This window comes from Martes martes (genome assembly GCF_963455335.1).
Source record: "Martes martes genome assembly, chromosome: X".
In the NCBI taxonomy this organism is placed as follows: domain Eukaryota; kingdom Metazoa; phylum Chordata; class Mammalia; order Carnivora; family Mustelidae; genus Martes; species Martes martes.
Genome location: NC_137897.1, coordinates 63,446,137 through 63,518,225, shown reverse-complemented (window position 1 = coordinate 63,518,225; position 72,089 = coordinate 63,446,137).

Here is a 72,089-nt window from a genome sequence, read left to right as displayed (position 1 = left end):
AGGGAACCCTGATAGCAGAGAAAGGTGAGAAAGTAAGGAGTACACAGAGGAATGCACAAGGAGAACACTTCCCTCAAAGCCTTTGGCTGGGAAAACAAGAGGCTGGTTTTTGTGAGGTTTTGCAACCACAAGGACTCAAAGACTGGAGTTTTAAAGGTTGGCAGGCATTGCTGGGATAGAACCTTAAGGGTGTTGCCATACTGCTAAAAAGAAAGAAGGCAAGCAACATGGGGGCAAATGGAACAATCAGAAGGGGGCTCAAAGGGGAGACATTGTTTGCTCTTCTTAGAGCACAACTGAGAGAGACGGCATTCACAGAGACTCCTCTATAAGGACCAAAGAAATGGCAGCAACCATTTCCCTCCTCTGTCCCTTGGCATAGATGCAGAAACACATGCTGATGGCAGCTCACCCCAAACCTGACTGTCTAGCCTGATTGCTCCAAGTCCCATGCCCTTGCACTTTGGCACAACTTCCCTTATCAATCAAACTTGCATTAGTCTCAGCATGGCGAGATCCTCCCAACAAGACCAGTGAAGACCCTTGCCATAGCACATCCATAATTTTTGGAGTTTTAAAATCAGCAGGCTAGGCAGGGATAGAGCCCAAAGTGCACTGTGCCACTCATGACAGGCAAACAACCTAGAAACAGGGTGAAAATGGCAATATGGAAAGCACCTGGGGTGCAAAGGGGAAGATTATACATTCTTCTGTGAGTGCAAGCACAGAGACCCCTCTCGAGGAGAAAAAGGAGCTGGCTGGTACCATGACCTACCCCTGCCCCTCAGCATAAACCAACTTCAATAAAAAATACAGTGCCAACAGTGGCTACATAATTTGCTTACACCAAGTCCTGCCTGCCTGCTCTAGGTCAGTACTGCTTTTGTTCAGCAAGTATGCCTCACTCCAAGTGCAGTGAACCTATTCCCCAGAAAGTCAGCAGAAACCTTGGCACACACTACCTCTCCCAATGATAGAGTTCTGCAAGGCTTCAGTTCTAGTGGAAATACCATCGAGTCTCTTAAAAAGTTGACCAGAGAACATCTGGTTAAAACTCATCACACTCTGGCCAAGTTCCAAACACTGAATACTGTAAGCAAGGAGCACCTCTTGGGACACCTGACATGAAGGATAGAGCAGCCAAAATACAGCAGCAGAGTGTACACAGCATACACCAGAGACATTCCCTGAAGCACCAGTCTGTGGACACTATATGACCTCTTCTTCATAAAGCCATTATTCTCAACAGCAAGAAATAGAACAGGCTTTCCAAAACCACAGAAGACAGAGACCTAGACAAAATGTCAACATGGGGGAATTCAACCCAAAAGAAAATACAAGAAGAAGTCACAGCAAGAGATCTAATTGAAGCATATATAAATAATGTGACTGATCCAGAATTTAAAGCAACAATTATAAGAATACTAGCTGGTGTGAGAAAAGCATGGAAAACATCAAGGAGACCTTTACCCCAGAGACAAAAGAGCTTAAAAAACGACCACACTGAAATTAAAAATGCAAAAACCTGATTCAAATTCAACTGGATGCAATGATTACAGGATGGAAGAAGCAGAGGAATGAATAAATGATATAGAAGATAGAATTGTGGAAAATAATGAAAGTGAACAAAAGAGAGAAAGAATTATAGATCACGACAGTACACCTAGAAAACTCAGTGACTACCTCAAAAGTAATAACATTCTTATCATAAGAGACCTAGAAGAAGAAGAGAGAGAAAATGGAGCAGAAAATATCTGATGAAATTATAGATGAAAATTTCCCAAATCTAGGGAAGGAAACAAATATTTAAGCCCAGGAGGCACAGAGAACTCCCATTAAAATCAACAAAAGTTGACCAACACTGAGACATATTGTAATTATATGTACAAAATGTAGCAATAATGAAAAAAAATACTAAAAGTAGCAATTCCCAAACTTAGAAGTGAAAACCCATAAGGCTAGTTGAGATCTCTCAACAGAAACTTGACAAACCAGAAGGGAATGGGATGACATATTCAATGTGCTGAATGGGAAAAGTCGATAGCCAAGAATACTGTATTCAGGAAGGCTATTCTATTCTGCATTGAGAATAGAAGGTGAGATAGTTTCCCAGAAAAACAAAAACTAACTGACCACTAAACCAGCCCTGCAAGAAATATTAAAAGGACACTTATTGAATGGTAAGGGAAGACCAAAAGTGACAAAGACTAGAAAGGGACACAGAAGATCTCCAGGAACAACAATAAAACAAATAATAAAATGGAACTAAATACATATCTATCAATAGTTACTCTGAACAGAAATGGACTAACTGTTCCAATCAAAAGTCATAAGGTGTCCAACTGGATTAAAAAAAAAATACCAAACTATATACTGCCAAAAAGAGACTCATTTGAGACCTAAAGACACCTGAAGATTAAAAGTGAGGGATGGAGATCCATTTGTCATGGAAATAGAGGTCAAAAGAAAGCCAGAGTAGCAACACTTAAATCAGACAAACTAGATTTTAAACAAAAGACTGTTAAAAGAGATGAAAAAGGGCACTACATCATAATAAAGGGGACTGTCCAAAAGAAGATTTAACAATTATAAATATTTATGTCCCTAACTTGGGAATATCTGAATGTATAAAACCTTAATAACAAACATAAAGGAACTCATGAGTACAATACAATAATAGTAGAGGATTTTAACACTCTACTTACATTAATAGACAGATAATCTAAGCAGAAAATGAGCAAGGAAGCAATGGCTTTGAATGGCACACTGGGCCAGATGAACTTAACAGATATATTCAGAAAATTTCATCCTAAAGCAGCAGAATACATATTCTCTTCAAGTACACATGGGACATTGTCCAGAATAGACCACATACTAGGTCACAAATCAGGTCTCCACAAGTACAAAAAGATTGATATCATGCATAGTGTTGACCACAATGTAATGAAACTTGAAGCCAACCACAAGAAAAATTTACAAAGACCAGAGATACATGGCGATTAAACAACATGATACTAATAAAGAATGAATGGGTCAACCAGGAAATCAAAAAAATAAAACAATACATGAAAGCATGCCTCTCCAAAACATTTGGGATGCAGCAAAAGCATTCCCAACAGAAAAGTATATTGCAACACAGGCCTACCTCAAGAAGCAAGAAAATTCTGAAATGACCTAAACTTGCACCTCAAAGAGATTGAAAAAGAACAACAAATCAATCCCAAAGTCAGCAAAAAAAGGGAAATAATGAAGATTAGAGTAGAAATAAATTATATAGAAACAAACAAAGAAAAACTGATAGAAAAGATCACTGAAACCAGGAGTTGTTTCTTTGAAAGAATTAATAAAACTGATGAACCCCTAGCCAGACTTATAAAAAGAAAAGAGGAAGGACCCAAATAAATAAAATTGTAGTTGAGACATGAGAAATAAAAACCAACACCACAGAAATACAAACAAGTTTAAGAGAATATTATGAAAAAATACACCAAAAAATTTGACAATCTGGAAGAAATGGGTTAATTCCTAGAAACGTAAACTACCAGAACTGAAACCATAAGAAATAAAACCTGAACAGACTGATAACCAGTGAAGAAATGGAATCAGTAGTAAAAAATCTCCTAACAAACAAAAGTCTGGGTCCAGATGACTTTAAGGATGAATTCTACCAAACACTTAAAGAAGAGTTAATACCTATTCTTCTCAATGTCTTCTAAGAAATATATAAGGAAGGAAAACTTTGAAACTCATTCTATGAGGCTAGCATTACCTTGATTCCAAAACCAGACAAAGATTCCACTTAAAAAGAGAGCTACAGGCTAAAATCCCTGATTAATATGAATGTAAAAATTCTTAACAAAATACTAGCAAACCAAATCAAACAGTACATGAAAAGAATCATTCAGCTTGATCAAGCAGGATTTATTCCTGTGCTGCAAGTGTGGGTTAATAGTTGGAAATCAATGAACATGATATACCACATTTTAAAAAGAAATTATAAGGACAATATGATCCTTCCAATAGGTGCAGAAAAAGCATTTGGCAAAGTACATGGATTCATGATAAATACCCACCACAGAGTAGGCTTAGACGGAACATGCCTCAATATCATAAAGGCCATATATGAAAAAACCATAGCTAATATCATCCTCAATGAGGAAAGACTCAGAGCTTTTCCTATATAGTCAGGACTAAGTTGGGGATTTCCACTCTTAGCATTATTATAACATAGTGCTGGAATATCTAACCTCAGCAATCAGACAAAAAAAGGAAATAAAAAGCATTCAAGTTGGCAAGTAAGAAGTCAACTTTCACTTTTTGCACATAGCATAATATTCTATACGGAATACCCAGAAGATTCCACGATGAATTTGCTAGAACTCACACAAATTCCATAAAGTCACACGGAATAAAATCAACATACAGAAATGTGTTGCACTCCTATACACTGATAATTAAGCAGCAGAAAGAGAAATCAAGGATTCAATCCCATTTACAATTGCACCAAATAATAAAATACCTAGGAAAAACCCTAACCAAAGAGGTAAAAGGTCTATATTCTGAAAACTATAAAACATTGATGAAAGAAATTGAAGAGGGTATAAAGAAATGGAAAAGCATTCCATTCTCATGGATTGGAAGAACAAATATTGTCAAATGTCTATACCACCCTAAACAATCTACATATTAAAGTAATACCTATTAAAAACCCACAGCATTTTTCACAGAGCTACAAGAAACAATCCTAATGTTTTCATGGAACCACAAAAGACCCCAATAGGCAAAGCAAACTTGAAAAAGCAAAGCAAAGCTGAGGCATCACGATTCCAGACTTCAAGTTATATTACAAAGCTGTAGTGATCAATGCAACATGGACCTGGCAAAAACAAAACAAAACAAAACAAAACAACAGCAACAACAACAAAACAGATACATAGATCAGTGGAACTGAATAGGAAATCCGGAAATGAACCCACAACTATGTGGTCAACTAATCTTTGACAAAACAGGAAAGAATATCCAATGGGGAAAAAAAGACAGTCTCTTCAATAAATGGTGTTGGGAAAACTGGACAGCAACATGCAAAAGAATGAAACTGGACCACTTTCTTATACCATACACAAAAATAAATTCAAAGTGAGTGAAAAGCCTTAATGTGAATCAGGAAACCATCAATATCCCAGAAGAGAATACAGGTAGTAACCTCTTTGACAATGGCCATAGCAACTTCTTACTAAATATGTCTCCTGAGGCAAGGGAAACAAAACAAAAATAAACTATTGGGACTTCATCAAGACTAAAAGTTTCTTCTGCACAAAAAAGGAAATAATCAATAAAACTAAAAGGCAACATTCAGAAAGGGGGAGGACATTTGTGAATGGCATATCTGATAAAGGGTTAGTATCTAAAATACATAAAGAACTTATGAACTCAATATTCCAAGTAAAAATACTCCAGTTAAAAAGTGGGTAGAAGATGTGAATAGATATTTTTCCAATGAAGACATCGAGATGGCTAACAGACACATGGAAAGTTGCTTAACATCACTTATCATTAGGGAAGTACAAATCAAGACTAAAATGAGATATCACCCCACATCTTTCTGGATGGCTAAAATTAACAACTCAACAAATAACAGATGTTGGCCAAGATGTGGAGAAATGGGAACCCTTTTACACTGCTGTTGGGAATGCAAACTGATGCAGCCACTCTGGAAAATAGTTTGGAGGTTCCTCAAAAAGTTAAAAATAGAACTGGCCTACAATCCAGCTTTTGGACTACTAGGTATTTACCAAAAGGATACAAAAATGCAGGTCTGAAGGGACACATGCCCCCCAATGTTTATAGCAGCATTATCTACAAAAAACACATTATTGAAAGAGCCCAAATGTTGATTGACTGATGGATAAAGAAGATGCCATAGATACATAGATAGACAGATAATAGATGATAGAGAGAGAGAGACAGAGAGACATTCCATTCTCTCTCTCTCTCTCTCTCTATATATATATATATATATATATAAGTATATATATATATATATATACACACACACATATACACAATGGAGTGTCATTCAGCCATAAAAAAAGGATGATATCTTGCCAGTGACAACAACATTGATCTAGATAGAGAGTATTATACAAAGTAAAGTAAGTCAATCAGAGAAAGACAAATATCATATGATCTCACTCATACATGGAATTTTAAAAAACTAAACAAATGAAAGCAGGGAAATATAAAAAGAGAAATAAACCCAGAAATAGACTCCTAACTACAGAGAACAGTCTGATCATTACTAGAGGGGAGGTGTGTGCAGGAAATGGGTTAAATATGTGATGGACGCTAAGGAGAGCACTTGTGATTAGCACAAGGTGTTGTACATAACTATGATTCACTAAATTCTAAACCTTACACTAGTGTTGCACTGTGTGTTAGCCAGCTGGAAATTAAATAAAAACTTGGGGAAAAAAGTGCACATGAATATTACAAAAATTAACACATATTGCACCACTTATTAAGTCAATTTCAAAAGTGAAGTCATATAGAATATATTAAAGTTGAAATCAAAACAAAAAGAAAACTAAACGTTTCCAATATGTTTGAGGCAATTAAGAAACATACTCTGAACAACCCATGAGTCAAAATGAAAAATCTACCATTGAAAATTTGAACTGATGACAATGAAAATGCAACATGCTAAAACTCGTAATATGCAGCTAAGGACATATTTAGAAGGAAATGTATAACCAAAAAGAATGCTGAATATTTTTAATCTAAGCACCAAACTCAAAAAAGCATATTAGATTACACCCAAAGAAAATAAATGTAAAAAGGAAGGATATAATAAACATAAGAACAGAAATTACTGAAATAAATAAAATACACAAAAAGTTTGTTCTTCATAAAAATTAACAGTATTCATAAACCCCTGAGAGACTGAATTTAGCAAGTGTGGGGAGGAGAGAAAGAGAAACTGCAATATACTATCTCAGGAATAAAAAGGACATATCACAAAATATCCAGTAGGTTCAGAAAATGTTATAAATGATTTCATGCCAGAAAATGAGACAAAATGGTCAAATTCCTAGAAACACTCAACTTTCTAAAATTTACACAGATTGGATTTTTAAAAAATAGCTTTCTAATTTTGGAACACTGAAAAAAATAAAATAAAATGAAAAAAAAAAAGCATTAAACACACAAAAAATAGTCCTATGACTACTACAAAAATTATATATGTAATTTAAATCCTTCCCACAATCTAAACTATACCCCAGATGATTTCATTTGTCAATTTGATTAAAAATGTAAGGAATAAAGAATATCAATGTTATTTATATTTCTCCAGACAATAGATATTCTTCAACCATTTCAAGGCCAGTTTTGTATTCTTTCCAATATCTGATGAGTACATTTCAAGAAAAGAAACCCATAGACCACTCTTACTGTTGAAAAATGAAAGAAAAGCTACTAAACAAAATAGAATCAAACCAAATCCAGTAGTATATAAAAAGGATAATATTTAATGACCAAATTGGGTTATTTTGGGAATTTACTGTTAACTCACTATTGGAAAAGCAATCAATGTAATTCACCTCGTTAGTTGAATAAGGGAGAAAAATCATATCATTTAGATTAATGGAAGAAAGTAATCTGATAAATTACATCACTTTTTAATTAAAACAAGAGCAAAGTAGGAATAAAAAAATTCTTTAATCTGATAAAATATGTACAGAAACACCTACAGCAAATACCATACTTACTGGTAAAATACTATATATTTTCCTCTGATTTGGGGAATGAAACATAGATACAACTACCTTTTCACTCAAAATCATGCTGGATAGTCTAGCCAATATAATAAGACAAGAAAAAATAAAGGCATAATGATTACAAGGGAAGAAATTTAAATGCCATTATTTATAAATACTATATGTGTATTTAGAAAATTAAAAAAATTACAAATTATTTTAAATAATAAATTCATTTAGCAAGAGAACTGGTTGCAAGATAGATATATAAATAGAATGGTATTCTTTGGAAATGAAATCTTTAAACGTATATCATTTAAATAATATAAAAGATCAAATTCCTAATAATAAATCGTTCTTTTTTTTTCCTCAAGTTTTTGTCAAAATTCCAGTTAGTTAACATAGAGTAGAACATTAGTTTTAGATGTGGAATCTATTGATTCATCACTTATATACAAAACCCAGGGATCATCAGAAAAAGCGCCCTCATGATACACATCAGACACTTAAACCATTCCCCAACCCACCTCCCGCCCAGTAACAATCTGTTTGTTCTCTATAGTTTAGAGTCTCTTATGGTTTCCTTATCTCCTTTTCTTTTTCAACTGTGTACATCTGTTTTGTTTCCTAAATTTCACATATGAGTGAAATCTTATGGTATTTGTCTTTCTATGACTGACTTATTTCACTTAGTATAATACTCTCTAGCTCCATTCATGGTATTGCAAATGGCAAGATTTCATTCTTGTCTATGGCTGAGATTTTCCCATTGTATGTATACCACTTTTTTTCCCCCAAGTTCTTTATTAAATTCCAGTTAGTTAACATACACTGTTAGATTTTTTTCAGGTGTAATATTTAGTGATTCATCACTTACATGACAAAACCCAGTGTTCATCAGAAGTATCCTACTTAAGCAGTCACGTATTTAACACATCTCCACTCCTATTTACCACAGCACCCTTAGTTTGTTCTCTACAGCTGAGAATCTGTTTCCTGGTTTGCCTCTATTCTCACCCCATGTTCATCTGTTTTGTTTCTTAAATTCCACATATGAATGAAATTATATGGTATTGTCTTTCTTCGACTAACTTCCTCTTGGTGGGAATGCAAACTGACGCAGCCATCTGAAAAAGGGCATGTACATCACTCAAATGTTAAAAATAGAATTACCCAACCATGTAGCAATTGTACTACTAGGTGTTTACCCAAAAATTACAAAAGTACTAATTTGAAGGGATACAGGCATCCCAGTGTTTATAGCAGCATTATCAAGAATAGCCAAATTATGGAAAGAGCCCCGATGTCCATCGACTGATGAATAGATAAATAAGTGGTATATATATGTTCAATGGGATATCTCTCAGCCATAAAAAGAATGTAATCTTGCCTTTGCAATGATGCAGATGGAAATACAGTATTATGCTAAGTGAAGTAAGTTAGTCGAAGAAAGACAAATACCATATAATTTGATTCATATGTGGAAATTAAGAAACAGAACAGATGAACATGGGGTGAAAATAGAGGCAAACAAGGAAACAGAGTCTCAGTTTGCATTTCCACCAAGAGTGTAAGAGGGTTCCCCTTTCTCTGCATCCTCACCAACATCTGTTCTTTCTTGTGTTTTTAATTTTAGCCATTCTGACAGGAATGAGGTGATGTCTCCTTGTGGTTTTGATTTGTATTTCCCTGATGATGAGTGATTATTGAGCATCTTTTCATGTGTCTGCTAGCCATCTGAATGTCTTGTTTGGGAAAATGTCTGTTCATGTCTTCTGTCCATTTTTAGTCTGGATTATTTGCTTTTTTGGATGTTGTTTTATATTTTTTCTATATTTTGGGTAGCAACCATTGATCAGATATATCATTTGCAAATATCTTCTCTTATTCCAGAGGATGCCTTTAGTTTTGTTGATTATTTCCTATAATGGGCAAAAGCTTTTTATCTTGATCAAGTCCCAATAGTTCATTTTTGCCATTATTTCCCCTGCCTCTGGCCATGTGTCTAGTAAGAAGTTGCTATGGCTGAGGTAAAAAAGGTTGCTGCTTGTGTTTTCCTCTAGGATTTTGATTCTCTCATGTTTCATGTTTAGGTCTTTCAACCAATTTTGAATTTAATTTTGTGTATGGTGTAAGAAAGTAGTCCATTTTTATTCTTCTGAACGTTGCTGTCCAGTATTTCCAACACTATTCATTGAAGACACTCATTTTTCCACTGACTATTCTTTCCTGCTTTGTCAAGGATTAGTTGACCATGTAGTTGGGAGACATTTCTGGGTTTTCTATTTAGTTCTGTTGATCTATGTGTCTGTTTTTGTGCCAGTATCACACTGTCTTGATCATTACAGTTTACAATATAGCTAGAAGACCAAGTCCTGATGCCTCCATATTTCCACCTTTGCTTTTATTTTTAAGATTTCTTTGACTATTCAGGATATTTTCTGGTTACATACAAATTTTAGGATTGTTTGGTCCAGTTCTGTGAAAAAATGCTGTTGTTATTTTGATAAGGATTGCACTAAATATGTAGATTGACATCTGGCAGTATTTGTTCTACCAATCCATGAGCAGAGTATGTTTTTCCATTTCTTTGTATCCTCTTCAATTTTTTGTTTTCATAAGTGTTCTGTAGTTTTCAGAATACCAGCTTTACCTGTTTGGATAAGTTTATTCCTAGGTATCTTATTGGTTTTGGCGTAATTGTAATTGGGATTGAATACTTGATTTCTCTTTCTGCTACTTCATTACTGATGTGTAGAGATGCAAAAGACTTCTGTGCATTGATTTTATATCCTACAACTTGCTGAGTTCCTATACCAATTATAGCAATTTTTTTGTGGTGTCTTTTGGGTTTTTTACATATATCATCATGTCTTCTGTGAATAGTGAAACAGACTTATTCTTTGCCAATTGGGATGACTTTTATTTATTTTTCTTGTCTCATTGCTGAATTTAGGACTTCCAGTAATATGTTAAAAAAACAGCCATCAGACTGCACATTCCTGTGTTTTACCTGATCTTAGAGGAAAAGTTCTCAGATTTTCCTCATTGAGGGTGATTAGCTGTGGATCTTTGATATATGGCCTTCATGATGTAGAGGTATGGTTCCTCTATCTCTACTTTGTTGAGGGTTTCTATCAAGAATGGATGTTGTACTGGAACAAAGAAGCCTAAAATTTGTATGGAACCAGAAGAGACCCCAAATTGCTAAGGAAGTGTTGAAAAAGAAAAACAAAACTTGAGGCATCACGTTGCCTTATTTCAAGCTTTACTACAAAGCTGTAATCACCAAGACAGCATGGTACTGGCACAAAAACAGACACATAGACCAGTGGAACAGATTAAAGAGCCCAGATGTGGATCCTCAACTCTATGGTCAAATAACCTGTGACAAAGCAGAATATATAGATAGATAGATAGATAGATAGATAGATAGATAGAGATACATATATATCTATATATAGATATATATATCTATATATCTAGGTAGATTAAGATATATTAAGATATATATATCTTAAGGTAGATTCCTTAAGATATATATATCTATATATCTATATATAGATACATATGTATCTCTATCTATCTATATATCTATCTATATATATATATATCTCCAGTGGAAAAAAGACAGTCTCTTTAATAAATGGTTCTGGGAAAACTGGACAGCTACGTGTAGAAGAATGAAACTTTACCATTCTCTTACACCATGAACAAAGATAAACTCAAAATGGATAAAAGATCTCAATGTGAGGTAGGAATCTATCAAAATCCTAGAGGAGAACATACGCAGTAAGCTCTTTGACATAGGCCACAGCAACTTCTTTCAAAATATGTCTCCAAAGGCAAAGGAAACAAAAGTGAAAATGGAACTTCATCAAGATCCAAATCTTCTGCATAGCAAAGAAAACAGTCAATAAAACAAAGAGGCAACCCACAGAATGGGAGAAGATATTTGCAAATGATACTACAGACAAAGGGCTGATATCAGAGATCTGTAAAGAACTCCTCAAATTCAACACACACAAAACAGATAATCATGTCAAAAAATGGGCAGAAGAAGTGAACAGACACTTCTCCAATGAAGACATACATATGGCTAACCAACACATGAAAAAATGTTCATCATCATTAGCCATCAGGGAGATTCAAATCAAAACCACATTGAGATTCCACCTTACACCAGTTCGAATGGCCAACATTAATAACACAGGATACAACAAGTGTTGGAGAGGATGTGGAGAAAGGGGAACCCTCTTACACTGTTGGTGGGAATGCAAGTTGGTGCAACCACTTTGGGAAAAAAAGTGGGTAGATTCCTTAAGAAGTTAAAATAGAGATACCCTATGACCCTGCAATTGCACTACTAGGTATTTACACAAAGATACAGATGTAGTGAAAAGAAGGGCCATCTGCTCCACAATGTTCATAGCAGCAATGGCCACTGTTGCCAAACTGTGGGAAGAACCAAGATGCCCTTCAATGGACAAATGGATAAAGAAGATATGGTCCATATATACAATGGAGTATTATACGTCCATCAGAAAGAATGAATACCCAACTTTTGTATCAACATGGACAGGACTGGAAGAGGTTATGCTGAGTGAAATAAGTCAAGTAAAGAGAGTCAATTATCATATGATTTCACTTACTTGTGGAGCATAAGGAATAATACAGAGGACATTGGGAAATGTAGAGGGGAAGTGAGTTGGGGGAAATAGTAGGGGGAGACAAACCATGAGAGATGGTGGACTCTGAGAAACGAACCGAGGGCTTTGGAGGGGAGGAGGATGGGGGATTGTGTGAGCCTGGTGGTGGGTATTATGGAGGGCATGTATTGCATGGAGTGCTGGGTGTGGTGCATAAACAATGAATTTTGGAACACTGAAAATAAAATTAAATTAAATTAAAAAATAATACATGCTGTGATTTGTCATTTTTTTTGCATCTATTGAGAGGATCATATGGCTCTTATCCTTTATTTTATTAATGTAGTGTATCACGTTCATTGATTTGCAAATATTGAACAACCTCTGCAGCCCAGGAATAAATCCCACTTGACTGTACTGAATAATTCTTTTAATATATTGTTAGATTCAATTTGCTTATATCATGCTGAGAATTTTTGCATCCCTGTTCATCAGAGATACTAGTCTATATTTATCCTTTTTAGTGGGGTCTTTGTCTGGATTTGTTATCAATGTAATGCTGGCCTTGTTGAATGAGTTTGGAAGTTTTCCATTCATTTTGCTTTTTGGAACAGCTTGAAAAGCCTAGGTATTAACTCTTCTTTAAATGTTTAGTAGAATTCCCCTGAGAAGCCATCTGGTCCTTCACTTTTATTTGTTGGGAGATTTTTGATTACTGATTCAATTTCTTTGCTGACTATTGGTCTGTTCTATTTTCTATTATTTCTCTATTTCTATAATAGAAATTTTCTGTTTCTTCTTTTTTCAGTTTTTGGTAGTTTCTGTGTTTCTAGAATTGTATCTTTTTCTTCCTGACTGTACAATTTATTGATAAAAAATTTTTCATATATGTTCTTGTAATTGTATTTCTGTAGTGTTTATTGTGATCTCTTTCATTTCACTTTTATTTTTGATAAGTCTGGCTACTTTTTTATCAATCTTTTAATTCTTTCAAATCATCATCTTTTAGTTTCATTATTCTGTTCTCTTGAGTTTATTTTTTTTCTATATATTTTATTTCTGCCCTAATCTTTATTATTTCCCTTCTTCTGCTGGCTTTATACTTTACTGACTCTTCCTTCTCTAGTTACTTTAAGTGTAGGGTTAAGTTGTGTATTTGAGACTTTTCTTGCTTCTTGAGGTAGGCTTGTATTGGTATATACTTCCCTCTTATGATTACCTTTGCTTAATCCCAAATGTTTTGGACTGTCATTGTCATTTTCATTTGCTTCCATGTATTTTTTTAAAGTTCTTCTTTAATTTCCTGGTTAAACCATTCATTTTTTAGTAAGATGTTCTTTATCCTCCATATATTTGTGGTCTTTCCAATTTTGTGTGTTTGTGTGCTTGACTTCAAGTTTCATAGTGGTGTAGTCAGAAAATATGCATGGTATGATCTTAGTCTTTTTGTATTTGTGGAGACCTGATTTATGACTTAAGAGGTGATTTATTCTGGAGAATATTCCATGTGCACTCAAAAAGAATGTGTATTTTGTTCCTTTATGGAGAAGTGTGCTGAATGTATCTGTTAAGTCCATCTGGTCCTGTGTGTCATTTGAAGCCATTGTTTCTTTATTGATTTTCTGCCTTGATGGTCTGTCCATTGTTGTAAGTGGGGCTTTTTAAAAAAAAGATTTAAGTTATTTATTTGCCAGAGAGAGAGAGGGAGGGAGCACAAGCAGGGGGAGTAGCAGGCTGAGAGAGAATCAGAATCTCTGCTGAGCAAGGAGCCTGTCAGTCCCAGGACCCTGGGAGGAACCATGACCTGAGCTGAAGGCAGATATGTAACTGACTGAGCCATCCACATGCCCTTGCTTGTTCTCTTTTGGGATGGATTCCTCCACCTTGCTAATTTGCCTAGATCTCTCTCTTCTGTGTGTTTGGAAAGCCTGATATGTTTCCTTCTCCTTACAGTTATGGCTATATTAAGAAGAGGCCATATACTGTCCAGGGGCTGGTGCTTCAGGAAAGCTTTCTGGTGTATGTTGTGTGCACTCTGTTGTGTTTTGGCTGCTCTTTCCCTGAGGTCAGTCCTCTGCACAGTTTCTCCTTGCCTGCAGTGGAGAGCATTTGGAACTTTTCCTGTGTGTGGCAAGTTTCAACTAGGTGTGTTTTGGTCTCTGTGTTACAAAATGGTAGATCTTATTTTTCCTAGAGCTGAAGATTTTCAGTACTCTTCGATCAGTAGACGCGGTGCATGCCTGACATTTGTGTTGGTCTTCTGGGAAAAGGGCTTGCTGCACTGGTTCTCAGGCAGACTTGCTATAGTCAAGATGCATATGCAGGGCACAACGGGGTGTGGTTTGGTGTAAGCAGCTCTACTCTCCACTGGAGACACTATATTACTCACTGAAATCTGTCTGTGCAAATGGGTGGCAAATGGGTATTACCCCACACTCTCTTCCCTGAAGAGGGAAGCTCATTACTGCTGTTATTCAGAAAGTTCTAACAGAAGAGTGAACAGTCTCCCATCTTATGTCCAGGCCTCCATCAGAACCCCAGCTTCATCATGTCTGTGTCTGAGTTCTCTGCCTGCTTTGTGGCAAAGTGCTCTTGTGTTTTATCTCGGGCACTCAACTGGGTTTCAAAACTCCAAATTTTAGGGAACCAGTGCAGCACAGACTCTCCCTGATTCTCTGGGGGGGGGGGGCTCTTGTCATGCTGTGGCTGGTGCTGGTTTTTCCAGAAAAACAGTTGCATGACCATGCAGTGACTCAGAGTTTATGAAAGCACAACAAAAGTTTGCTTTCAGGTTTGCAACCTTAGCAGGTACCTCTGCTGTTATACTAATTAACAGGGCCACTCAGTGGTGCCTTCCATCTCTTTTGTCCCCTGAGAGGCAGTGCCTCCTCTTCCCAATGCACCCTAAGAAGGGGAACAGTCTCCCCTTGTGTGACTCAGGGGATCCTCAGACCACACTGTCTGCTCATGAGTGTCTCCTCTCATTTCCCACTGGAGCACCATTAAGTCCACCAAGCACGACCCTGGCAATGGTGTGGAATTCTAAAACTTCAGACTTTGAGTTCCACTGCTTGTAAAAACTTAGAATAATCAGCCCCTCTCCTTTTCCTAGTCAGTCAATTGGAGGAAGTGTTTTTCTTGTGCAATCTCTTTCGTGCTTGTCTCTCTCTCTCTCTCTCCCTCTCTGTCTCTTTCTCTCCTCTCTCAGTGGTCAGGACTCCCTATCATCTGCAACACTTGCAATTCTTTCTCCTGAAAATCAACTCTCTGCAGCTCCTGTCTTCCATGATATGGCCATTTTTTCTTCCTCCAGACATGCAGTGTGTTCTGTCAGTCCTCAAACCAATTTCTCGGGTGTTCAGAATGATTTGATATTTATCTGGGTGTGTTAGAAAGATAAGGTAAGCATAGGGTCCCCCTACTACTCTGCCATTTTAACTCATCCTCTGACCCATTCATTCTTTAATAGTATATTCTTTAACCTCCATGTATTTGTGGTCTTTCCAATTTTTTTTTTCTTATAGTTGACTTCAAGCTTCATAGGGTTGTGTCAGAAAATATGAATGGTATGATCTCAGTCTAAGCCTGATTTGTGGCTTAGTATGTGATCTATTTTGGAGACTGTTACATGTGCACTTGAGAAGAATGTGTATTCTGCTGCTTTGGGATGAAACGTTCTGAATATACCTGTTAAGTCAGTCTGGCCCAGTGTGTAATTTGAAGCCATTGTTTCCTTGTTGATTTTCTGCTTAGGTTATCTGTCTACTGAGGCAACTATCAAAGTCCTATACTATTATCATATTAGTATAATGCATTTCTTTCTATTTGTTATTGTTTTACTTTTTATTTTTTTTAATATTTTATTTATTTATTTGACAGACAGAGATCACAAGTAGGCAGAGAGGCAGGCAGAGACAGAGAGGAAAGGAAGCAGGCTCCCTGCTGAGCAGAGAGCCCAATATGGGGCTCGATCCCAGAACCCTGGGATCATGACCTGAGCCGAAGGCAGAGGCCTCAACCCACTGAGCCACCCAGGCACCCCTTATTAATTGTTTTATATATTTGGGTGTTCCCTTGTTGAGTGCATGCATATTTACTATTGATAGGTCTTCTTGTTGGATTGTCCCCTTATTATGATAGTGCCTTACTTCATCCCTTGTTACAGACTTTGGTTTAAAATCTAGCTTGCCTAATATAAGGATTGCAGCACTGGCTTTTTCTTTTTCTTTTTCTTTTTTTTTTTTTTACAACCATTTTCATGAGAAATGATTCTCCATCCCCTCACTTTTAATCTGTAGGTGACTTTAGGTCTAAAATGACTCTCTTATACTCAGCATATAGACTGGTCTTGTATTTTTATCCATTCTGACTCCCTGTGTCTTTTGATTGGAGTATTCAGTCCCTTTGCATTCAGAGTAGATATTGATAGATATGTATTTAGTGCCATTTTATTGCTTATTTTTCATTGTTTCTGGAGATTTTCTCTGTTCTTTTTTAGTCTGTCACTTTGGGTCTTTCTTTCCCACTGAAAGAGATCCCTTTAATATTTCTTGTAGGGCTGGTTTAGTGGTCACAGATTCCTTTTGCTTTTGTTTGTCTGGGAAAATTTATCTCCCCTTCTATGCTGAATGATAGCCTTGCTGGGTAGAATATTCTTAGCTGCAGATTTTTCCCATTTGACACATTGAATATATCATTGTACTCCTTTCTGGATTGCCAAATTTCTATGGACATATCTCCTGCTAAACTGTTTGATCTTGTAAGTTAGTGATTTCTCTTACCTTGTTCTTTTTAGGATTTTTTTTTCTTTATTACTATTTTTGTAAATATAACTACAATATGTCTTGGTGTTGGCCTACTTTTGTTGATTTTGATGGGAGTTTCTCTGTGTTTCTTGGATATGGCTATCTGTTTCCTTCTCCAGATTAAGGAAGCTTTCAGGTATGATTTCTTCAAATAAACCTTCTGTCCCATTTTCTCTCTTTTTCTTCTGGGACTCCTATTATATAAATGTTATCAAATTTGCTGAAGTCACTGAGTTCTATAAGTCTATTCTTGTAATCCAAAATTTTTCTTTCTCTTTTTTGTTCAGTTTCATTATTTTTCATAATTCTGTCTTTTATATCACTTAGTTGTTCCTCTTTTTCTTCCATCCTTGTGTTCATTATATACAGTCAGTTTTAAATCTTGGTTATTGATTTGTTTTTTGTTTTGTTTTCTTTTTTAATTTCTGCCTGATTGCTTTTTTTTTTTTTTTTTTAGCTCTTTACCTCTGCACTAAGTGTCTCCCTAATGTTTTCCATGGTTTTCTCAGGCCCAACTAGTAATCCTTATGATTGTTACTTTAAATTCTGGATCACTTATATTACTTATAACTGTTTCAATTAGATCCTGGCTATGACCTTTTCTTGTTCTTTCTTTTGGAATGAATTCTTCCATTTTGGCATTTTGTCTGTGTCTCTGTCTTCTCTGTGTTAGGAAAGCCTGTTATGCTTCTTGCTTCTGAGAATAATGGCTTTACAAAGAAAAGGTCATAGCCTGTCCAGGGCCTAATCTTTAGGAATTGTCTCTGGTGTGTCCTCTGTGCACCCTATTGCTGTGCTTAGGCTGCTTTATCCCTCAGATCAGTCCTCTGCAGGGTTTCTCCTATCCTGCAGTGGGCTTTGTTTGGACCTTGGCCAGAGTGTGGAGAGATTTATTTATTTATTTATTTATTTTTAAATTTTTGTTTTAAGATTTTATTTATTTATTTGACAGAGAGAGAGCACAAGTAGGCAGAACAGTAGGCAGAGGGAGAGGGAGAAGCAGGTTCCCTGCTGAGCAGAGAGCTTGATGCAGGGTTCCACCCCCGGACCCTGGGATCATGACCTGAGTAGAAGGCAGATGCTTAACCAACTGAGCCATCCAGGAGTCCTAAGGAGAGTTTTAACTAGGTTAGCTCTTGTCTCCTTGCTAAATGAGACCTGATGCTATTTATACCAGACTGAATTTTTTTTTAATATTGTAATTTTATTTTATTTTTCTTCAGTGCTCCAAGATTCATTGTTTATGCACCACACCCAGTGCTCCATGCAATATGTGCCCTCCTTAATACCCACCACCAGGCTGAATATTTGATTTGTTGAACTTTATGGTAAGTGGACATGGTGACTGTAAGATTTTTGTTTTGTTTTGTTTTGTTCCCCTGATCTTCCAGGAGGGTCTCCTGTGCTGGTCATTAGGCACAGTTGCACACAGAAAAGTCATATAGCAGAACCCAGGGGGGATGGGACTTCATGTAAGCAGTTTAGGCAACCAGTGTTTGCACTATGCTGTTTAGTGAAGTTGGTTTATGATAAGGGGTGATAGGATATGGCACCAGTCAGCTTCTTTGTCTCTGGAGAGGTGAGTCCATGCTTGCTGTTGTTAGGTACACCCTTTCAGAGGAGCTAATAATTTCCCCTTGTGCATCTCCAACATTTTCCAGATCACTGATTTCATACTATCTGTCTCTGGGTTTCTTGTATGCCTGGATCAGCACACCTTACCTTGGAGTCTACCCTAGCCAGGTCTGCTGACCGTTAATATTCCAAAGTTCAGGAGCCTGGTATGAGGAGGGCTTGTGCTGGTCCTCTGAGAAAGGGTCTCATTGTGCTGGGACTGATGCAGTTTTGACCCAGATGGGCAGTTGTGCCAAAGTGCAGTGACTTGGGATTTGGAGTAAAGCAGGCTAAACAGCCAGTGCCCATATTAGCCACCCTCAGGAAGTGTCTCTGTGCTTGTGTTGGGGGGTGAGGTAGAGAAATGGTGCTCTCCAGCTCTTTTGTCCCTGGAGAGCCTGTACCACCTCTTGTAGATACACTCCAAGAAGAGAGAACAATCTTTCTTCATGCTTCTTAGGCAATCCTCAGATCATGCTGTTTCCCCAGGGTTACTGCCTGCCTTCTCTCTGGGATTAGGGCAGGGGCTTCAGGCTTCTATCCAAGCAATGCCACGGACCTCTAAAACTCCAGTATTTGAGCCCCACTTGTTTCAAAAACTCAGGAAAATCAACCCCTTTCATTTTCTTAGTCAATGTCTTTGGGGAAGTGTTCTCCTTGTGCAGTCGCCTGTGTGCTCCTCTCTCTCTCTCTCTCTTTCTCCCTCCCTCCCTCCTTCCCCTTTATGAACAGAGTTCCCTCCCCTCCACAGTACATGTGATCTGCTTCTCCCTCAAACCACATTTCCTCACTTCCTACCTTTCTCAAAGTGGCCTCTTCTCTCTCTCTTGACTTATGCAGTTTGTTCTATCAGATTCAGATCAATTTCTTGAGTATTCAGAATGATTTGAGAGTTATCTAGCTGTATCTGAGGGATAAGGCAAGCCTAGGGTCCTCCTACTACACTGCTATCTTAGCCCCTCCAGTCCCCAATTTTAAATCTATTTCTTGATGTTACAAAGATGTGTTTATTTAATCAAGCTGTACCTATGATTTGCACACTTCCTGGTATATATGTTTTATATGTTATTTACTTAAATAAAATTTTTCTTTTTAAGTAATAAACTACAGAGACATAAAAAATGAATTAATCTTAGCAACATAACATTGTTTGAAAATATTAAGTTCCAAAAGATTACTTATAGCATGAACACTTTTTTAATGAAGTTAAAAATACCTAAAATTATGCATATCTTCAAAATATGTTTAAATTCAGTAAGACTAAATAAAACAGAAATCCTGGGAACAATAAACATGGCATTCAAGGTAGGTCACTCCTGGAAATGGAATAGCAGGAGGAAAATATATGGTTACATGTCAAATTACTGTCAAGATCTAGGTTTCATTTTGGTTGCTGGGTTTGTGTATGCTTATTACATTATGAAAACTGATTTACTGGATAAATAACTAAAAATGATCCACGTGTAAGACCAATTACAGAGGATAGCATAGAAAAGGTTTATAATGATGTCAATTCTGTGCATCTTGACAACCAAAATATTTTAAATAATTTTAAAATGATGATAAAACACATTATTAATTTAAAATTGTGTAAAATATATATGTTTTGAAAATTCTTTTAGAGATTATGAAAGCAAAGTGTTTAATGAAGACTGATCTAGAAGGCACTTTTCTATCTCAGATTAACAAAATATTTTTTTATATGTCTTCTAAAAATTACAATATTATATGTCTGCTCTGTCTTCTTTCTACTAATTTAGTAATTCTATAAAGAGACTTAAATTAGAACTGTATTTCCAAAACTATATTATTTCATAACATATTAGTTTGGGATTATGTTGAGAAGTAATGCACTCACAGACACAACAAAATAGTTTTGTGCTCACATTTGGGAAACACTATATACTATGTTTACTCTATTGGAAACCTATAATACACTTCAGTGTATTAAAACCCTGAAAAGTCTTGCAGTAAGTACATGTGAAAGCATATGCTTAATTTTGCTTATCTCCTGTTTCCTAAATTTATTTGGTCATAGAAAAAATTTTTTTCAAAACTATCTAGTTAACATTCAATGTTTTGAGGGACAACAATTTAGGTAACACTGGTCTACTGGTCGAGCATAATATATTCCTAGCAAACCCACACTAACTTTTAGCATTTCTTTTTCAAAATACTTTTTAATACATTTAAAATCTTTCTTAGAATTCTACTTCATTCAAATGAATAATATTCTCCCACTGTCAGTCTTATGGAAATCCTTTTATTCTTCATTAACATAGTTGTTCAATTTTATTCACTGCTGTGCTCACTAAGAAGTTCCCAAATACCTCATGCAGCCTGAGAATTAGGATAATAGTACCATGTTTGAATACCAAGTCTATCTGTAAGTATTTGCAATGAGATCATATACTACAATAAAGCAGATGGCTGCTACTATTATAAAAACAAACTACAGAAAAGAACACTTCCATTTTTACACAATAGACTGAAAAATAAATGCTTTTGGAGTGATTATTATGTGCAAGCACTGTGAATAGCACTATATGTGTATTATTCCACCTAAATCTTCATAACAGTCATGTAAAATAGCTATACATAAACAGCTAAAATAGCAGAAGATAAAACTAAGGCACAATGTTTAAGTAAGTAACTTGATCAAGGTCATGTAACTAGTAGAGAGAGAAGCAATATTTTAAAAGTAGGTTTATTTAATGCCATTTGCTCTTAATCACTATGCTATACTGCCTCCCTGAGGAAAAAGACCACATTTTTTTTATTGTGTAATGTTAGTCACCATACAATACATCATTAGCACATTTTATTTACATCTTAAGTACTTCCATAGTAGTTACTCAAAAAAATATTTGCTAGATGAAAGAATATATAAATAAATACATTTCAGCTAGGTCAAGAAACTTTCATGTATTCAAAGAATTTACGTGCTCTAAGTAAATATCTCTATTGGTCTTATAATTTCAGTTCCTGTTTATTAATGTTCTACCCCTACTAGTCTATAGAAGTCTGTCTAAATTCCATTAATGTCTTCCAAATTAATCTTTTAAATTATGGAAACCAAATTGAAATATTTTAAAAACAGCTTAATAGATTTCTGCATACCTTTGAATAAATGACTGTAGTGTGTGTGAGGTCTCCATGAATAAGTGGATCAGTGTAATAAACTAATATATTTTTAAAGTTTTAAATATTATTTTCCACTAATGAGACTATTATTTTCCTAGAAAGTGATCATTTTAACTATCACTAATTATTGTGATGGCATTATCATCGTTTATTAATTTAGGAATTATAGAAAATTATTTCACCATCCTAATTGGCCACCTACTACAACTCCGGGGTTTCAAAATCTCATAAAAACAAATAAATTTAAGTAAATAATTGTAAAACAAGATAGTGACAAATGCAATGAGACAAAATCAAAAATGCTATAGGAAGAAATTTAGTAAGATAAGGTAAACCTAGAAAGATTATATTAATCCAAGAAAATTTACTGGACAACTATCATGTATGCCAGATACCATGCACATGGTTAAAAAGACAGAAATTAATTAACACAAGAGTCTTAAACTCAAGTATTTCATAACTTTGTAGAAATGACTGACAAACAAAAAATTCTGGTACTGACTGAGAAGTGCTATAGAAGCTGCATATGAAATAGTATGGGAGCACATCCAAGGGAAAGACTAAATCTTGAATTAAATGAGGAAGGCTTGCTGAGGAGTGAACTTCTTTATCTTAAAATGTTATTTATTTATATTATTTGGAACAGATGTATACTCAAATGGATCAAAATAAAACAATAACCATGGTTTATATTGAAGATTTCCATTTTTATCCCCTCCCATCTGCAGCACTCTTTCCAACCCCCTACAAGAAACTGCTTTTATTAGTTCTTGTGGATAATTTCCAGTGTTTCTCTATATAAATATGTAGAAATGAAGCTATACAGCATTATCACTTCCATCCTTTTTTTTATTTAAAAGATATTATACTATTCTTTTTCTTACTTTTTTTTCACATTACTATATATCCTAGAAATCATCCTGTATCAGTATATATAGAGGTTATTCTTGTTTTTTAAGCAGAAGAACAGTACTCCATTGTATGTGTGTATCTACCATAATTTACTTAACCAGTTTGTTAGTGATGGACATTTTGGTTATTTCCAATCTTTTATTACTACACACAGGTCACCAATTAATAGTTTTGTATGCATATGAAGGTATATCTTTAGACATAAATTCTCATTAGTATTGCAAAGTCAAAACATAAATTTATTTGTATTTTTGATAAACATTATCAAATAATCCTCCCTAAACATTGTTCTATCAAAATATATGAGAATGCTTATTTCCCAAAGCTGATTAGTGAAAATTCTTTCTCATTGTAGTTCATTGCATATTTCCCTAATCATTAGCTATTGTCTGTGATATGAGTTACAAATATTTTCCAGCTTTACACTATTCATTTTTAAATTTGTATGTTTTTTTTTAATCATGCAGAAGTAATTTTTTTTTCTAGAAGTAGTTGACATTATCAATCTTTTCTTTTTTGGCTTCCAGATTTTTCAAAACTATTTTAATACAATTAATTAACACATAATGTATTATTGGTTTCAGAGGCATAGGTCTGTGACTCATCAGTCTTATATAATACCTAGTGCTCATTACAACACATGCTCTCCTTAATGTTCATCACCCAGTTACCCCATCACTCCACACCCTTCCCTCTAGCAATCCTCAGTTTGTTTCCTATGATTAAGAGTCTCTTATGGTTTGTTTCCCTCTATGGTTCCATCTGTTGTATTTTTCCTCTATTCCCCGAAGATTCTGTTTTGTTTCTTAAAGTCCACATATCAGTGAGATTATATAATAATTGTCTTTCTCTGAATGACTCATTTCACTTACCATAATACCCTATAGTTCTATGCAGGTCCCAGCAAATGGCAAGATTTCATTTCTTTAATGGCTGGGTAGTATATATATTACACATCTTCTTTATAAATTATCTGTCTTTTCTTTATAAATTCATCTGTCAATGGATATCTGGGCTCTTTCCATAGTTTGGCTATGCTGCTATAAATATTGGGGTGCATGTGCCCCTTCAGATCACTATATCTGTGCCTTTTAGGTTAATACCCAGTAGTACAATAGTAGTACAGTAGCTCCATTTTCAACTTTTTGAGGAACTTCCATACTGTTTTCCAGAGTGGCTCCACCAGCTTGCATTCCTACCAACAGTGTAAGAGGATTCCCCTTTCTCCTCATCCTCACCAACACCTGTTGTTTCCCGACTTGTGAACTTTAGCCATTCTGACTGGTGTGAGGTGGTATCTGGTTGTGTTTTTGTTTTGTATTTCTTTAATACCAAGGGATGGTGTGCATCTTTTTTCATGTGTCTGTTGGCTATTTGGATGTCTTCGAAGAAATGTCCATTCATGTCTTCTGCCCATTTCTTAACTGGGTTATTTGTTTTTTGGATGTTGAGTTTGATAAGTTCTTCATAGATCTTGGATACTAGCCCATTATCTGATGCACCGTTTGCAAATATCTTCTCCCATCCTGTCAGTTGTCTTTTGGCTTTGTCAACTGTTTCCTTTTCTGTGCAAAAGGCTTTTTATCTTGATGAAGTCCCAATAGTTGATTTTTGCTTTTGTTTCCCTTGCCTTTGGAGATATGTCTAACAAGAAGTTGCTGTGGCCAAGGTCGAAGAGGTTGCCGCCCATGTTCTCCTCTAGGATTTTGATGGATTCGTCTCACATTGATGTCTTTCACCCATTTGAGTCTATTTTTGTGTACGGTGTAAGCAAATGGTCCAGTTTCATTCTTTTGCATGTGGCTGTCCAATTTTCCCAAAACAATTTGTTGAAGAGACTGCTCTTTTTCCATTGGATATTTTTTCCTGTTTGTTGAAGATTAGTTGACTGTAGAGTTGAGGGTCCATGTCTGGGATCTGTATTCTGTTCTATTGATCTATGTGTCTGTTTTTGTTCCAGCACCATACTCTCTTCATGATTAAGCCTTTGTAATAGAACTTCATGCCTGGAATTGTGATGCCACCAGGTATGGTTTTCTTTTGTAACTTTCCTTTGGCTATTTGGGGTCTTTTCTGGTTCCAAACAAATTTTAGGATTATTTGTTTCAGTTTTGTGAAAAAATTTGATGGTATTTTGATAAGGATTTCATTGAATACATAGATTGCTCTAGGTAGTATAGACATTTTCAAAATACCTATTGTTCTTCCAATCCATGATCATGGAACATATTTCCACTTCTTTGTTTTATCCCCAATTTCTTTCATGAGTGTTCTATATTTTTCTGAGTACAGAATTTTTACCTCCTTGGTTACATTTACTCCTAGGTATTTTTTGTTTTGGGGTGCAATTGTAAATGATATTGACTCCTTAATTTCTCTTTGTTCTTTCTCATTTCTTGTGTATATAAATTCAATTGATTTCTGTGCATTGATTTTATATCCTGCCACTTTGATGAATTCCTGTCTGAGTTGTAGATATTTTGGGGTGAATTCTTTTGGGATTTCCACATAAAGTATCATGTCATCTATGAAGAGTGAGAGTTTGACTTCTTCTTTGCCAATTCTGATGCCTTCTGATGTTGCTGTTGTTGTTGTTGTCCTTGTTGTCTGATTGCTGAGGTTAGGACTTCTAGTACTTTGTTGAGCAGCAGTGGTGATAGTGGACATTCTTGTTCTGTTCCTGACCTGATCTTAGGGGGAAAGTTCTCACTTTTTCCCCATTAAGAGTGATAGTGGCTGTGAGCTTTTCATATATAACTTATAGAATATTGAGGGATGTTCCCACTATCCCTACACAGTGAAGAGACTTAATCAAGAAAAGATGCTGCATTATGTCAAATGTTTTTTTTTTTCTGCATCTATTGAGAGGATCATAAAGTTCTTGTTCTTTCTTTTATTTATGTAGTGTATCATATTGATTAATTTGAAGATGTTGAACCACCCTTGTAGCCCAGGAATAAATCTCACTTGGTCATAGTGAATAATCCTTTTAATGTACTGTTGGATCCTATTGAGTAATACTTTGGTGAGAATATTTGCATCCATGTTCATCAGGGATATTGGTCTATAATTCCTTTTTTGTGTGGAGTCTGTGTCTGGTTTGGGGATCAAGGTAATGCTGGCCTCATAAGAAGAGTCTGAAAGTTTTCCTTCCATTTCTATTTTTTTTTTTGAAAGAGCTTCGGAAGAGTAGTTATTAATTCTTCTTTAAATGTTTGGTAAAATTCACTTGGGAAGCCATTTGGCCTTGGGCTCTTGTTTGTTGGGAGATTTTGGTTATGCCTTCAATTTCCTTGCTGGTTATGGGTTTGTTCAGGTTTTCTATTTCTTCCTGTTTCAGTTTTGGTAGTTTATACATATCTAGGAATGCATCAATTTCTTACAGATTGCCTAATTTATTGCCATATAGTTGCTCATAATATGTTCTGATAATTGTTTGCATTTCTTTGTGATCTCTCCTTTTTCATTCATGATTATATTTATTTGGATCCTTTCTCTTTTGTTTTTGATAAGCCTGGCAAAGAGTTTCTCAATCTCAATTCATTCAAAGAAACAACTCCTCATTTCCTTGATCTGTTCTACTTTTCCTTTGATTTCTATTGCATTGATTTCTGCTCTAATCTTTCTTATTTCTCTACTTTTGCTTGGTTTAGGCTTTATGTGCTGTTCTTTCTCCAGCTCCTTTAGGTATAAGGTAAGGTGGTGTATTTGAGACCTTTCTTGTTCTTGAGAAAGATTTGTATTGCTACATACTTCCCTCTTAGGACCACCTTTATTGCATTCCAAAGGTTTTTAACACTTGTGTTTTCATGGTCATTTGTTTCCATGTTTTTTTTTTTTTTAATTTCTTCTTTAACTTACTGGTTGACCCATTTTAGTAGGATGCCTTTTAGCCTCCATGTTTTTGAGTTCTTTCCAAATTTCCTCTTGTGATTGAGTTCCAGTTTCAAAGCATTGTGGTCTGAAAATATGCAGGGACTGATCCCAATTTTTTGGTACCATTTGAGATGTGATTTGTCACCCAATATGTGAACTATTCTGGAGAATGTTCCATGTGTAGTTGAGAAGAATGTGTATTCTGTTGATCTAGGATGGAACATCTGTGAAGTCCATCTGGTCCAGTGTGTCATTCAAAGACTTTGTTTCCTTGTTGATCTTCTGCTTAGATGACCTATCCATTGCAGTGAGGGGGATGTTAAAGTTCCCTACTATTATTGTATTATTATCAGTGTGTTTCTTTAGTTTTGTTATTTAACTGGGTTATATAATTGGCTCCTCTCATGTTAGGGGCATAAATATTTACAGTTGTTAGATTTTGTTGGATAGACCCTTTAATTATGATAGAGTGTTCTTCCTTATCTCTTATAATGGACTTTGGTTTAAAATCTAATTTGTCTGATATACAGATTGCCATCCCAGCTTTCTTTTCATATCCTTAGCATGATAAATGATTTTCCATCCACTCATTTTCAATCTGGAGGTGTATTTGAGTCTAAAATGAGTCTCTTGTAGACAGCATATTGATGAATCTTGCTTTTTTTTTTTTTAATTTTAATCCAATCTGATACCCTGTGTCTCTTGACTGGGGATTTTAGCCCATTTACATTTAAAGTAACTATTGAAAGATATGAATTTAGTGCCATTGTATTACCTGTCAAGTGACTGTTACTGTATATTGTCTCTGGGGTTTTGTTTGTTTGTTTGTTTTTGTTTTTTTGTTTTTTTCTGGTCTGTTACTTTTGGATTCTGTCTTTGCTTAGAGGATCAATTTTAATATTGTTTGTAGAGCTGGTTTGGTGATCACAAATTCTTTTAGTTTTTGTTTGTCCTGGGAGATTTTTATCACTCCTTCTGTTTTCAATGAGATTTTAGTTGAATAAAATATTCTTGGCTGCATATTTTTTTCTCATTAGCACCCTAAATATATCATGCCAGTCCTTTCTGACCTGCCAGGTATCTGTGGATAGGTCAGCTGCCAATCTAGTTTCTACCCTTGTGGGTTACAGACCTCTTGTCCCAAGCTGATTTCAGGATTTTTTCCTTGTCTCTGAGATTTGTAAGTTTCACTATTATATGTCTGATGCTGACCTATTTTTATCGATTTTAGGGTCTCTATGTGCCTCCTGGATTTTGATGTCTGACTCCTTCCCCACATTAGGGAAGTTCTCCACTATAATTTGCACCATTATATCGTCTGCCCCTCTCTTTCCTCTTCTTCTGGGATTCTAATAATTCTGATATTGTTTTGTTTTATGGTATCACTTTGTCTTGAATTCTCCCCTTGTGATCAAGTAGTTATCTTTATTCTTCTCAGCATCTTTATTTCCATCTTTTTATCATTTATATCACTAATTCTTTCTTCTGCCTCATTCATTCTAGGAGTTAGAACCTCCATTTTTATTGCATCTCATTAATAAACTTTATGATTTCAATTTGGTTAGATTTTAGTTCTTTTATTTCTCCAGAAAGAGATTCTTGAGTGTCTTCTATGCTTTCTCAAGCTTAGCCAGCATCTTTTTAATTGTTATTCTGAACTCTTGATCTGACATCTTATTTATATCCATTCTGATTAGGTCCCTTGCAGTCAGTACTCCCTATTGTTCTCTTTTTTGAGGTGCAGTTTTTCCATCTTGTCATTCTGTCAAGGGAAGAATCGATGAAGGAGAGAACAAAATAATAAAATGACAACAAAGACCCTAGAAAAATATACACTAAACAAATCAGAAGAGACCCAAAACAAGAAGAAAAAAAAATTTAAAAGAGAATATAATCTAACAGGTGACTGGAATAGAGAAATACACTGGATTCTGTGTGCAGTTTGGTCTGTTTGTTAGAAAACTAGATTTCAAAATTGTAAAGAAAAGAAAACTTATATGTGTACAGAAATGAAATTAAATACAATGAAAGGATAGACTGTAACTGTAAAAGTTGATTCTAAAAGAAAAGAAAAAACAAAAGAGGAGAGGGAAAAAAAATACCACCACAACAACAAAAGGAAGGAATATAAACAGACTTGTGAACAGAACAGAGCAATACCTTATCTCCTGAGTGTATTTTGTCAGTTGGTTAGAAAAAACTACATATCAAAATTATAAATTGTAAAGAAACAAAATTGTAAAGAAACAAAATTGTAAAGAAACAAAATTATACATACAAAAATAAAATTAAATACATAGAAAGGATAGATTGTGCCTTTCAAGATGAAAATTAAAGAAGACCTTAACAAAACAAAAATAAAGAAAGAAAACAACAACAAAGAGAATATGCCCAGACAGGTGAATGGAACAGAGCCATACAATAGATTTCCAGTGAATTTTGGCCTGTTAGAAGAAACTACATCCTAAATTTGTAAAATATATATATATATATATATATATATGTATATATATATATATATATATATATAATTTGGTACAACAAAGGGATAGAATATAACTACAAAAATTAAAGCTAAAAATATTTTAAAAAGGAGTTGACAAAATAAGAAAATAGTTGAAAACAGAACGAAAAAAAAATTAAGTTGAAAGACTAAAAAATCATGGGGAAAAAAAGCCCTGAATTCTATGTGCTGCATTCTCTTAGGTCTGGAGTTTTATGTTTCTCATTGATTGGTAAACTTGGTCTTGGCTGGATGTTCTTGCTGATCTTCTGGGGGAGGAACCTGTTGAATTGATTCTCAAGTATCTGCCCCAGGCAGAATTGTGTCACCCCTGCCAGATGGCCAGGGTAAGTAATCTGCTCTGGTTTGCTCTATGTGGCTTTTGTTCCCTGAAGGCTTTCTGTAAAGCTTTAGAGGATGAAATAAAAATGGCGGTCTCCCTATCTCTGACCCTGGAGCTGAAAGCTCTGGCTCCACTCCTCAGTGCATCATGAAAGAAAAGCCGTCAATCACTCCCTGGTCCCTGGCCACACTCTGTGCTCACCCAGTCTGTGACAAAGTGATTCTATCTCAGGCACATGACCCTGTTCCAATGCTCCAAACCCTGTAGACTATTGTGGTGTGCTCCTGTTCCACTCTTTCAGGGGCAGAAGCGGGGTGTTGCTGGTTATGCCACTTGTTGGGCTCCTGCTTAGAGAGGAGTCACCTGACAATGCTACAGTTCACTGTTTATGGCATCCCCAAGTCGAGAGCCTACTCCTGGGCTCACTAATACAGCCGGCTTCCCTGTTCTGATGCCTGGAAGCTCTGCTGCACTCAAGTACCCCTGGTCTTCTTATACCCTGAGGATCCAGAGACCACACTGTCCCAGATTGGGTTCCATCTCTGCTTAGCAACCTGAGCAATGTCCCTCACCAGAGCAGACTTCTAACAGTTCCTATTCTGTGTTCCACTATTATATCACATGCTGGTAGCCAGCTGTTGGAGGCTTCCTCCCCACTGTGGTCTACCTTCTCATATATTGCCTTGGTTTGCTGAAAGTGGTCATGTTTTTTTGTTTATTTTTTTTGTTGTTGTTGTTGTTTTGTTTTGTTTTTCATCTCTAGAGTTGCAGCTCTTTTCTTTGCTCTGTGGTTGAGTTGGCAGGTGTTCAGAATGATTTGATTATCTAGCTGAATTCCTGGGACCAGAGGAAATTAAAGTCTCCGATTCCCCTCCATCTTTGGCTCTTCCCCTGCATTACAGATTATGTACCATATTTTAAAGGGCCTTTCCTATCCCTTTATTATTAAAACAAAATTTCACCCATGTTCTCTTCTAATCCTCTGGTAGCTTTTTTTTTTTTCTTTTTTAACATTGGAGTTCATTCTGGGTTTGCAGTGTATATTATGTTCTGATAATCTCTTTTCACCTATTTTTTGTTGTTGTTGTTTTTGCTGGAATATTTAAAGGCAAATTATAGACATCATGTCTTTTCACTCTTAAATAATTGAGTATGCATATCAATCTGATAGAACTTATTTTTAAATTAAACTTCCATGCCATTATCATAGCTATCCAAATTAAGTTATTCCTTATTTATTCCTAACCATGCTACATTAAAATTTTCCTGATTATTTAAAAGATGTCTCTATACAACCATTTATTTTTTCTCCCATTGGTATCTAAATAAGGGCCATATATCACATTTGGTTGTTATGTCTCAAGTTTGATCCATTCTACATCCTCCTGCTTTTCCCTATATTATGTATATACATTTAAGAAACAGAAAGAGGAGAACCAGAAGAGTGCAGTATCACTCTTTAAAAATGGCTTTAGAGAGTTCTCAAATACGTTTGAGAAAGAAATAGGATTTAAACAAACAAATAACAGTTAGCTTTGCCCAACATATTTAATTTTATCAAGACATGTGATTCATAAAAAGTAATTTTTTGATAAATTTAAACTTCCTTTGCATTAATCTAGAATTCTTCAAATTGTTCTTTGTGAATATACTTATCAGTTCTCATTTTATATACTCATTGTTATATTTGTAATATTTTCTAGTGGGAGAACAAAATAATTTCAGTAATGTACCATAATTTGGGTACAATATGTACAATTACCCTGAAACATTGTGGCAGGAGTGTGGTGAGCGAGGTCCAAGTGACTTGGAGATAAATTGCACAGAGAGAAGAGGATTTTAAAGCATTCAGGACTCTTTAGGACCATAAGGTATCTTGGGTTTTTTCTTGAGAACAATAGGAAGTCACTGAAAAGTTTTAAATTTTCAGCTGTATACCTTCAACTAAGTAAAATTCTGAATATTTATCTGTTGAGTAACTAGCTCACATTAAAAATATACAAGAAGGGAGACAAGATGGTGGGGAGGTAGAAGGAGGCACCGTTTCAACCTGTACCCTAAAGTGAGCTGATTACCTACCAAAAAACTCTGATCACCCATGAAATCAGCCTGAGATTAGAATTATACATGTCTGGATCTCTACAGGGGCAGAAGATGCCAGTGGGCAGGTAAAGCAGAGTGGGAACATTGGACTGATAGTGGAAGATAAACAAAAGGGGGAGGGAGCCACCAGAAGCAACCCATTGGAAAGTAATACCCCAATACGAGAGTGCCCTGCGACTGGGGACCAGCATTAACTTGGAGTCTGGTTGAAAGCACTCAAAAAGAGCAAAGGATCACGGGGGAAATTGTGGGAATTGGGGCAGTTAGGGACAGGGGCTTAAATCCTCAGACCCAGGACAGCCCCCCTTGGCACTGAGCCAGAGAGAGTGCGGTGAAGAAACCAGGTCTTGGTCCCTGAGCCGTGAGCATGTCTGAGAACGCATGGGGTGTGGCTCCTGTGAGGGGCTGGGAGCCTCGCCAGCCACAGAAGCACAGACTTTTTGCAGTCTGTATGTGTGCACTGCACCGCGCTATCAGAGCCTGAGTCGCGCCCCACACAATCCCCTGAGACAGGTGTGCACAGGCTCTAGCCCGGTGCTCTCGGACCCGGAAAGTCTAGGCACTCCCAGCCTGGGCCAGCAGGAAAATCTCAGTGTGCGATTGCTGCTTGGAACCTCTCCGGCAGTCTGGAGCTGCCCAAACAGCTGACGCTGTTGTGGTTTTGGGTACAAGCAGGAGTTCCTGTGTCCCCAGGGACTGCGACTGGGAACCTGCTCTGCCAGTGGCCGAGGAGGAACTTATGTGCTCTGGAGCACTCAGAGGGGAACAGACTGAGGCTTCTCTCTGAGAGGGAGGTCTGGGTGAAGTTTGCTTTCCTCTAAACCTCCAAAAACCATCAAAAGCTGTCAAGACAAGAGAAAACAAATGAACAAAGAAACATAAAAACCTCCAGAGAACAAAAGCCTGAAAAACTGGCTTCCTCAGAGCCCACCACCTTGAGGGGGGTGGGAGGATTTAACTCAGGGAACACTGCCTGAAAACCCACGTGGCAGGCCCCTCCCCCAGAAAGGAAGTGGGGGAAAAAAAAAGACGACAGGAGAACAACCACCACTACTTCATAGATACAAATTTTATTTTTAATTCTTTCCCACTATTCTGGTTCATTTTTTTTTAAATTTTTATATAGATAATTTTTTAACCTATTTACTGTAACAGAGAGATGTCCAGTACATCAAATTCCATAGTAACCTTTTAACCTGAACTTTTTGATACATATACACGTGTTTTTCTTTTGCATTTCTATTTTTTAATTTTTTTAAATTTTAGTTTAGTTTAGTTTATTCCTTTTTTATTTTTATTTTTTAATATTCATATAGAGTTAAACTTCAAGGTCATCCCCTTTCCCCAATCAATGCGACCCCTAAAGGTAAACCAATTTTTAATCCCCCTTTATCATAGGAAAGTTGAGTCCTTTAAGAATGATATCAAGATACATCCAGGAAGAAGCAAAATAACCTTCCTCACCCACACTGACAATTTATAACCACTCTCCCATCTTTTTCTTCCACCAGTGTTTCTGTGTATTTGTGTTTGTCCTGATAGTATATAAATATTATACTTGGGGTCCTTTTGAATGAGATTCTTTTTTTGTTTTGTTTTGTTTTTTGTTTTGCTTATATATATATATTTTTCTCTTGTCATATACTTTTATCAGTCTTTTTGTTTGTCTGTTTTTGTTTGTATACTTTATAAATCTTACCTTGGGGCCCATTTGGGCTGAGCCTTCTCTTTTATCTTTCTTTTTTTTCTGTCTCTCTCGCTCTCTCTCTTTTTTTTTTCTTTTTTCTCTCTTTCATTTTTCTCTCGTTTGGGTGGGTACTCTTAATTGCTCAGAAGCGTTCCAGGGTGCACCTTGACTGCACCACGGTCAATACATCCAGCTACATCCATTCAGCCCTCTCTCACCAAAATGACTAGGAGGAGGAAGGCCCAACAGAAGAAAAATTAAGAGGATGGGCCTTCTGCAACAGAGCTAATGGCTATCGACATGGACAATATGTCGGAAAGGGAATTCAGGCTAACAATTATCCAGGCAATAGCTAGGTTGGAGAAAGCCATGGATGACCAAACTGAATTGATTAGGACAGAACTGAAAGCCACCAGGGATAATGTTCACAATTTTAGGGCAGAACTGAAAGCCACCAGGGATGATGTTCACAATGCTCTCAATGAGTTCCAATCTAATCTAAATTCTCTAAAAACTAGGGTAACTGAGACAGAAGATAGAATTAGTGATCTGGAGGACAAACAGATAGAGAGAAAGGATCAGAAGGAAGCCTGGAACAAACAGCTTAGAAGCCACGAAAACAGAATCAGGGAAATAAATGATGCCATGAAATGTTCCAACGTCAGAATTATTGGAATCCCTGAAGGGGAAGAGAAAGAAAGTAGTCCAGAAGATATAGTGGAACAAGTTCTCCATGAAAATTTTCCCAATCTTGCGAATGGAACCAGCATTCATGTACTAGAGGCAGAACGGTCTCCCCCCAAGATTATCGATTCTCGAAAGTCCTCGGGACACCTGATAGTAAAAATGAGGAATTATAATTGTAGACAGGCCCTCTTGAAGGCAGCTAGGACAAAGAAGCTCCTTATGTACAGAATAAAGCACCTCAGAAAAATGTCAGCCCATCGGAATAATGTCAGACCTGTCCACAGAAACCTGGCATGCCAGAAAGGGCTGGCAAGATATATTCAGGGAACTAAATGGGAAGAACATGCAGCCAGGAATACTTTTTCCAGCAAGACTGACATTCAAAATAGATGGAGAGAAAGAGTTTCCAAGACTGGCAAGGCTTAAAAGAGTATGTGACCACCAAGCCGACACTGCAGGGAATATTAAGGGGGGTTCTATAAAAGAGGAAAAATCCTAAGAATATCATTGAACAGAAATATAGAGACAACCTACAGAAAGAGACTTCAAAGGTAACACGATGTCAATAAAAACGTATCTATCAAAAATCACTCTCAATGTGAATGGCCTAAATGCTCCCATAAAATGACACAGGGTTGCAGATTGGATAAAACGACAGGACCCATCCATATGTTGTCTACAAGAGACCAATTTCGAACCTAAGGATACACCCAGACTGAAAGTGAAGGGATGGAGAAGCATCTTTCATGCCAATGGGCCTTAAAAGAAGGCCAGGGTAGCAATTCTCATATCAGATAAATTAGATTTTAAACTAAAGACTGTAGTCAGAGATACAGAAGGACACTATATCATTCTTAAAGAGACTATCCACCAAGGTGATCTAACAATTGTAAATATCTATGCCTCCAATATGGAAGCAGCCAATTACATAAGAAAACTATTAATCAAGATAAAGAGTCATATTCACATGAATACATTAATAGTAGGAGATTTTAACATGCCACTCTCAGTAATCGACAGATCATCCAAGCAGAAAATCAATAAAGAAACAAGAGCATTGAATGACACATTGGACCAAATTGACACCATAGATATATACAGAACATTCCACCCTAAAACAACAGAATAGTCTTTCTTCTCAAGTGCACATGGAACCTTCTCCAGAATAGACCACATACTGGGTCACAAATCAGGACTCAACCAATACCAAAAGACTGAGATTATTCCCTGTATATTCTCAGATCACAATGCTTTGAAACTGGAGCTCAATCACAAGGAAAAGTTTGGAAGGAACTCAAACACCTGGAAGCTAAAGACCACCTTGTTTAAGAATCTTTGGATCAACCAGGAGATCAAAGAAGAACTTAAACAATTCATGGAAACCAATAAGAATGAAGACACTTTGGTCCAAAACCTATGGAATACAGCAAAGGCAGTTCTATGGGGGAAATACATAACCATTCAAGCCTCCCTCAAAAACACTGAAAAATCCAGAATATACCAGCTGTCTCTACACCTTAAAGAACTGGAGAATCAACAACAAATTAAACGAACTCCACACATAAGAAGGGAAATAATCAAGATTAGAGCAGAGATCAATGAGGTAGAATCTAGAGATACAGTAGAACATATCAATGAAACTAGAAGTTCGTTTTTTGAAAGAATCAATAAGATCAATAAACCATTGGCCAAGCTAATCCAAAAGAAAAGAAAGAAAGCTCAAATTAATAAAATTATGAATGAAAAGGGAGAGATCACAACTAATACAAAGGAAGTAGAAACAATCATCAGAAGTTATTATCAACAGTTATATGCCAATAAGTTAAGCGACCTAGATGAAATGGATGTATTCCTGGAAAACTATAAACTCTCAAAATTGAACCAGGAAGAAATTGACAACCTGAATAGAAAAATATCTAGTAACGAGATTGAAGCAGTGATCAAACACCTCCCAAAAAACAAGTGCCCAGGACCTGAATGATTCCCTGGGAATTCTACCAAACTTTCACAGAAGAAATAACACCTATTCTCCTGAAGCTGTTTCAAAAAATGGAAGCATAAGGAAAACTTCCAGACTCTTTATGAAGCCAGCATTACCCTGATCCTCAAACCAGGCAAAGACCCTACAAAAAAGGAGAATTTCAGACCAATATCCCTGATGAATATGGATGCTAAGATTCTCAACAAGCTCCTAGCAAACAGGATCCAACAGCACATTAAAACGATTATCCACCATGACCAGGTGGGATTCATCCCTGGGTTACAAGGATGGTTCAACATTTGCAAATCAATCAATGTGATAGAACAAATCAAGAAGAGAAGAGAGAAGAACCACATGGTCCTCTCAATTGATGCAGAAAAAGCATTTGACAAAATCCAGCATCCGTTCCAGATTAAAATGCTTCAAAGTATAGGGATAGAGGGAACATTCTTGGACTTCATAAAATCTGTCTATGAAAGACCCATAGCAAATATCATCCTCAATGGGAAAAAGCTCACAGCCTTCCCATTGAGATCAGGAACACAACAAGGATGTCTGCTCTCACCACTCTTGTTCAACATAGTATTAGAAGTCCTAGCAACAGCAATCAGACAACAAAGAAAAATAAAAGGTATCCAAATTGACAATGAAGAAGTCAAACTCTCTCTCTTCACAGGCGACATGATACTTTATATGGAAAACCCTAAAGACTCCACACCCAAACTACTAGAACTCATACAGCAATTCAGTAATGTGGCAGGATACAAAGTCAATGTACAGAAATCAGTGGCTTTCTTATACACTAACAATGAAAATACAGAAAGAGAAATTAGAGAATCGATTCCATTTACCATAGCACCAAGAACCATAAGATACCTGGGAATAAACCTAACCAAAGAGGTAAAGAACCTGTACCTGAGGAACTACAGAACACTCATGAAAGAAATTGAAGAAGACACAAAAAGATGGAAGACCATTCCATGCTCTTGGATCGGAAGAATAAACATTGTTAAAATGTCTATACTGCCTAGAGCAATCTATACTTTTAATGCCATTCTGATCAAAATTCCACCGGTATTTTTCAAAGAGCTGGAGCAAATAATCCTAAAATTTGTATGAAATCAGAAGAGACCAGGAATCGCTAAGGTAATGTTGATAAACAAAAATAAAACTGCCGGCATCACATTACCTGGTTTCAAGCTTTACTACAAAGCTGTGATCACCAAGACAGCATGGTACTGGCATAAAAACAGACACACAGACCAGTGGAACAGAGTAGGGAGCCCAGATATGGACTTTCAACTCTATGGTCATGTAATCTTCGACAAAGCAGGAAAAAATATACAATGGAAAAAAGACAGTCTCTTCAGTAAATGGTGCTGGGAAAATTGGACAGCTATATGTAGAAGAATGAAACTTGACCATTCTCTTACACCATACACAAAGATAAACTCGAAATGGATAAAAGACCTCAACATGAGTCAGGAATCCATCATTATCCTAGAGGAGAACATAGGCAGTAACCACTTCGATATCAGCCACAACAACTTCTTTCAAGCTATGTTTCCAAAGGCAAAGGAAACAAAAGTGAAAATGAAATTTTGGGACTTCATCAAGATCAAAAGCTTTGACACAGCAAAGGAAACAGTAAACAAAACAAAGAGGCAACCCACAGAATGGGAGAAGATATTTTTAAATGACAGTACAGACAAAAGGCTGATATCCAGGATCTATAAAGAACACCTCAAACTCAACACACACAAAACAGATAATCATATCAAAAAATGGGCAGAAGATATGAACAGACACTTCTCCAATGAAGACATGCAAATGGCTATCAGACACATGAAAAAATGTTCATCATCACTGGCCATCAGGGAGATTAAAATTAAAACCACATTGAGATACCACCTTATACCAGTTAGAATGGCCAAAATTAGCAAGACAGGAAACAATGTGTGTTGGAGAGGATGTGGAGAAAGGGGAACCCTCTTACACTGTTTGGGGGAATGCAAGTTGGTGCAGCCACTTTGGAGAACAGTGTGAAGATTTCTTAAGAAATTAAAAATAGAACTTCCCTATGACCCTGCAATTGCACTACTGAATATTTACCCCAAAGATAGAGATGTAGTGAAAAGAAGGACCATCTGTACCCCAATGTTCATAGCAGCAATGGCCATGGTCGCCAAACTGTGGAAAGAGCCAAGATGCCCTTCAACGGATGAATGGATAAGGAAGATGTGGTCCATATACACTATGAAGTATTATGCCTCCACCAGAGAGGATGAATACCCAACTTTTGTATCAACATGGACGGGACTGGAAGAGATTATGCTGAGTGAAATAAGTCAAGCAGAGAGAGTCAATTATCATATGGTTTCACTTATTTGTGGAGCATAACAAATAACATGGAGGACATGGGGAGACGGAGAGAAGTGAGTTGAGGGAAATTGGAAGGGGAGGTGAACCATGACAGACTATGGACTCTGGAAAACAACCTGAGGGTTTTGAAGGGGCTGGAGGTGGGAGGTTGGGGGAGCCAGGTAGTGGGTATTAAGAAGGGCATGTACTGCATGGAGCACTGGGTGTGGTGCAAAAACAATGAATTCTGTTACGCTGAACAGAAATTTAAAAAAAAAAAAAGAAAGAAAAAGAAGATAGAGGCTCTCCAACATTCAAATTAATTAATTAATTAATTAATATTTAGAATGAATCTTTTAAAAAAATATACAAGAAAATGTAAATTGGCTGCCATACACTAACATGTGAGTAAAATCTCAGTAAATTATGTTGTCAAGCCTAGAAACATTTCACTGCATTTCTGTTTACATTTCCACCAATTACTGTAGTTTATGCAGAAAACTGACATGTTACCTGACGTATAAGAACTCAGGATGCAAATATCTCTATTTGAAAATAAAATAAATGATATTTTAAAAATAGAAACTCTGTACAGTCATTACCTTTTCAGAAGTTACTTCAATGTCATTTATTTTCTTTCCCATGTACTTAAGATGCATCTGTGTGATGCATTTTTCTGTGATGAGAGCTGCAGTTTTACCACCATTGATTGGTGTACTTTAAAATCTCATTTTCTTATATGTAGTACTCCAAAGTGAGTATTATCAATCACTTAGTATTTATCAAATGAGACGAAATTTACTTGTAATAGAGAGATTGTTTGTTAAAAGCAGATTTTCCTGAGTCATAAAACAATGTGCTATTCTTTTAACAGTGTTATATATTTCCCCATGCTCATTTCAATTTCGTAAAATCAATCTTCTTGGAAAATAGCATATTGTAGCAGAGGAAACATCAGGATTAAAGTCAATCAGAAGACTGTCACAATCCCACATATTTGTAGTATATCTTGACCAAGTTACAGTCTCCCTAAGTGTCTGTCATTTTTTTTTTATATACATAGTGGAAATAATAGTATCTAATAGGCTGTGAGTATCTAATAGTACTAATAGTGTTAATGGTATCTAATAATACTGTGAGAATTGAGTGAGATTGTTTATGTAAGCATTTGGCACACAGTAAATGCTGAGTGTAATTATGATGTTTTGTTGTCATATTTAATATACTCATAATGGTAGATTTAAGAGATTTGAGGTATATTAGCATTTCTCAGTATAATATTACATATTATATACATATATATTACAAACAGCTGATGATCTTTTATTTATAAGTGATATATTTCATCATTGGTATATCTCATTGGTAGTCACCCATTGATAATGTTTGAAGGATTATTGATTTTATTCTTTATGCCCCTAGTGTGTCCACTTATAATTTTATAAATTAGGCCATTAGCATTATGAGACAAAGTGATCTTGCCTTATTTTGCATTCCTTTCTTAATATATCCCATTCTTTTTCTTATACATGAATTTTCTTACTAGAAAAGTAATATAGCCTTAAGTGATTTTCATTTGCCAGACCAAATCATCATGGATGTAAAATAGTTACTCTAACAGTCATCATATAGTATTACTCTGATTCTGGATTCACTTCCTTTACAAAATCTAGTGACTACTCTCTACCTCATTTTACTCATACCCCCAGGGCATCTTAGGGGACAACTCTCAGCTAACATGTGAACCAGTCTTCTTGGTTGCCACTTGGTGCCTCCCATTCTCTTCCTCTCCTTGCTATAGTCATGTTTCCTGTCTTGCCTATGCAAAAAGAATTTATGTAAGACATTGCCTCTTAAGGCCACATTCATTGCTGATAGTCTTTGAAGGTTCTTGCTGCTACTGGTACTTGGATGTTTTTACATTAATGTTGCTAATATCTACTACTTTTGCCCAAGAGGGATATCTGAATTAAGGGTGCCATCTCCCAACTGAGGTCGTTCATGATAGTGCTTCAGAGACAACAATGTAAAGATTAAACACTTGATGTGTTATGAAAATGCGATAGCTGAGGTAATAGCTATGTAATGAAATAAAACAGCTCATTGCATTTTTCATGTTTGGCTTTCTTCTAGGACTGAAATGTGAGTCCCTGTGAGTGAGCTGGAATAATGACTAATCCAACTGAATTATAGACATCTGTGATGCAATTTAAATCATTTTTTCTAATGGACCTGCCCCTTTGTCTTTGAACTTCTCTTTAGTTCTGTGAAATTTACTTCACAGAGAAGAGGAATTATTTTTCGAGAGGTTCTGTGGCCCTTCAGGTAGCTAGACTCCTGGCACTGCTCTGCCACCAGTTCTCCAAGTATACACAGATGTGTCCAAAACCCAAGTGGAACAAAGTTGGGGGCATTCTGAGACCCCTTACAATCTTTCTTCCTGGTTAAAAAAAAAGTTGTAGTACATGCCACAGTCTGTGTCTTCGCTCAGGAATCAACACATAAAAGAATGGGAAAATAAGCAATCCTTTATCTAGCCACTCTAAGATGGTTCACAGACCCAGATTCTCACGTACCAAACAATGCTGGTCTGTTTGTGACATCCTTCCATGGAATAACCCAAGTGATAGAATAATGTTGGGCTATAATCCAGATTTCAAATTACCTCTGTGGTTAATTAATACTCTTTCTCAATACAACCATTTTCCTTTCTCTCTTTGATCTCTTTTACCCTAGAAAAGTAGGCCTCCATGCTTTTTGAGTCTTCTGGAACTTCCTGAGAGCTCTCTGGAGAAGCTGCATGTTCAAAAAACACTGTCTATTATAAAGCCTATGGGTATGGGCAGGCAGAATCCTTAGCTCATAGTCGCAATAACTCTGATCTCATTTTCTGACTATTTACCCTAACTTCTCTTTTCTCATGGAAATCAGACACAGTCTACTTCAAACTTTTCCTACACAAAGGACAGATCCTTTATTTTCCTGCATAATTCCTCAAGCTCTGGGTACACATACATAGGGTAAGTATCATTCCCCAGTTCATCTACAGGCAATAGATCATGTTGGTAGACATCACTGTATTAGATCCATTCCATTTTCTGTCAGGCCTTAGTCACATTAGGCCAGGCTTACTGAATTTCAATTCTCAACTCCCACTCCAATGGAAGGGGGTCTGTTGACAGGCAGGATTTCTGCTAAATTTGCAAAAAAATAAGGGTGAAGAAAGTGGTATTTTTTTCTGAAAATGGTAATTTTTTAGAGTATTTATAGCTTAATGCAAAGGATGTCATGTGCTAGCTCTTAACCTGTGTTCTCTGCTGACACTATCTGTTTTGTGGCATTTTCAGCAAAATCCAATCAAATCCTTTAGGTTGTGAATTTCCTGAGATTCATGATGGGGTTATTCTAAATATTTTTTGTGCTCATCACCTGGACTACTTTGCATAATAGCTTATATATGAAGAAGCATTTTTTTCCACAAAGTTGAAGCAACTGTGATTAGAGCCCTTTAATTTTGGTCTTGATGAGTGAAAAAAAATGGGTTTCCGAGAGGCTGCTCCAATGAGTTCTGCTGTTTGGTTTTATTTTTTTAATTCTTCATTTAAATTCAATTTTGTTAACATGTATTGCTAGTCTCAGGGGTGGAATTTAGTGGCTCATCAGTTGCATATAAGAACCCAATGCTCATTACATCAATTGCCCTCCTTAATGCCTATCACCCAATTACCCCATCACCTTACCCACCTCTCCTCCTGCAATCCTCAGTTTGTTTGCTGAAGTTGAGCATCTCTTATAGTTTCCCTCCCTCTATATACTCATATTTATTTATTTTTCCTTCCCTTCCTCTATGTATACCTATTTAGTTTCTTAAATTCTACATATAAGAGAATCATATGGTATTTGTCTTTCTCTGACTGACTTATTTTGTTCAACATAATACCCTCTACTTCCAACCATGTTGTTCCAAATGGCAAGATTTCATTATTTTTTATGGCTGAGTTATAGTCCATTGTGTAAATATATATACTGCATCTTTATACATTCATTAGTTAACAGATATCTGGGCTCTTTCCATATTTTTGGTATTGTGGACATTACTGCTATGAACAATGGGGTGCATTTGTCCCTTCGAATCACTATGTATGTACCCTTTGGGTAAACACCTGGTAGTGCAATTGCTGGGTCATATGTAGCTCTATTTTTAACATTTAGAGGAAACTCCATACTGTTTCCTGGAGCGGCTTCACCAGCTGCATTCCCATCAACAGTGTAAAAGTGTTCCTCTTTCTCCATATCCTTGCCAACATCTGTTATTTCCTGACTTGTTCATTTTGGCCATTCTGACAGGTATGAGATATTATCTCCTTGTGGTTTTGATTTTTATTTCCTTGATGCTGAGTAATTCTTGTATATATTTTTCATGTGCCTGTTGGCCATTTGTATGTCCTCCTAGAGAAATGTCTGTTCATGTCCTCTGCCAATTTCTTGACTGGATTTTTTTTGTTTGGGGCTTTTGAGTTTTATTGACTCCTTTCTTTGCTGTGCAAAAGCTTCTTTTGATGAAGTCCCAGTAGTTCATTTTTTATTTTCTATTCTTTGCCTTTGGAGATGTGTCTAGCAATAAGTTGCTGCAGCCAAGGTCAAAGAGTCTGCTGCCTGTGTTATTCTCTGGGGTTTTGATGGATTCCTGTCTCACATTTAGGTCGTTCATCCATTTTGAGTTTAATATTTTGTGTGATGTAAGAAAGTGGTCCATGTTCATTTTTCTGCATGTGGCTATCCAATTTTCCCAGCACCATTTATTGAAGAGACTATTTTCCATTGGATGTTCTTTTCTCATTCTCTCCATTTAATGAAGAGACTATTTTCCATTGGATGTTCCTCAACCATAGAGTTGAGGGTCCATTTCTGCATTCTTTATTCTGTTCCATTGATCTATGTGTCTGGCTTTGTGTTAGCACCATACCCTCTTGGTGATTACAGCTTTGTGGTACAGCTTGAAGTCCGGAATTGTGATGACTCCAGTTTTGGTGTTCTCTTTCAATATTACTTTCAGAGTCCTTTCTGGTTCCAAACAAATTTTAGGATTGCTTATTCTAGCTCTGTGAAACATGTGGATAGTATTTTGATAAGGATTGCATTTGATGTGTAGATTACTTTGAGTAGCATAGACATTTTAACAATATTTGTTCTTCCAATCCATAAGCATGGAAAGTTTTTCCATTTATTTGTGTCTTTCTCAATTTCTTTCAAAAATGTTATGTTGTTCTCTGAGTAGAGAACCTTGAACTCTTTCATTAGCACTATTCCTAGGTATTTTACGGTTTTGGTGCAATTGTAAATGGGATCAATTCCTTGATTCCTCTTTCTTCTGATTCATTGTTACTGTATAGAAAAGCAGCTGGCTTCTTTGCATTGATTTTATATCCTGCAACATTGCTCAATTCATGTATCAGTTGTAGCCATTTTTTGGTGGAGTCTTTTGGATTTTCTACATAGAATATCATGTTGTCTGCAAAGAATGAAGTTTGACTTCTTCTTTGCCAGCTTGAATGCTTTTTATTTCTTTTTATTTTCTGACTGCTGAGCTAGGATTTCTAGTACTATGTTGAATAACAGTGGTGAGACTGGGCATCTTTATTATGTTCCAGCCTTAGGAGAAAAGCTCTCAGTTTTTTTCCCATTGAGCATGATATTCTCTGTAGGTCTTTTCATAGATTGTTTTTAATGATGTTGAGGTATGTTCCATCTATTTCTACATGGTGGAGAGTTTTATCAAGAAAGGATGCTGTATTTTGTCAAATGGATTTTCTGCACCTAGTGAGAGGATCATATGGTTTTCATCCTTTCTTTTATTAATGTGGTATATCTCACGGATTGATTTGCAGATGTTGAACCATATTTGAAGCTGAAGAATAAATCCCACTTGGTCATGCTGAATAATCCTTTTAATGTACTGTTGGATCCAATTAGCTAGTAACTTGGTGAGGAATTTTGCACCCATGTTCATCTGGGATATTGGTCTGTAATTTTCCTTCTTAGTGGAGTCTTGGGATTTGGGATCAAGGTAATGCTGGCTTCCTATAAAGAGTTGGCAAATTAGTCTATTTTTTTTAAATAGTTTGAAAAGAATATGTATTAATTCCTCTTTAAATAGCTGGTAGAGTTTCCCTGAGAAGCCATCTGGCCCTGGACTCTTGTTTGTTAGGAGATTTTTGATTATTGATTTAATTTCTTTTCAGAAATTGATTAAATTTCTTTTCATGGGTATGTTTAGGTTTTCTATTTCTTCCTGTTTCAGTTTTGGTAGTCTATATGTCTCTAGGGATGTATCCATTTCTTCCAGATTGCCTAATTTGTTGGCATATAGTTGCTCATAATATTTTCTTAGAGTTGTTTGTAGTGCTTTGGTGTTGGTAATGATCTCTCCTCTATCATTCATGATTTTATTAATTTGGGTCCTTTCTCTTTTCTTTTTAAAAGCCTGACTAGTCTCCAAAGGCAAGGGAAACAAAAGAAAAAAATGAACTTTGGGGATTTCATCAAGATCAAAAGCTTCTGCATAGCAAAAGAAACAGTCAACAAAACAAAGAGGCAATCCACAGAATGGGAGAAGATATTCACAAATGACACTACAGACAAAGGGCTGATATCCAAGATCTATAAAGAATTCCTCAAATTCAACACACACAAAACAGATAATCATGTCAAAAAATGGGCAGAAGACATGAACAGACACTTCTTCAAAGAAGACATACAAATGGCTAACAGACACATGAAAAAATGTTCATCATTAGCCATCAGGGAGACTTAAATCAAAACCACATTGAGATACCACCTTACACCAGTTAGAAAGGCCAAAGTGAACAATACAGGAAACAACAAGTGTTGGAGAGGATATGGAGAAAGGGGAACCCTGTTACACTGTTGGGGGGAATGCAAGTTGGTACAGCCACTTTGGAAAACAGTGTGGAGATTCCTTAAGAAATTAAAAAAATAGAGCTATCCTATGACCCTGCAATTGCACTACTGGGTATTTACCCCAAAGATAGAGATGTGGTGAAAAGAAGGGCCATCTGTACCCCAATGTTCATAGCGGCAATGGCCATGGTCGCCAAACTGTGGAAAGAACCAAGATGCCCTTCAACGGATGAATGGATAAGGAAGATGTGGTCCATATACACTATGAAGTATTATGCCTCCACCAGAGAGGATGAATACCCAACTTTTGTATCAACATGGACGGGACTGGAAGAGGTTATGCTGAGTGAAATAAGTCAAGCAGAGAGAGTCAATTATCATATGGTTTCACTTACTTGTGAAGCATAAGAAATAACATGGAGGACATTGGGCGATGGAGAGGAGAAATGATTTGGGGGAAATCAGAGGGTGAGGGAAGCCATGAGAGACTGGACTCTGAGAAACAAACTGAGGGTTTTTGAGGAAAGGGAGGTGGGGGATTGGGTGAGCCTGTTGGTGGATATTAAGGAGGGTACATATTGCATGGAGTATTGGGTGTGGTGCACAGACAATGAATTATGGATCACTGAAAAAAATAAATTAAATTAAAAAATAAAAGTCTGGCTAGGGGGTTATTAATCTTATTAATTCTTTCAAAGAATCAGCTCCTATTTTTGTTGATCTTTTCTACTGTTTTTGTTTTCTTATTTCTATATCATTAATTTCAGATCAGAGCTGTCCACATGTTTCACAGAGCTTTATTTCCTCTTGTATTTCCAACTTTTTCAGGTGAAAGTTTAGGTTGTGTATTTGAGGCTATTCTTGCTTCTTGAAAAAGACCTGTATATACTTCCCTCTTCAGACTGCCTTTGTTGCATCCCAAAGTTTTGAACTATTGTGTTTTCACTTTCATTTGCTTCCACGTATTTTTAAATTCAACTTTAATTTCTTGGTTGTTCCATTTATCCCATAGTAAGATGTTTTTTAATCTCCATGTATTTGTGATCATTCTGTCTTTTTTCTTGTGGTTGACTTCAAGTTTTAAAGCATTGTGGCCTGGAAATATGCATGGTATAATATCAATTTTTTTTGTATTGTTTGAGAACTGATTTGTGACCCAGTATGTGATCTATTCTGGAGAATGTTCCATATGCTGTTGAGAAGAATGTGTATTATGCTGCTTTAGGATTAAATGCTCTGAATATATCTGTTAAGTCCATCTGGTCCAGTGTGTCATTCAAAGCCCTTGGTTCTTTGTTGATCTTCTGCTTAGATGATCTGTCCATTGTTGTGAGTGGGATGTTAAAGTCCCCTACTATTATTGTATTATTATGAGTTTCTTTAAGTTTGGTATTGATTGATTTACATATTTGCCTTCCCCAAGTTAGGAGCATAAATATTTAGAATTGCTAGATCTTTTTGTTGGATAGACCCCTTTATTAGGATATAGTGTCCTTCATTTCTTTTTACAGTCTTAGGTTAAAAATCTAGTTTATAAATATGGTTGGTTACTTCTGTTTTGTATTGCTGTAGTGGCATAATAAATTGTTCTTTACCCCCTCATTTTCAATCTGCAGGTGTCTTGGGGTCTAAAATGAGTAAGCAGCATATCAATGGATCTTGTTTTTATATCCATTCTGATAACCTATGTCTTTTGATTGGAGCATTTAATTCATTTGCATTCAGAGTAATTATGGAAAGATATGAATTTAATGTCTTTGTCTTATCTGCAAAATTGTTGTTCCTCTAAACTGTCTCTGTTCCTTTCTAGTCTTTGTTACTCTGGGGCTCTCTCTCCACTGAAAGGATCCCCTTTAGTATTTCTTGGAGGACTGGTTTAATGTTCATAAAATCCTTTAGATTTTGTTTGTTCTTGAAACTCTTTATCCCTCTTTCTATTCTGAATGACAACCTTGCTCGATAAAGTATTCTTAGCTGTATATTTTTTTTTCCCTATTTAACACGTTGAATGTATCATGCCAGACTTTCTGATCAGTTGGGTCTCTGGATAGGTCGGCTGTCAGCCTTATGTTTCTACAATTGTAGGTTAAGGACCTTTTGTCCTGAGCTACTTTCAGGATTTTATCTCTGTCTTTGAAAATTGCAAGATTCACTATAATATGATGAGGTGTTGTACTATTTCTGGTGCATTTGTGGGGGATTCTCTGTGCCTCCTGGTTTGAATGTTTGTTTCCTTTCCCAGATTAAGGAATTTCTCAGCTCTAATTTGTTCAAATGAACCTTCTGCCCTTTTTTCCTGCTCCTTGTCTTCTGGGACCTCTATCATGTGGATATTATTTCAGTTTATGGAATTGTTGAGTTCCTAATATGCCCTTCATGATCTAATAGTTTTCCTTCTCTATTCTTTCCAGCTTCATTATTTTACAACTTTTTGTCTTCTATATCACTGACTCTCTTTTCTGTTTTGTTCATCCTCATTTTTATGGCTTTCACTTTGGGACTGCATCTCAGTAATAGCGTTTTTAATTTTGGCCTGACTAGATTTTAGCTCTTTTATTCTTACAGCTAGGGATTCTTTGGTGTCTTCTATGTTTAGTGACTTTCAAGCTCAGCATGTATTTTTACAATTGCCATTTTTTAAATTCTAGTCCAGGGACACCCGGGTGACTCAGATAGTTAAGCATCTGCCTTTGGCTCAAGCCATGATCTCCAGGTCCTGGAATTGAGCTCCATTTCAAGTTTCCATCTCAGAAGGGAATCTGTTTCTCCTTCTCCTTCTGCTTCTCCCCCTGCTCATGGTCTCTTTCTGTATCTTTCTGTCTCGAATGAATAAATAAAGTCTTTAAGAAAAATAAATTCTACTTCAGACATCTGACTTTTATCAGTATTGATTAAAACGATGGCAGTCAGTATTAATTCCTATTCTTGCTTTAGGTGTGGTTTTCTCCATCTTGTCATTTTGTACATAAAAGAAAGGAAGAAGGAAAAGAGGAAAAAAAGAACAAAAATAACAAGAATAACAACAAAATTTCAGAAAATTTCTGGTCTACAGTGTTTACACTCTACTGTTGCATTTTGACTGGTCTTTCCAACTTGTCTATCTTCTACAGAGTACCTCCTTGCTTGTAGTAGGGAGTGTGTGGACCTTTAAATTATGTGTGCTTTGATTTGTTTGTCAAGATAAGCATGTACAAGAAAGAAGAAAAAAGAAGAAGAAAAACAAAGTTTGATCCACAACAAGAGAAAAGGAAAAGGAACGAAAATACAAAGAAACATTCAAACAAAAAATTACAAGCTTGAATCCAAAAAATAAGAAAGAAAGAAAAAAAGAAAAAAAGAAAGAAAGAAAGAAAGAAAGAAAGAAAGAAAAGGGAGTAAGGAATGAAGAAAAGAGAGAGAGAGAAAAAAAGAAGTCTGATCTGAAAAATAAGACAGAGAAACAAACAATACAATAAATGAACAAAAAATTATACGTCTGATCTCTCACAAAAAGAGAAAAAAAACAGAAAAAGATATAAAAGATAAAGAATAAGAAATAAAAAAAAACTAAAAAAAAATTTAAAAAGTCATAGAAAGGAGAGAAAAAAAAAAAAAAGGAAAAAACCCTGCTCCTATTCCACTGGAAGCTGATGATTTGGAGACTGATTGATTGATTGATTGATTGATGTTTGTGAAAATGTCTCTTTTTTTCTTTTTATTTAAGTTCAAATAACTGGCATACAATTCATTATTAGTTTCAGAGGTAGAGTTCAGTGATTCATCAGTCTTATATAATACCCAGTGCTCATGACATCACATGCCTTCCTTAATTTCCATTACCCCATTACCCCAATTCCTTACCCCCTTTACCTCCATCAAATGTCAGTTTGTTTTATATGTTGAGTCTCTTATGGTTTGTCTCCCTCTATGATTTTGTCTTGGTTTATTTTTTCCTGTCTTTCTCCATGATCCCCTGCTTTGTTTCTTTAATTCCACATATGAGTGAAATCATATGATAAGTGTCTTTCTTTGAATGAGTTATTTCACTTAGCATAATACCTTCTAGTTCCATCCAGGTCCTTGAAAATGGCAAGATTTTATTTTTTTGATGGCTGAGTAGTATTCTATTGCATATATATTTAACATCTTCTTTATCTATTCACCTGTTGATGGACATATGAGCTCTTTCCATAGTTTGGTTATTGTGGACATTGCTGTGATAAATATTGTAAAGGAGGTGCCCCTTCAGATCTCTACACTTGTATCTTTGGGAGATACCAAAGTAATTAATGATTAATACCCAGTAATAAAATAGCTGGGTCATAGGAGATTCTATTTTCAATGTTTTGAGAAACCTTTATATTGTTTTCCAGAGTGGCTGCATCAGCTTGCATTCCCACCAACAGTGTAAGAGGGTTCCCCTTTCTCCACACCCTTACCAACATTTGCTGTTTCCAGTCATTAATTCTAGCAATTCTGACTGGTGTGAGGTGGTAACTCATTGTGGTTTTGGCATGTATTTCCCTGATGCCGAGTGATGTTGAACTTTTTTTCATGTGTCTGTTAGCCATTTGGATGTATTCTTGGAAACAATGTCTGTTTATGCCTACTGCCCATCTCCTGACTGGATTATTTTTTATCTAGGTGTTGATTTTTAAAGTTTTTTTTTAATAGATTTTGGATATTAGCTCTTTATCGGATATGCCATTTGTATATATTGTCTCCATTCTGTCAATTACCTTTTGGTGTTGTAGAATGTTTCCTTTGCTGTAAAAAAGCATTTTATTTTGATAAAGTCCCAATAGTTCATGTTTACTTGTGTTGCCTTGCCTCAGGAGACTTGTCTAGCAAGAAGATGCTGTGGCCCTAGGTCACAGAGGTTGCTGCCTGTGCTCATCTCTAGGATTTTGATGGATTTCTATTTCACAGTTGTTCATTCATTGATTTTGAGTCTATCTTTCTGTATGATTTAAGGAAATGATCCAGTTTCATTCTTTTGCCTGTGGCTGTCCAATTTTCCCAAAACCATTTGTTGAAGAGACTGTCCTTTTTCCATTGGATATTTTTTTCCTATTTATTGAAGATTAGTTGACCATAGAGTTGAGGACCCATTTCTGGGGTCTCTATTCTGTCCCATTGATCTATGTCTCTGTTTTTGTGCTGGCACCATACTGTCTTGATTATTACAGTTTTATAATTGAGCTTGACATCTGAGATGTCACCAGGTGTTGTTTTCTTTTTCAAAGTTCGTTTGGCTATTTGGGGTCTTTACTGGCTCCATAAAAACTTTAGGATTATTTGTTCCAGCTCTGTGAAAAATGTTGATGGTATTTTGATAAGGATTTCATTGAATGTGTAGATTACTATAGGTAGCATAGATGTTTTAAAAATATTTGTTCTTCCAATCCGTTAGAATAGAATGTTTTTCCATTTCTTTATGTCTTCCTCAGTTTCTTTTATGCATGATTTATAATTTCCTGAGTATAGGTACTTTGCCTCTTTGCTTAGGTTAATTAATAAGTATCTTACGGTTTATGGTGCAGTTGTAAATGGGATTGATTCCTTAATTTCTCTTTCTTCATTTCTCATTGTTAGTGTATAGAAACGCAACTGATTTCTGTGCATTGATTTTATATCCTGTCATGCTGCTGAAACCTGTATGAGTTCTAGTAATTTTGGGGTGGAGTCTTTAGGGTTTTCTACATACAGTATTATGTGATCTGCAAAGAGTAAGAGTTTGACTTCTTTGTCAGTTCAGATGTCTTTTATTTCTTTTTGAGGTCTGATTATTAGTACTTCTAGTACTACATTGAATAACAGTGGTGATAGGGGACATCCCACCATGTTACTGAACATAGGAGAAAAGCTCTCAGTTTGTCCCCATTTTGGATGGTACTTACTGTGGACTTTTCATAGATGTTTTTGAAGATATTGAAGTATGTTCCCTCTATCCCTACACTGTAAAGTATTTAATAAACAAAAGGATGCCTTACTTTGTCAAATGTTTTTCTGCCTCTGATGAGATGATCATATGGTTATTAATCTTTCTTTTATTAATGAGGTGTAATAAACTGATTGATTAGCAGTTGTTCAACTAACCTTGCAGCCCAGGAGTACATCCCACCTAGTTGTGGTGAATAATCCTTTTAGTGTACTGTTGATTCCACTAGTTAGTGTCTTGGTGAGAATTTTTGCATCCATGTTCATCATGGATATTGGTCTGTAATTCTCCTTTGTGGTGGGTTCTGTGTCTGGTTTTGGGATTAATGAAATGCTGGTCTCATAGGATGAGTTTGTAAGTTTTCCTTCCGTTTATATAGTTTGAAACAGCTTCAGAAAAATGGGTACTAATTCTTTTTTTTTTTTCAAGATTTTATTTATTTGACAGAGGTGGAGAGAGTGTAAGTGAGAAAAGTGGCAGGCAGAGGAGGCAGAAGCAGGCTCCCTGCTGAGCATGAAGCCCAGTGTGGGGTTCAGTCCCAGGACCCTGGAATCATGACCTGAGGCAAAGGTAGATGCTTAACCAACTGAGCAAACCAGGCACCCCATCTTCTTTAAGTATTTGGTAGAGTTCTCCTGGGAAGCCATCCAGTTCTGGACTGTTCTTTGTTGGGAGATTTTTGATTACTGATTCAATTTCTTTGCTTGTTTTGGGTCTGTTCAAGTTTTCTATTTCTTCCTATATCAGTTTTGTTACTTTATGTTTCTAGGAATGCATCCATTTCTTCCAGATTGCCTAATTTGTTGGCATATAGTTGCCCATAATATTTTCTTACTGTTGTTTATGTTTCTTCAGTGTTGGTTGCAAACTCTCCTCTCTCATTCATAATTTTATTAATTTGGGTCTTTTGCTTTTCTTCTTGATAAGTCTGGCCAGTGGTTTATCAATTTTATTAATTCTTTCAGAAAAACAGCTCCTAGTTACATTGATCTGTTCTACTGTTCCTTTGATTGCTATTTCATTGATTTCTGCTCTAATCTTTAAAATTTCTCTTCACCTGCTTGGTTTAGGCTTTATTTGCTGTTCTTTCTTCATGTCCTGTAAGTGCAAGGTTAGGTTGCATATTTGAGACCTTTATTGTTCCTTGAGAAAGGCTGGTATTGCTGTATACTTCCTTCTTAAGACCACCTTTTCTGTATTCCAATGGTTTTGAAAAGTTGTGTTTTTATGTTCATTTGTTTCCATGTTTGTTTGTTTTTTTTTTTTTTAATTTCTTCTTTAACTTCCTGGTTGACCAATTTTAGTAGGATGCCCTTTAGCCTCCATGTATTTGAGTTCTTACCAAATTTCCTCTTGTGATTGAGTTCCAGTTTCAAAGAATTGTGGTCTGAAAATATGCAGGGACAGATCCCAGTCTTTTGGCACCAGTTGATATGTTATTTATGACCCCATATGCGAACTATTCCAGAGATTATTCCATGTGCAATAGAGAAGAATGTGTATCCTGTTGATCTAGGATGGAACACTGTGTATATCTGTGAAGTCCATCTGGTCCAGTGTATCATTCAAAGCCCTTGTTTCCTTGTTGAGCTTCCATTTAGATAAGCTGTCCATTGCCATGAGTGGGACTTTGAAGTACCCTACTTTTATTGTATTATTATCAATGTGTCTCTTTAGTTTTGTTACTTATTGCATTACATAACTGGGTGCTCTCATGTTAGGGGCATAAATATTTACAATTGTTAGATTTTGTTGGATAGGTCCTTTAATTATGATATAGTGACCTTTCCCATCTTTTATTATAATCTTTGCTTTAAAAATCTAATTTATCTGATATAAGGATTGCTACTCCAGCTTTTTTTTCATGTCCCTTAGCATGATAAGTGATTTTCCATCCCCTTACTTTCAATCTGGAGGTGTCTTTGGGTCTAAAATGAGTCTCTTGCAGACAGCATATCAATGAGTCTTGTTTTTTTATTCAATCTGATACCCTGTGTCTTTTGATTGGGTCATTTAGCTCATTTACATTTAGAGTAACTATTGAAAGTTATGAATTTAGTGCCCTTTGTATTACCTGTAAAGTGACTGTTTCTGTATATTGTCTCTGTTCTTTTCTGGTCTATGTTACTCTGGGGCTCTCTTCAGGATCACCTTTAATTTTACCTGCAGGGCTGTTATAGTGATCACAAATTCTTAGTTCTGTTTGTCCTGGAAGCCTTTTAATCTCTTCTTGTACTTTGAATGAGATCCTTGCTGAATAACATATTCTTAGCTGCATTTTTTTCATTAACATATAACAATAAATATATCATGCCAGTCCTTTCTGACCTGCCAGTTATCTGTGGATAGGTCAGCTGCCAATCTAGTTTCTATACTTGTAGGTTACAGACCTCTTGTCCCAAGCTGCTTTCAGGCTTTTCTCTTTTTCTCTGAGATTTGTTAAGTTTCACTATTATATGTCATGATGCTGACCTATTTTTATTGATTTTGAGGGGGTTTCTATGTGTCTCCTGGATTTTGATGTCTGTTTCCCCAGATTAGGGAAGTTCTCCACTATAATTTGCTCCATTATATCTTCTGCCCCTCTCTCTCTTTCCTCTTCTTCTGGGATTCCAATTATTCTGATATTGTTTTACTTTATGGTATCACTTATGTTTTAAATTCTCCCCTTGTGATCCAATAGTTATCTCTATTCTTCTCAGCACATTTATTTCCATCTTTTTATCATTTATATCACTAATTCTCTCTTCTACCTCATTTATCCTGGGTGTTAGAGCCTCCATTTTTAAAAATATATTTTTAAAGATTTTATTTATTTATTTTAGAGAGAGAGAGAGTGAGAGAGAGGGCATGAGAGGGGAGAAGGTCAGTGGGAGAAGCAGACTCCTCATGGAGTTGGGAGCATGATATGGGACTTGATCCTGGGACTCTGGGATCATGACTTGAGCCAAAGGCAGTTGCTTAACCAACTGAGCCACCCAGGCACCACAGAGCCTCCATTTTTTATTGCATTTCGTTAATAACCTTTTTGATTTGGACTTGGTTAGATTTTAGTTCTTTTATTTCTCCAGAAAGGGATTATCAAGAGTTTTCTACACTTTTTTCAAGCCCAGCTAGTATATTTTTAGTCATTATTCTGAACTTTTAATCTAACATCTTGCTTATATCCATCTTGATTAAGTCCCTGGGAGTCAGTACTGTCCCTTGTTCTTTTTTGAGGTGAGTTTTTCCATCTTGTCATTCTTTCCAGGGGAAAAATAGTTGGATGAGAGAACAAAATAATAAAATGGCAATGACCCTAGAGAAATATACACTAAACAAGTAATAAAAGAGGGGGAAAAATCAAAGAGGAGAAAAAAAGAGAGAGAGAATATAATCTGACAGGTGAGCAGAATAGAGCAATACACTGGATTCTCTGGGCATTTTGGTCTGTTTGTTAGAAAACCAAATCCAAAATTGTAAAGAAAGAAAAAACTCATATATGTACATAAATAAAGTTAAATACAATGAAAGGGTAAAATGTAACTGTGAAAATGAAAATTAGGACAAAAAAAGAGGGAATATAACCATACAGGTGAACGGAGCAGAGCAATACACTTTATCTGCTGTGTATTTTGGTCTGTTTGTTAGAAGAAACTAACTTCCAAAATTTACAGAAAGAAAAACTTAATATACATATATACATGTGTGTGTGTGTATATATATACAGACTATATATATATATATATATATACAGACTATATATATATATATATACACACACACATACATGTATATATGTATATTAAGTTTTTCTTTCTGTAAATTTTGGAAGGTAGTTTATATATATATATATATATAGTCTGTATATATATATGTATATATGTATAGTCTGTATATATACACACATACACAAATAAATTAAATACAATGGAAGGATAGAATGTAATTTTAATGATGAAAATTTAAAAAGACCTTAAAAAAGAAGGAGAAGAAAAAGAAGAAAAAAAAGATAATATGATCTGATAGGTGAAGAGAACAGAGCAATACACTAGATTCTGGGTGTATTTTGGTCTGTTTGTTTAGGAAACTACATTCCAGAATTGTAAGGAAATAAAGACATATATACTCAAAAATAAAATTAAATTCAATGGAAGGGTAGAGTGTAAGTGTAAATTTAAAAAGCTTCAAAAAATTTGATAAAAGAAAATTTTTTTTGAAAAAGGAAAGCAAAATATTAAAATTGAAAGGTAAAGAATCATGGGGAAAAAAATCCTATGAATTCTAATCCACTGTTTTCCCCTAGAGCTGGAGTTTTGCAGTTCTGTGCAATCGGTAATCTTGTTTTTAGCAGGATGTTCTTGGTGACTTTTTTTGGGGGGGGGTGGTAGAGACCTGTTTGATTGATTCTCAGGTGTTTTTGCTTGGGAGGAGTTGCACCACCCTTGCCAGGAGGCCATGGTCAGTGTAATTGGCTCTGGATTGCTCTATATGGCTTTTGTTCCCTGAGAGCTTTCTGTGCCACTTTAGTGGGTGAGAATTAAAATGGCATCTTCCAAGTCTCCAGCCCTGGAACCAAAATCTTGGGCCCACACTCCTCAGTCCACCCTCAAAGAAAAGAATTCTATCACCACTGTCTTCCTGGTCTTCGTCCACACTCCATGCTCACCAAGCCTGTGACTAAACATTTCTATCTCTGGCTCAAGACCCCATTTCAAGTCTCCAAACCCTGCAGACTCCTGCAGTGCACAGCTGCACAATTCCTCCCAGAGGGGAAGGGGGTGTCTCAGCAGTGGTTCTCCTGCTTGCTTGCCATCTGCTCAGAGATAAGTCACCCAGCCGTGTCACAGATCATGGTTTATGGTAACCATGAGCTAAAAGCCCACTCCTGGGCTTTCAGTTTGCAGCTGGCATTACTGCTCCCATGCCTGGGAACTCTGTCACACTCAGATACCCCTTTTCTTTCTGTGACCCTAGGGATCCTGAGAACACATTATTCCACCTGAGATGCTGTCCCACTTCATCACCTGAGTGCCTTTCAGGCAGGAATGTCCCTCACTGGAGCAGACTTCTAAAAGTTCAGATTTTGTTCCCCACTGTTACATCAATTTCCAGCAACTGGCTTAGGTAGGCTCCCTCCCCCCATAGCTATCTTCCCATATATCCCCTCAGATTCACTTATCTGCACCTCCTACCTTGCAAAAAGTGGTCACTTTTCTATCTGAAGAGTAGCAGCTATTCTTTTCTTAGATCTCCAGCTGAGTTTGCAGGTGTTCAGAATGATTTGATAGTTACTTAGCTGAATTTCTGGGACCAGACAAAACTAAGGTCTTCTACTCCTCAGCCACATTGGACACCTCATTCTTTAATCAGCAGAATTGCAACATCCAGGGACATGTGTTGGTCTTCTGAGGGAGAGGACCATTGGTCTGACTCACAAATTGACTTGCCCTTGTAAAGATATCCCTGTCAGGTATAAACCCTGTCAGGTTTTAGTGTAGGGGGCTCCAGCCTCCACTGGAGGTGCTGTGTGCAGCAGGGAGGGAGGGTGATGGAGGAGGAATACATTGTCACTCTACCCTGATGTCTGCATGGAGGGGACCCCTGGACACCACTGTTCAGAAGGATCTCTCAGAAAAGTGAACAATCTCCTGTGTCCCAGGTTTTCATCAGTTCCCTGCCCTTAACCCGTGTACTCCCAAGCTGTTTATGTGCCCCTTGCCACCAGATCTCCTGCATTTTATCTCTGGCTGGTGACTGGGATTCAAAACTCCAAGTTTTAAAGGGTCTTGCAAATTGTGTACCCCCACTTATCCCCTGGAGGAAAGCCTCATGGTGCACCTGGCATTGTCATGTCCCAGAAAAGCAGCTGCACAGTTCGAGCATGGAGGCTAGAGTTTATTGTGATGCACAGAGAAAAGTTGCAACAAGGTTCTTCTCTCTGTGCATGACTCAGTCCCCTACTCTGTTCCTTCCCAGAAAAGCAGTTGCACAGAGGCTTGAATATATTGTGGCAGACAGCAAAAAGCAGTAGCTAGGTTATCTGAAGTCTGCCCCAGTCTTTATTTTCTGTTCAGTTCTGCTGCAGAAAAGCAGCTGCTTGGTTCACACACAGAAGTTTACGCCTATTGTGGCTTTTCTGTGCTCTACGTACACCTCTGACCTTGCTGTTGAATGCTGCTCAATGGCTCCTGCCTGCCCTTTTGTCCTTGGAGGGACAAAATATGTTCTTCCAAATACATTCCAGGGAGGGGAGTGATCTCTCCCTGTGCGACCCAAGGGATCTCCTCAGTACAGCTTATTTTCTGATATCTACCCACAGTACTTTTCCCCACTCTCTCTCTTTCTTTTGCTCCACAAAAAGTGCCCCTTCCCTTTGAGGCTGCACAATTGTCCTCACCCCCAAATCATGGTTCCAAAACATGCATCTGCCATGTTCTCTCCTTCCAACTGTGCTGATTGCTTTTTTAACTCTCAAATCATATTCCTGGTTTTTTCAAAATAGTTGGATGTTGATCTAGCTGTGTTTGAAGGACATGGCGAGCTCAAGGTCACACTACTACTCTGCCATCTTAACTCCACCCTATTCCCTGCTATCTGGTTTTAAAAACAATACATTTTTGCTCATTATTAAAACTATAGGCTTGGCATTATGGACTGTTTCCAGATACGCTGCCAAATTTGAACATCTTTTGCATTATGCTCAAGATTCATAGTGGACTTAATGTATTCAATCATCCTGGTAAATAAAACAAAAGAAAATCCAGGTCCAAATAGTTTTAGGGTCTTTTTTTTTTTAATAGTCTCAGTCATTGCTAATGCTTTCACAATTTATGGCTGACATCCTCTGAGAAAAATGAAATGAGTGAAAAAATCTGATATTTATGTTTTCCTTGCACAGACCAGTGAGAAACTTAAAATGATATGTGGCTATTTGCAAATTTTGTCATTCTTAAAGTGAAACACTAAAAGAGGTTTTTTTTTTCTAGTTTCAAGTTTTTTATTTAAATTCCAGTTAGTTAACATATAGTGTAATATTAGTTTCAGGAGTGGAATTTAGCGATTAATCACTTACATAAAAAGAGCTCATCACAAGTGTCCTCCCTCATACCCATCACACATTTAACCAATTTCCCTTCCCACCTCCCCTCCAGCAACCCTCAGTTTGATCTCTATATTTAAGACTCTATTTTATGGTTTGCCTTATTCTTTTTCTCCCATGTTCTGTTTAATTTTTTAAATTCCTCATATGAGTGAAATCGTATGATATTTGTTTTTTTCTAAATGATTTATTTCATGTTAATAAGACTCTCTAGTTCCATCCACATCATTGCAAATTGGCAAGATTTCATTCTTTTTATGACTGAGTAATATTCCATTGTGTATATATACTACTTCTTCCTTATCCATTCATCAGTCAATGGACATTTGGACTCTCGCCATAATTTGGCTCTTGTAGATAATACTTCTATGAACATTGGGGGACATGTGTCTCTTCGAATCAGTATTTTTTATTTGCCTAAACACCTAGTAGTGCAATTGCTGATCATAGGATAGTTCTATTTTTAAATTTCTGAGAAACTTTCATACTGTTTTCTGGAGTGGCTGCACCAGTTTCTATTTCCAACAAAACTGTAAGAAGGTTCTCCTTTCACTGCATCTTTGTCAACATCTGTTGTTTCCTGTGTAGTTAAATTTAGCCATTCTGACTGGTGTGAGGTGGAATCTCATTGGAGTTTAGGTTTGCATTTCAATGATATTGAGTGATGTTGAGCATCATTTCATGTGTCAGCCATCTGTAGGTCTTCTTTGGTAAAGTGTCTACTCATGTATTCTCCTCAATTTTTAAATGGACTACCTGCTTTTTGGGTATTAAGTTTGATAAGTTCTTTATATATTTTGGACACTAACCCTTTATCAAATATGTCATTTGCAAATATCTTTGTTCATTTCCTAGGTCACCTTTTACTTTTGTTGATAGTTTCCTTTGCTGTGCATAAGATTCTTATTTTGATGAAGTCCCAATGTTTCATATTTTATGTTTGCTTTTTAAAAATTTTTTGCTTTTCTTTCCCTTGCCTCAGGAAACATATACAGTAAATAGTTGCTATTTACTGTCAAAGTAATGTCAAAGACGTTACTGTCTGTGTTCTTCTCTAGGATTTTGATGGCTTCCTGTCTCACATTTAGGTAATTCATCCACTCTGAATTTATTTTTGTGTATGGTGTAAGAAAGTGGTCCAGTTTCATTCTTTTGCTTGTTGCTGTCCTGTTTTCCCAACACCATTTGCTGAAGATACTCTTTTCCTTTGGATACTCTTTCTGGCTTTGTTGACGATTAATTGACCGCATACTTGTGGGTTCATTTTGGGGTTTTCTATTCTGTTCCATGGATCTATTTGTTTTTGCGTCAATACTGTATTCTGTTGATCACTACAGGTTTATAGTGTAACTTAAGTTGAAAGTTTAATTTTTTTTCCTGCTGATCTGGATGCTTTATATGTATTTTTGTTGTCTGCTGAGGCTAGGGCTTCCAGTACTATGTTAAATAACTGGCGAGAGTGGACATCCCTGTCTTGTTCCAGACTGTAGAGGGAAAGCTCTCAGTTTTTCCCCATTAAGGATGATATTAGCTATGGATCTTTAATATATGGCCTTTGTTGAGGTATATTCCCTCTATCCCTACTCTATTGTTTTTGTTGTTGTTTTTTATCAAGAGTATATGCTACTTTGTCAAATAGCTTTTCTGCATCTATTAAAATGATAATATAGTTCTTATTCTTTATTTTATTAATGTGGTATATCATGTTGAATAATATGTGAATATTGAACAACACTTGCCACACAGGAGTAAATCCCACTTGATCATGGTGAATGTATTGTTGGATTCGATTTGCTAGTATTTTCTTGAGTATTTTTACAGATGTGTTCATGAATGATATTGGCCTGAAATTCTCTTTTCAGTGAGGTCTTTCTCTGGTTTTGGAGTTAAGGTAATGTTGGCCTTGCAGAATAAGTATGGAAGTTTTCCTTTCATTTCTATTATTTGGAAAGTTTGAGAAGGATAGATATTAATTCTTTAAGTATTTGGTAGAATTCCCCTGGGAAGCCAACTGGCCCTGGGCTTTTGTTTTTTTGGAGATTTTTGATTGTTGAATCAATATCTTTGCTGGTTATGTGTCTGTTCAATTTTTTTTTATTTCTTCTTGTTTCTGTTTTGGTAGTTTCTATGTTTCTAGGAATTTATCAATTTCTTCCAGATTGTCCAATTTGTTGGTTTTCAAATTTTCATAACATTCTCTTATAATTGTTTTTATATGAGGTGTTGGTTGTTATTTTCCTCTTTCAGTTGTGAATTTATTATGTTTTCATTCTTTATCTTTTCTTTTTGATAAGTCTGAGGTTTATCAATTTTATTAATCTTTCAAAGAACCAGCTCCTGGTGTCATTGATCTATTCTACTGTATATATATATATATATATATATATATATATATATATATATATAATTTATTTCTGCTCTAAGCTTTATGATTCCCCTTAGTCTGCTGGTTTTAGTCTTCATTTGTTATTTGTTTGTAGCTTCTATATATGTAAGTTTAGTTTACATATTTGAGATTTGTCTTGCTTCTTGATTTAGACCTGTATTACTTCTTCTTAGGACCATATTTGCTGTATCCCAAATGTTTCAGATGACCACATTTTCATGTTCATTTGTTTCCATGTTTTTGTTTTTAATTTCTTTTTTAATTTTCTGGTTGACCCATTCATTCTTTAGTAGGATGTTCACTAACCTCCATGTATCTGTAGTGTTAACAATTTTTTTTTCTCATGGTTTACTTAAAGTTTCACAGTGTGGTAGCCAGAAAATATGCATGGTGTGATCTCAATCTTTTTATACTTGTGGAGGCCTGATTTGTTACCTAACATGTCATTGTTCTGAAAAATGTCCCATGTGCACTAAAGAAGAATATATATTCTGCAGCTTAAAGATGAAATGTCCTGAATATATCTGTTAAATCGGTTTGGTCTAGTGTGTCATTCAAAGCCATTGTTTCCTTGTTGATTTTTTTCTTTGATGATCTGCCTGTTGATTTAAGTGGGGTATTAAAGTCCCATACTATTATTGTATTAGTATCATTGAGTTCCTTTATGTTTGTTATTAATTGTTTTACATATGTGGGTGCTCCCTTGTTAGGTGCACACATATTTACAATTGATAGATATTCTTGTTACATTGTCCCCTTATTATGATATAGTGCCTTTGTTCATCTTTTGTTACAGTCTTTGGTTTAAAATGTACTTCATCTGACAATTACTGCTAGTTCAGTTTTCTTTTGCTGTCAATTTTTACAATAGATGGTTCTCTATCCCCTAACTTTAAATTTGTAGGTGTTTTTTTTAGATATAAAATGAGTTTCTTGTAATCTGCAGGTGTTTTTTAGATCTAAAATGAGTTTATTGTAGTTAGCTTATAGATTGGTGTTTTGTTTTGTTTTGTTTTGTTTTAATCCAGTCTGACTACCTCTGTCTTTTGAATGGACCATTTAGTCCATTTCCATTCAGAGTAATTATTGATAGATATGAATCTAGTGACATTTTGTTATTGGTTTTCTTGTTGTTTCTGGAGATTTTCTCTGCTCTCTTTTCTAGTTTTTGTGTCTTTTGGTCATTCCTTACCACCCAAAGAGTCTCCTTTAATATTTCTTGCAGGGCTGGTTTAGTGGTCATGAACTCCTTTAGTTTTTGTTTTTCTGGGAAACTCTTTATCTCTCTTACTCTGAATGATAGCCTTGCTGGGTATAACATTCTTGGCTGCAGATTTTTCCCATTCAGCACATTGAATATATCATCCCACTTCTTTCCTTTCCTGTTAAGTTTCTGTGGAAAGATCTGCTGCTAACCTTCTTGGTCTTCCATTCTAAGTTAAGGATTTCTTTTGTCTTGAAACTTTTAGAATGTTTTCTTAATTTTATTTTGCCAGTTTAACTATGATATGTCCTGTTGTTCACCTCCTTTTTTTTTTTTTAATTTTCATGGGAGTCCTGTGTGCTTCCTTGATATGGATGTCTGTTCCCTTCTGAAGATTAGGGAAGTTTCAGCTATGATTTCCTCAAATAAACCTTCTGCTCCCTTTATCCTCTCTTCTTCCTGGATTCATATGGTATGAATGTTATTACAACTTACAGACTCACTGAGTTCCCTATGTCTACATTCTTGATGTAATATTTTTCTTTTCCTTTTCTTTTCAACTTCATAATTTTCCATTATTTTATTTTCTATGTCACTTATTTATTCCTCTACTTCTTCCATTCTTGTACTCATTACATTGAATCAGTTTTTAATCTTGGTTATTGCATTTTTCATTTTGGTGTGTCTAATTTTTAGCTCTTTTATCTCTGTGGTAAGAGACTCCCTGGTGTCCTTCTCTGCCTCTCTCAGGCCCAGTTTTTATCCTTTTGATTGTTACTTTAAATTCTGCATCAGACATATTACTTATATCTGTTACTTTTATATCTCTGGCTCTGATCTTTTCTTGTTCTTTCTCTTGGACTAAATTCCTCTGTCATGGCATTTTATCTTAGTGTCTGTCTCTTTCAGTTTGTTAGGAAAGCCTGTTATGTTTCCTGTTCCTGAGAATATTGGTTTTATGAAGAATAGATCACATACTGTCCAGGACATGGCACTTTAGGATGTGTCTCTGGGGTATGCTGTGTGCACTCTGCTGTTGTGTTTTGGCTGCTTTTTCCCTTAGGTCAATCCTTTTTCAGAGTTTCTCTTTGCCTGAAGTGTGAGTGTTTGGACCTTGGCCAGAGTGTGACAGGTTTTAAGTAGATGTGCTCTGATCTGCTTATTAAAAGACGCCGGTACTGTTTCCAGTAGAGCCAAAGCTTTGCAGAACTCAACATCGTAGACACAGTGTGTGCAGGTGGTTTGTGTTGATCTTCTGGGAGAGGGGCCCACTGCACACTTGTCCAAGAAAAGCAGAACAAGTGGAGAACAGGGGGACAGAGCTTGGTGTAAGGGGTTTATGACTCTATCCGGGGCAGGCTAGCTGAATTTTAAACTCCAGACTTTAGGCATCTGGTGTGGTGTGGACCTGCACTGGTCCTCTGGGGGAGGGTCTCATTGCACTGGGACTGATGCAGTTTTGTCCCAGAAAGGCAGTTGCACCAAAGGGCAGGGGCAAGGCGTTTGTAGTAAAGTAGACCAATGAGTTGGTGTCCAGGTTAGCTACCCTCAGGAGGTGTTTCTGTGCCTACACTGAAGTATAGTGGATGAAAATGGCAACAGCTGGCTCTTTGATCCCTGGAGAGGAAATGCCAACCTTTCAGATGTCTCTAAGAAAGGGAAACCATCGCTCCTAGTGTGTCCCAGGGGATCCTCAGATTGTGCTGTCTGTCCCTGGGCTATTTGCCCTCCTTCTTCATAGGAGCACTGCAGAAACCCCATAGCTCCCGTGCTGTGGACCTCTAAAACTCTGATCACTGAACATCATTGGCTATAAAAACTCCCCCCAAACAGCTCTTCTCATTTATCAGTCACAGGCTTTGGATAATTGTTTTCCTTGTGTGATCTTCTGTGTACACCTCTCCCTTTTGCCTTTCTCTGTGACTAGGACTCTCTCCCTTCTGCAACACCCACAATCTCTTTCTCCCCCAAAACACATCCCACACCTACTTTCTACAGTGTGGCTTCCTTTCTCCCTCTAGTTATGCAGTTTGTTTTGTCAGTCCTCAGATTGATTTCTTGGGTATTCAAAATGATTTGGTAGTTGAGGAACAAGGCAATCTTAAGGTCCTCCTACTACTCTGCCATCTTAGTTCTTTCCCTAGGATTTTTTTTTGATTTTATTTATTTATTTGACACAGAGAGAGAGAGATCACAAGTAGGCAGTGAGGCAAGCAGAGAGAGAGGGGGAAGCAGGCTTCCCACTGAGCAGAGAGCCCAATGCGGGGCTCGATCCCAGGACCCTGAGACCATGACCTGAGGCGAAGGCAGAGGCTTAACCCACTGAGCCACCCAGGTGCCCCTAGGATATTTTTGAAACTGCAGATCACAGCCCATTAAGTAGTGAGTTCAAGTCACTGTGTCATAAACATCATTTTAAAAAAAGATTTTTATGTATTTATTTGACAGAAATCACAAGTAGGCAGAGAGGCAGGCAGAGAGAGAGGGGGAGGCAGGCTCCCCACCGAGCAGAGAGTCCGATGTGGATCTTGATCCCAGACTCTGGGATCATGCCCTGAGCTGAAGGCAGAGGCTTTAACCCACTGAGCCACCCAGGTGCCCTGATAAACACCATTTTTATAAAATGAAGTAGAACAGGGTGAAGTAAGACATATAAGAATAACTGTCACTTAGAAAAATATTTTGCAAAACTTTGTTTCAGTTACTACACACACACACACACACACACACACACACACATTTATGGATGGGGCCATAAAATCTACCTCAAATTGTGGATAATAGCCACACCAGTCTTCTTGTGCTACAAGGAACTTTTCTCTCAGTTCATCATGTTCTGTATCTACTTCCTACTCTATACGTTAAAGCAGCAAGTATTTATGCAGCATGGTGTAGCTACTACAGATGCTGTCTGGAAGCAGGCACAAGTTTTCAAACATGTTTACTAAAAAAATACCAAGTGCTCTGGCAATTTCAAGTAAACTTAGTTTCTTCTACAAGGATAGTTCCCATTTCCTATAAGTTGAATACCTGAGATGGCATATTTTTGTTCCTAGTCTTGGCTCTGTGGCAGATTGAAACCTTTAAATTATAATTTAGGAAAACTACCAAGCACTTAAGTCCAGTAACATCTAATGTCAAAGTGTTATTCATTTCCTTCTCTGGGGGGCTGAATAACAAAAGGTTGGGGATAATAAAAACCAAGGTAAGATATTGTACCCTAGGTGTCACTGCCAACAGTGATAGAGAAATTATTGAGACTTTGTTACTCATGCAGTTGGGTTGACTGAGAACAAGAATGTGTAAGCTGTTGGCTGGACATCTTTGAAATTCTTTGCATGAATTCCTCTTGAATAGTATCATCTCAGAACTAGAAATTTTCTAAGTATCTTTTCAAATTGGCTATACTCGTGTGGCTTGGGACTTTAAATAGCTAGCATTCATGTTCTTCCAGTATTCTGACAAAGACAATGCTGTCATTTAGAACCACCAATATTTCTAGGTAGTTAATATAATCCATCACCTTTCCATTAGGTGTTATGATATGACAGAAACTTCTCTTTTCCTCTAAAGGGCTCTCTTAAAATTTATCTTCATCAATTGCTGGATTGCTGGGGTTTTATAATACATGTTCTACAAGTATAACAAGGTAGCTTACTGGATTCCTAATAAAGCATACTGTACAGCTTGTACCTGGTCATAGTAACTGTGAGTTTGATAATCCATGCCCATTTGTAATTTTTCAGACCTTTTCTCTTTACCACAATAGGTAAGGTATGTGGATAAAGAGATTTCATAATGATTCCATTAGTTGAAAGCTCTTCAATATGATTCCTCAGATCATTAATCTCTGATAAATCAAACTTTCTAGATCAATAACTATCAACTGAGGAAAATTTTGTCATTCAGCAGCATCTGAAGTCATTTTCTTTTGTCAAAACTGTGATTTATATCTAGTGAGTAGAAGTCAGGGGTGCTAGTAAACATTATACAATGCCCAGGGCAGCCCTTCCCCACCCAAAACACAGAATTATTTGTCCAAGATGTCAGTAATGCTGATGTTGATGTTGAAAAGTACTATCTTGACCCTGCTGTTTGACCCTAACATTTTTTGGACCATTCAAAATTATAGTGAGTTATTTTCTTCATAAAGCTCTTCATTTACATGGATATTTTATCATGGCCTGAACCCTTAACTTACTTCTCAACATTCTTCTTTTACTTCTCAGAACTTGAATAGTTCTCAAGCTCAAAATTAAGTTAACTCAGACCTTAAACTTGGAATTTTCTAAGACAGGTAGGGGGAATAGAGATTGAGAGGGGTTTGTTGTGATTATTGTTGTTTACATGTCACAATTTATTTTTTTTAATAATTTAAGTATAGGGTGTTTGGGTGGCTCAGTGGGTTAAAGCCTCTGCCTTTGGCTCAGGTCATGATCTCAGGGTCCTGGGATCGAGTCCCGCATCAGGCTCTCTGCTGGGCAGGGAGCCTGCTTCATCCTCTCTCTCTCTCTGCCTGCTTCTCTGCCTGCTTGTGATCTCTCTCTGTCAAATAAATTAATACGTTCTTTAAAAAATAATTTAAGAATAGATGATGCACAATGTTACATTATTTTAGGGGTATGACATAGTGACTTGAAAAGTTTATATGTTATGCTGTGCTCTCTACAAGTATAGCTACCATCTGTCACCATACAATGCTATTACAATATAATTGACTATGTTGTTTCTGCTATGCCCTTTATTTCTGTGGCTTATTTATTCCATAACTGGAAGCCTGTATCTCCCACTTCCCTTCACACAATTTGTCCATCTGCCCACACTCCCTCCCCGCCAGCAATCATCAGTTTGTTTTTTGTATTTATAGGTCTGATTCTGCTTTTTTTTTTTTTTAACTTTTTCAATTTTTTAAAGATTTCACAGAGTTGTTGTTTCTCTTTGTCTTTAATTCTGGCAAGCTAGTGTGCATAAGGTAAAGGATATATATCATCAGTCTGCTGCTGGAAATAATCTACTGGGACTTAAAAAAGCTAAAATTAGGCTCGTCAATGCCAATACACCACAACAGTGTTGCTTCAACTCATCTCAATGGCTAATGTGGAGGAAGTAAAATGAGTTCAGTTTTAAATATGATAGTTTGAGGGGCACCTGGGTGGCTCAGTGGGTTAAAGCTGCTGCCTTCGGCTCAGGTCATGATCCTAGCATCCTGGGATCGAGCCCCGCATCGGGCTCTCTGCTCAACAGGGAGCCTGCTTCCTCCCTTCTCTCTCTGCCTGCCTCTCTGCCTACTTGTGATCTGTCTGTCAAATAAATAAATTTTAAAAAATAAATAAATAAATAAATAAATATGATAGTTTGGGTGTCTGTGGATCATTCAAGCAGAGATGTCAAATAGGTTATTAATTGTATGGAACTGGAGGTAAAAATAGACATGTGGACATTATCATTTTACAGATGGTAGTCAATGCCATAAGAATGTATGGTAATAGCTAAGGAAATAGTATAGATTTAGAAGAGAAAGTAGTACATAGCTAAACTCTTAGGCAACTCCATCATTTAATGTTCAATTCAGAATGATCAATTGAACTGATCAGTTCAGAGCAAGTGATATTTCCACTACATCAAGTTCTCTCAGACAGAAAGGCAATTGCATTTAATCATTTGATAAAATTGTATATCAAGTACCCATTATATGGAAGAACTATTATAGGCTCTTGAATACATCAGTAAATAAAACTGACAGAAATTCTAGACCTTAGGGGAGCTTATTGTATGGTATATTTATTTATAAACAAACAGGGGTTTCAGAAGTTTCCCCTGTTATAAAGCCTCTGGCTCTCTGAAAATCTCAATCTCCCATTTTCAATATTAGAAATAAATCCTAGATGTTACCTTATTCTCCCATTTTCTCTACTCCAGCATCTTTGTTCAATGTTGTACATGACTTTAGCTTTTCTATGAAACTGCTGGTTGTTTTGAGAAAGTGAAATAGATAATGCAATAATCCAGAAATTAGGTATTGACCTTGAGCAAAAGGAAGGAGAAAATATGTCACATAAATGAATGACAGGCATTCATAATGAAACAAATAACATTATAGACCCATGTTAAGATAAGTGGACAAATAATTCTCAGTTCTTAGACTGACAAAATATAACAAAGCTAGGACAACATAGCTACACAGTAAAGGAGGATAAGGGTACAGAGATGGGCCTGGTTTGAAAATGTCAGTGTGCATTAGGAAAGGAAAAAACTAAAGGGAAGAGAGAAAGTCAAACAATCATCTTTTTTATTCTTTATCTGTGCTCTTATTATCTTGGCCTGAGTTTTACTCCCATTGGGCAAGAAATTGATGTGAGTCAGACAACATAAATAATGCATTGATCTGGGGTGCCTGGGAGGCTCAATCAGTTAAATGCCTGCCTTTGGCCTAGATCATGATCCCAGGGTCTGGGGATCAAGTTTCTCATCAGGATCCCTGCTCAGCGGAGAACCTGCTTCACCCTCTATCTTTCCCCCCTACTTGATCTCTCTCTCTCTCTCAAATAAATAAGCAGACTCTTTTAAAAAATAAAAAATAAATTAAAAATACATTGAACTAAAATTGATGATAAAATTTTAGATTTTCTCAGTTATTTTATTATTATAGAAGTGTAGTTGTCACCACAGTCTATTAATTTTATGTGTGCAACATAATGATTCAACATTTGTATACACTGTATACATTTCAAAAATGAATATTGTGTAGGATGTAATTTAAAAGTAAAGGAAAAGTGCCACTTTTAAATTCATACATTTAAAGTTTTGTGTTTTAAAATACACTTTATCATAAATATACTTTTTAAACTCTTAAAAACTGACAAGAATTTAAAAAGTGAGTTAGATAGTAACCAAGAGAGCAAAATTGTCCTAAAATCTTTCCTTAATCGCTTGACCACTATTTGAATTCTCCTTCTACCTCAGGTCACCCTTGATTAATCCTATCACCCAAGACTCCCTGGTGGTCATTGTCACTGGACTTTCCATAGCCTAAAGTATTAAGACATGACCATAATGTTATGAAACCCATAGATCCAAAAGCACTACACATATGGACACAGATGAGTTGGCAATAATCTTACAGTCCTTCCATTATTGTTTTTTGAAATAGAACAATTACAGAACTATTAGCTCTGTAATCAAAGGTCTTACTTACATATTAGGGCTTTACATCTGCATTATTGTTAGGGAATCTAGTATCTTTTAAGAAGAATTTCTTGGTCTGGGTCAGTTAATGAAGTCCCCTACATAATTCTGTGAATACTCAGGCCTCACACTTCTGAGCAAGGCAGAACATTTGACATATCCTGCTGATGGAAAGATATAGAAATAGATCATTCTGTACATCCAAAAAAGTCCCTTTTTATGTCAAATCTGTATTGGATTAGTATTAACACCCTAGATGGTATGTGACTTCTTGCTTATGAAGAGATGCCAATACTTCCAGAGAAGGAAGCAGACACTATGGAAAAGTTCCAGTTGCTGGAAAAGATATACTAGGGAATGATGCTGCCCGAACACAATATTTCAAAAAAAGGTTTTCTACTTTTATGTGAGAAATGGATTTAGATACCCAAGGATAGCAGTTTGGACCCGTGTGTATAACTGAAAGGCTACCTGTACATTTAGACTCATCTTCTAACCATGCTGTTTCAACCTATCACCAGCCATAACTGAATAAATGGCTCTGCATGAAAAGTCAGGCCCACCAACAAGAAATGCTGAATTTATCCAGTAATGATAAAAATCAGCCAGGTTCCCTTCCTCTAGCTTTATTTTAAGTCAGGGAAATCTTGGCTTCCTATATAACTGGCTATAGGTACATGCAGTGACATTTCAGGATGATGAGGACATCATTCATGGTCAGCAGGCCCAGACTCACTCCAAGCCTCAGCTACATTTAGTGAGCACATGTGATGAGCATCTGCTGCTAAGAGAGACCTATCATCCATTAGAACTTAGGGTAGAAAGTTATATAGGGCTACTCATACTGATGCAGATATTTAAGCTAACATGTTTTAGGTCTATAACTGACCTATCATCTGGAGTATCCTGAATTACTGCTGAACTACTTTTAACATCTGTGCCTACTGACAATGTCAATAATCTTAAGCTTTCCTTATGTTCCTGCTTTATTAGTAACATGGACAGCTAGAGTGCCCAAGAAAAAATCAATCTACCAACAACTCTTCTCAGAAGAAAGTGCAAGGAAGATACCTGTTTATTTGCTTATTGAATAAGTAATTATTGAGGATTTATTATGAGATAGGCAATTGGGATGTAGTGGTGATCAGGACAGACAAAAAGTATTTGCCTTATGGAGCCTACATAATAGAGTGGAAGACAAAATAAACAAAACACATAAGTAAATTAAATAGTTTATTAGAAAGTAATAAGTGCGATGGAGATAAATAAAGCAAGGAAAGAGGATAGGGAGATTAGTTTTAAATGTGATCATCATAGTTCTTCCCAAGAAAGGGACATTTAACTAAATAGAGGAAGCTGAAAAAGCAAACCTTGTACAGGGATACTCCAGACACGTGGGTATGGCTCCAGATCACTGCAATAAAGTAAATATTCCAATAAACCATGTCAAATTAACTTTTTGAATTCTAAGTGAATATAAAAGTTCTATTTACATTATGCTGCAGTCTGTTAAGTGTGCAAAAGCATTATGTCTAATAAAGTGTGTGTGTGTGTGTGTGTGAATTTAAAAATACTTTACTGCTATGTACAGAAGAACGAAACTGGACAATTCTCTTACACCATACACAAAGATAAACTCAAAATAGATAAAAGATCTTAATGTGAGACAGGAATCCATCAAAATCTTAATGGAGAACATAGGCAGTAACTTCTTGGACCTCAGCCACAGCCACTTCTTTCAAGACACTTCTCCAAAGACAAGGGAAACAAAAGAGAAAATTAACTTCTGGGACTTCATCAAGATAAAAAGCTTCTTCAAAGCAAAGGAAACAATTAACAAAACAAAAAAACAACCCACTGAATGGGAGAAGATATTTGCAAATGACCCTACAGATAAAGGGCTGGTATCCAAGATCTATAAAGAACTTCTCTAACTCAACACCCAAAAAAGAGATAATCAAGCCAAATAATGGGCAGGACAGGAACAGACACTTCTCCAAAGAAGACATACAAATGGTTAACAGACAGATGAAAAATTTTGCAACATCATTAGCCATCAGGGAAATTAAAATCAAAACCACACTGAGATACCACCTTATACCAGCTAGAATGGCAAAAATTGACAAGCAAGAAATAAATGTTGGTGAGGATGTGGAGAAAGAGGAACCCTCTTACACTATAGGTGGGAATGCAAGTTGGTACAGCCACTTTGGAAAGCAGTATGGAGGTTCCTCAAAAAGTTAAAAATAGAGCCATCCTATGACCCAGCAATTGCGCTACTGGGTATTTACCCCAAAGATACAGATGTAGTGAAAAGAAGGGCCAGGGGTACCTGGGTGGCTCAGAGGGTTAGGCCTCCATCTTTGGCTCAAGTCATGATCTCAGGGTCCTGGAATCAAGCCCCACATCAGGCTTTCTGCTCAGCAGGGATCCTGCTTCCCCCCCGCCCCGCCTTTCTGCCTACTTGTGATCTCTCTCTCTGTCAAATAAATAAATAAAATCTTTATTAAAAAAAAGAAAGAAAAGAAGGAACATATGCACTCCAATGTTCATAACAGCAATGCCCACGATAGCCAAACTGTGGAAGGAGCTGAGATGCCCTTCAACAGATGAATGAATAAAGATGTGGTCCATATATACAACGGAATATTCCTCAGCCATCAGAAAGGATGAAAACCCAACTTTTGCATCAACATGGATGAGGCATGGAAGAGATTAGATTAAGTGAAGTAAGTCAAACAGAGAAAGACAATTATCATATGGTTTCACTAATCTGTGGAACATAAGGAATAGGATGGAGGACATTAAGAGAAGGAAGGGAAAAATTAAGGTGGGGGGGAATCAGAAGGGGAGATGAACCATGAGAGACTATGGACTGTGGGAAGAAAACTGAGGGTTTTAGAAGGGAGGGGTGGGGGGATGGGTGAGCCTGGTCATAGGTATTAAGGAGGGCATGTATTGCATGGAGCAAGG